At 39.4% G+C, this 72,089-nt stretch overlaps 1 protein-coding gene across 1 annotated transcript; it reads right to left on the bottom strand.

Moving 5' to 3' along the window:
• Window positions 1–32,391: 32,391 nt before the first annotated feature.
• LOC309700552 (adhesion G-protein coupled receptor G7-like) lies at window positions 32,392–70,292 on the bottom strand (the record flags this gene model as incomplete). The annotated part of the gene is made up of 18 exons (XM_082524151.1): window positions 32,392–33,273; window positions 33,993–34,152; window positions 34,591–34,749; window positions 35,034–35,115; window positions 40,055–40,413; window positions 41,049–41,161; window positions 41,288–41,440; window positions 44,266–44,456; window positions 44,637–44,750; window positions 60,048–60,196; window positions 62,299–62,387; window positions 62,514–62,654; window positions 62,799–62,908; window positions 62,995–63,016; window positions 64,135–64,226; window positions 64,901–65,639; window positions 66,547–66,683; window positions 70,265–70,292. 18 exons carry the CDS (start codon window positions 70,290–70,292, stop codon window positions 33,064–33,066), a joined length of 3,048 nt encoding a protein of 1,015 aa, XP_082380277.1. The 3' UTR covers window positions 32,392–33,063.
• Window positions 70,293–72,089: the final 1,797 nt, after the last annotated feature.

The following is a 72,089-nucleotide window of genomic DNA, read 5'->3' as shown; positions in this document are numbered from 1 at the left end:
AATTGACTTGCAACACACATACTTTGTGACACACACACACACACACACACACAGCTTACACACAGACAGCATCAGGACCTGCGTAACAGGAAATGTGATTATATTTGCATATTGACGATGTAACCTATAAAAATAAACGAATGCTGCAGTACGGTGTGTCTCTCTGTCTGAGATTCACCCGTGCCGCACGTTATCAGTATCAAGTGTCTCGGTGTTGTTTATTCACCTGACCGTTTGTTAACTGTAAATCTCTGACAGCTTTCCAATTGATAACCGTATAAATAGGTGCAGATGCTGATTGGAAATTCCTGTTTTCATCTGAGAAATGCAAGGTTGCTGTGGAGCTTCCTGTATGTATGTAATCCACCTCAATGAGAGACCATCAAGCTTTAATTTTGGACCTTCAGTTTGCACACATTTGACTTAGTTTGCAAATGTTTGACTCAGTTTCTCATCACTTCTCTGCAGTTGCTAATAATAATGTTTTATCTCACACATTTAGGACAAAATTCACTAACACTGTGCAAATCTGTGTTCTATAAGCTCTGTCAATACCACTTAACTTAAGAGGCACAGTGCAAATGTTTTCAGGGCACTTCTTGTGTCTGACCTTGCTGCATATGTATTTGTATAAGTTTCCCTTTGAGAGTGCAATCTTTTGGGAGGAGAATATTCCACACACATCTCTACTGAAGTACTGAATGTTTCCCTCCTGCACCTGCCTGCAGATCATCCTGCTGTCCTGTCTGGCAGTCTTCTGAGTCTGTCCTCTGTGAGTCATTCATCTTTTCAACATTGTTTTCCCTTGGAAACATCCACCATGTACCATCACTGTTTCTGTGTTGCCTCCTTCCATATGGGAAGGTATTCGTCAGCAGGGGTCAAACTGTTAATTGTTTTCTCAGTGCTTCAGTTTGGCCCTGAATGGTGCTCTATGTTTGGATACTGTGATTAATGTTCCTCAGGACATTTGTCCGTTTTGCAGAATCAAGACCAAAGTCTGAGTTTCCAAATTAATATTCCTTCCTTTTAAATGTTACCAGTCCCTGACCTGAATCATCCTCACTCCAAATAGTGTTTTTATTAGAATGATAATATATCCTGTTGCCAAATTAAGTGGTTTAAGGCCGCACAAACATGCACACACCCACCAACAGAGTAGCTTTTGTACTTGTTAGTCTTGACTCCACTCTTTATGTATTCGAAACACAATTTGGATTTGAGTTGCTTTGGGACTTGACACTTTAGCAGTCCTTTTTGACAGATCTTATCTGACTTTTCCTTTGACGTACAAGATTGTTTTACATGGCTTTGACTCTGAATCAAGTCATGAATCGGAGGACTTTCGGCTTAAAGAGGACCAGCTTGTCTAGATTTAGTTTTTTATCTGCCTTGATTTGATACTTAGCACTTGATGTGCAGTTGCTGGTCTTGAATTGCTAGACTTGCAACTTTGGCATGATAACTTCTGACTCAACTGATTTGGGACTTGAAATTAAATTAAGTGATGAGTGAAAGGCAGAATTGTGGAACTGAGTTATGCAATTCAATGTTAATAAGACCTTGATATATGAATCTAAGAACGTTAAGTCTAACTTGAGACTTGAAATTTTTATGGATTCATTTTATTTAGTCAATAAACTGTTGAACTGGCTCTGTGTTTAATCTCCAATGTTCATGTTGAAAGCTGTAGCAGAAGTTGGACCATCTTTGAATTTTGTTGTCCTCTGGAACTCCCCTAGACTTTCTGATCTGGACTCCAAATGTTTCCCTCTTTGTTTCCTTGCTTTTCTCTTTGATGTCTTCCTCCCTTGAGTTTTTCTGACAGATGACTTACGATGCAGAGGAATTCCTACCCTCTCATCCCTCTTTTTTTGCAGCCTGGGATTCCCTTGTTTTAGGAAAATAAGACTAGGCTGGGCTGAGCGTGGAGGATGATGGAAGGATGATGGGAGGTGGATGATGGGAGGATGGGGGAGATGATGATGAAGACAAGGCCTGTTAAAATCAGGGAAACCCTGGATACAGCTGCAGCAAGAGACTTGGGGACTTAAGACCTCAGCTGCAGGTGAGGAGTTCCACTGCTTAATATCTTATGCAGTTATTGGGAAGTACACAAGATCTTCCATCTTGGGGTTGTGGTTTGTTGATCAAAAATAAACATTATGATTGGCATGCATAAAATAAACTATTTCTATTATTACAAAAAAATCCTACAAATCATAGTATTTTTGGTTACTTCCCAGCAACACTGAGGACTTAAACCTCAAAGGGTTAAACCAAATCTTGAAGATTTTCCCCAAAGCCTTTTTATCAGACATATTTTTCTGACAAACATTGATTCTAAAAGTTTACCAAAACACATACTGGGAACTCCCTCTCTAGCTGCTGACGTACAGTGGCCAATATGTGGGGGCTTCTGGTGTAGCCAGTGGATTTCATGATGGAAAACAAATAACCATTTGAAGACTTCTAATGTGAGGTGGTCATTGTTTATGATCCAGATGAATTAATTTTAAAAAGCTGAAAAATAAGTTAATTGTTGTCAGATGGTAGCTGGCAGTTTTAAGACTGCCCTTCAGCTAATACAGTCCCTGTTTGGCCCTCTTCACTGACTGTGCTGCTCAAATGTGGTTTGTCAATAGAAGTCAGGATATCAACAGAAACCTACAAGTTTACAATACTAGAATGACTACATTGGCTATAAGAAATCATAGCAAAATAGATCGTATATATAATGTCAACCATTATATACCACTTACATCTGTTACGGAAACCTGATTTAACTCAGACAAACTGCGAGTATGCAAATTAATTCACTCCTAAAAGTCCAATAATAAAGGAGTCATCCTCCTTGAACTTTACTTTAAAATTAAATTTTCTAATGCTTTGTATTGTTTTTATTACTCTTTATATTTATATTTGTATTATCTGATGAAATTTGGTAGTAGCTTTAAGAGACCTGAAAGAGGAGTTTGAACATTATTGTTATGACTCATTTTGCGTCTTCTGAGCCATAAAAGGCTCAGATGATTATCTGTGCGTATTCTTGCTTGAATGAAGCATAAAATCAACCTTGAGATCCTCTGTCTGCAGGCAGACTGATTTCATATGCTGGCTGCTGGTGAGTCAGAGATCAACTCTCTGTTTTATACTAGTCTTAAGCAAAAGGTGACATCTTTTATCTACAACATTAAAATGAATTTACATTTTGAATGTTATTGTATGTCCTTCAGGCCTTCAAGAGCTGTAAACAAGCAACAGTATCTTATTGTAAGCATGCAAGAAAAAGAATGTAAAAGAATGTAAATTATATTCTCAATCTTGAAGTGCAGACCTGAAAGACAGCAGTGTAGATGTGAATATTCATTCAGATAATTTTCAGTGCTCAAACAGATGAATTTGGTTTAAATTGATCAGTACCACAAAGCTGACAGACGCTAAATGTAAACCAGAAGAAGACAGCAGGAAAACGGAGACGTATCAGCTCATCAACGCACACATGGAGCCATTCAAAATAAAGAAGAAGAAGAAGAAGCTGTTATGTCACACATGGCTGAAGGTGAAGCCAGAATACCACAGAGAGATGAAAGGATTTATGTCACATTGGCTCAGTTTGAGTTTTTATGCCGCAGAAATAAAGACAGACTTCAACAGGTTGGAAAATAAAACCATTTTCAAGTATGTGCTCACATACTGCTTAAATTTATGTTCACAAGAAGTCAGATCAGTGGGAGAAATCAGCTGAAAATGTTTGATAACATCGCAATCCCAAATCCTGTGACCCATTTTACCCACTGAGAAGCCTTTTTGCCGCTTGGTCTACTCCAAATTATGAACGTTCTGCTCAACTTTCACCTCAAATATAAACAATTTGACCTCAAGATTATCTGGAATTATCATTGTGCCTTGGAATTGTGCTTACTTCTGGTGCTGTTATCATGGAGGTTTAGAAGGGAGACTAGAGGACAAATGGATTGGGAGTAAGTCCATGTGTTGAAAGAACCTGTGGAGATGTTGGTCCATGAACTGCAGAACCGGTATCCATCAAACTCAGTTACACCATCCAGGAAATACCGGGTCCAGGAATAGTCGTACTTGAATCCAGAGGGAGAGTGCTTGTCGTGCCTGGACCGATTTCTGCCTCTGTGGTGTTTGATTTTTTTTCTCAGAATTCTTTAGAAATTCTTGATGTAATGTTCCCGGCAGCCTTGATAGTCAGTGAGCGTGACCCTAATCATTACAGGCAAATGCAGTGTATTTAAAATGCCTTTGTTCAACATAAAATACACAGAAACTTCTTGACCCAATGTATATACTATATATATATATATAATGTTCTTCCTCTACAGCCCCCCCCCCAATTTTTGCACATGTCGAGGAGTGTGTCAGGCTACATTTCACTGTGTGTTATACTTGTATAACTATGCATGTGACAAATAAAGAACCTTGAACCCTTGAAACACTCAGCCTTTGAATCCTGAACTGTTATAAACAGCTTCTCCTGGGAAACAAAAGCAAGAATCGGTCAGCATTACAAATCTCACTCACTGGTACAGTTAAAAACAATATTACAGGATAAATTAGACAACATGCTAATGGGAAAACACTAAAGATTCGAGTAAGTTCAGTGTAGAAACTAACATGAGCAATAAAAAATAATGTAGGGTGTTGTTAAAATAAACTAAGCTTGGGACTGGGTAAGTTGGTGGGGGACTAAGAATGGGATAACAGTAGGCAGTGCAAAAACTAAGGTAAGTAAGATAAGCATAAAGCACGTTGAAGCTAAAATGCCTGACTGTGTGGTGTCAGGGACCTCTAATGGGCTTCTGGAAGGCTAAACTGGGTGCAAGTAGTAATAAAAGATAATAAAACGAGTGAAAATGAATCAAGCACAATGTAAGATTTTGTGGCCATTTCTTTATGGTTTATATGTTTTTTAGCTTCTTTTAACTTCTCAGTGTCATCTCAAGAGGAATCTGAAGGAAGTTTGTTCTTGCCACTGAAAATAAATTTCCATCTGTAGTTAATTTGAGGTTGTTATCTCAAAATTTAGAGTTAGGCATCTCAAGTTTCCACTTTTTGAAAATTGAGAAGAAAATCTGAAACTTTGACTCATTAAATCAAAGTTTGGGGATAAGAACCTGAGGCAAATTGCTTTTTTCTTTTCTTTTTTTTTTTTTTGTTGGTGGTGGTGGTGGTGGGGGGGGGATTGAATGGGTGCCCTTTTGGGCTGTCTTGTCCTGTGTTTCCAGGGGTCTCCCAGGGGGATTTGCAGTATTGCAGGAGGCTATTGCAGTTTATTTTTAACTACTTTTCCTCAGCAATGTGCAGTGTGTTATTTGTGTGTTTGTTATGTGTCATAGCTGAGTTGTTCCTGTATATGTTTCACCCTCTGCTCTCATGGTGATTTTCCTCTTGAGTTTGAAACAAAAGCCTGAAACTGAACCAACCACTTCGTCCAAAAGACATCACTTAATCAGCGCTGGCCCCTGGATCTCCCACCAGGGTCTGTTCCAAACCGGCCCCGTCCAGGAACCTGATTACTCAAACAGACATGAAGCAGCGCCAAAAAACCAAAAAGAAAGATGATTGTTTAAGCAGTGAGCGAGGCTCGGTGTGGCTTTCAGCGGGCTGAAATTCCCTGCAGGATGATCTTAATCGAAGGTTTTGGATACGCAGGAGCTCTGTGTGGAGCTTTCAGTCATGCCCAAAACAGCTGTGCTCTGGTCTGTATGCTTGTAATTAGACTTTCTGGGGAGTTACGTGGAGTGTTTGTGTCGCTCTGACAAGATGCCTCCATACAGCTCTTGCTTGTAAACTGGTAGATCAGACGACATGAGGGCAGTAAACATATAAGCTTGAGGATGCAGTCCCTGAGCTTATTTTGCAACGTTATATATCAACCTGCAGCCAACAGCAAGCTGCATGGCACACAGAGCTCTTTATAGCTCTGAGAATTAGTTCAAAAAAGCTCTTTTAAAATATAATTGGCTTCCTGGGGGCCTCTGTGCCATGTGAGGCCTCACGTGAGCCCGCTGTACCAACATTTTAATGCAGAGTTAAATTGCTGCAGCAGCCTGGCTCTGCTCGGTATGGTTCTCATTCAGCAGAGGAAAATCCCTGCGAGCACAGCAGTTATGCAACAGTCTGGCGTCCAATAAGCAGCCTGAAGATGACACGCTGACAGCTGATGGGCAGAGGGTTTACACATCACTCATGGCTGCTTCAGAGGAAAGAGTCACCTGGGTTCAAAAATCTGACCAGATATGAGTGTCCAGCTGCAAACCTTAAAGGAGTAAGTGTAAAATGGTAAATGGCCTGTATTTGTATAGCGCTTTACTAATCCCTAAGGACCCCAAAGCGCTTTACACAACCAGTCATCCACCCATTCACACACTGGTGATGGCAAGCTACATTGTAGCCACAGCCACCCTGGGGCGCACTGACAGAGGCGAGGCTGCCGGACACTGGCGCCACCGGGCCCTCTGACCACCACCAGTAGTAGGCAACGGGTGAAGTGTCTTGCCCAAGGACACAACGACCGAGACTGTCCAAGCCGGGGCTCGAACCGGCAACCTTCCGATTACAAGGCGAACTCCCAACTCTTGAGCCACGATCGCCCCTACTGTAGTGCAGTAAAAGTATGAAAAGAACAAAAATCACTTCGAAGAGGCAATATGAATTAAATCTTACATCATATGATATCTGATACAAGGTTGATATATAACAGTCTTGATTTCTGTGTCAGCTGGTAAGTGGAAAAAATGACCTAGTAATACCAAACATGTTGGGGGATCTCCACCTGTTTGCGGTTTCCTCTCAGCATGTTTGGAGCGTGATAATCTTTTAAAATGGAGTCAGCAGGACATTGTATCCTTCCTGCTGTGACAAACTCATGTTATTATTGTGTTTCTGGTGCATGTCAGCTTCAGGCATTCGTGATCTTGTGAGTTGCCTGGTGTGTGACAGTAGCTGTAACAGCTGGTTCATGTCTGGAATCTTACTGACCTGTGTTTGAGGTCTGGTTCCTGTTTTGATGGGATTGTTCTTCTAGTGATGTTACTGGTGTTTTTGTTCTTGTGATTGAGTTCTGGCTCATTCACTAGTTCTACTTATATCACTGAGATTATCAAAGATTTAACAATGTGGTCTACCTGAACTCTTGCTGGAAAATCTAAAAGTGGTCTTAATTGTGTTTTTGAGACACTCTAAAATTAGTTATGGAGTTCTCCTGGGTTCAGCTTAGAGCTGCTAGATTTTTAGGTTTTCCTGTATTATTCAGGAGAAAGGGGAGGTCTTTTCTGTTTATTTTTGTGGTAACACAGGAGCACTTGATGCTGTTTTTTAAAATTTAGTTTTCTTGTGCTTATGAGTTTCTGATTATGTTGTTTATCCGGCGATTCAGGATTATTCGAGGTTGTTTAGTTTCTGTCTGGTTTCCATGTTTATTTACCTCTCTGTGTCTTCTCTCTTGCTCCATCTTCTCCCGTGTCTCTCTGTGGCTCTCTCTCATCACAGACATGTCTGGGTGCGCTGCCTCCTGTTCCCATGTTCTTCCCTTTGTGTCAAGCTTGCAAGTCCTCGTCTCATGTGCATTGTGTTCAGTTTTGCTTCCCCCACTTCAATATGTCCAGTTTGTTCCTGCTGTGTTACATTGTGTTTCCACTTCACTAATCACCCCTCAGTGTATTTATCGTCTCTGTTTTCCTTGGTTCCTTTTCATGTCCTTGTGTCTGGCCGTATGTGCTCCCCTTGAATATAATAATGGGCATTGATACTTGTTAAACAGATTTTACGTCTGAAAGGAGATGTTATTGTATTCTAAATACTTTGTCATGGTCCGGGTGAGTGCTAGGCCTTCCCACAGGGCCGGCGTTTCCACCCCTGGGCGGAGCTGCCACATCATGCTGACAGACTGCACCTGAGCGTAATTGGAATTGCCAGCTTCTTAAGACCAGCGCTCACACTCACACCTCGCCAGATCGTCTGCAAACCTTTGTCAGTCAGGGCTTCCACAGTTTCGTCTGTTCATAGTTGTTTCATGTGTTTCCTGACGTTTGTACTTTCTCCACTCTCAGAAGACCTCCGGACAGGGCTGGAATAGGACAAAAAATCAGCCCGGGCATTTTGACTAGAGACAGGCCCACCAGGTATTATAGGAAAAGCAATAAAGCCTTTGAATGAAAACAAACGCAGTTGTGACAGTGATGAACATTGTCTTGTTGGTATATATGTATGATATCTCTACATTTTACATCAGATAAAAACGTTGGTTGTAAGATTCAGATAGTTATTTATTAAAAACTAGACATTTTAAATGAGGATAAGAAAGAAAAGTATTTCTTTGTGCCCCCCTCTCCCTGTTAATGCCCTACCTGACCCCATGGCAAAACATTGCTAGACCCACCCCTGCACCCCCGTTTTCCCCACTGGCCTCAGGCCGTGACATACTTGCTGTTATCAGTCCCTTACATGTCAACTATCATTGTCCTTTTTTACCATCTGCAGCTTCCCGACTTTCTTGAGTCACCTGTTTCATCCATTGTATTAGATAACAAACAGAAAGGTGATGGTGATGAAAGGTTGACAGATGAGATCAGGCAGAAGTCTTTGTGGACTATGATGTTCACAGACAACGTTGCGATCTGTGAAAGCAGGGAAGAGGGCCTGGAGAGGTGGAGGTATGCTCTGGAGATAAGAACAGTATCTGAAATTCACATCCAAGAAATGGGAAAATATCCAGCAAAGACCTGAAAAAGGACTTGAGAGATGCACCTGGACCTTCAGTTGAGCCATCTACTGTTTACTGAATTCTCATCAGAAATGGTCTCGGTGAAAGGGTAGCTGTCAAGAAGAGAAACAGGGAGGCTGAGGTATTCTGAATTACACAACTGGATTGAAAGTGAGCATCAAAAGGTCTGATGGAGTGATGAATCCAAATTTCAAATTTGTAGTTCAAATCATTGTCAGTAGAGAGAAGATAATGAGAGAAGTACAACAGTGAGTGTCTACACCGATATGTAAAACATGGTGCAGGCTCTGTGATGGTTTGGGACTCATCATTTCAACAAAGAATGGAGGAAAAGGGAGCCAACATCTGAAGAAGAGCTCTGATATACTTCAAGGAGCCTGTAGAACTATTCCAGAAAACTATTTAAAGAAACATGGACATCTCAAATACTGACTTCAATCTCATTGTCATACCGAGTTTGCAAGTGTTTAAATAAATTGCTGCGTTTTCCTAGAAAAATATATTGAAATGAAGGTGGGCTCAAGACTTTTGCACAGTACTTTACATGTTTTACAACATGGTAGTAAGCCCTGTTATGATCTGTGGTTAGGAGAGAGTGGCACTGACAAGAAACAGGAGGTTGGGCTGAAGATGCTCAGATTTTCACTGGGAATGACCAGAATGGATTAGAAAGGAGTACATCTGTGGGACAGCTCACGCTGAGAGAAAAAAAAAAGTCAGAGAGACAAGGCTGAGATGGCTTGGACATGTGGAGGACGGAGAGTAGTTAAACTGGACAAAGGATGTTTAACATTGGAAGGGAAATTAAGTCCAGAATAGGGGGCTTAAACTGAAGTGATGGTAGGCACATATTGGTGTTATGCTAGCACTGAAAGTACCTAAAAGGGCTGATCCAGTGCAGAAACATGACCCACTTAAGCATAAAACTGGAGTACACTCTGTGACTGATTTGACCTGCAGGATGAATGAAGAAAAAGATCTGTTGGTTTCTTGAACTAGGTTTAGAAAATTTCTTAAACATTATTTCTATAAATGTCCTTTTTTGTTGGATTTTGGAGATTTATTCTGATTTTTTTTTTTTTTTTACCAGTACATTGCTGAAGCCAATCAGCATCTGTGTGTCGAGTAATATGTAACTTGGAGGGTTTTCCTCTGGATGAGTGACACTTTATTTTGAGGTAAACTGCTCCTTTAGTTGAAATGAAGATTAATGGCAGCCTCCAGCTTGTGGCTCCGTAAACCTGATGTACTGCCTAGTTTCTACTTTATTAAAACTTGTGTTCAGCCTTAGATGGATGTTTTTATTTCTCCGCCAGCTACATCGCTCTGATGGATGTTTTTTCTCCAACCGAGTGACTGGCTCCGAGTCACCACTGAGTTTAATAAAGCAGAAAGTCGAAGGAAAATGATTGTCTCTGCAGCTTGCCCCATCATCACCATCAGCTTTGAAACATTTCACAAACTTCTTTTCATTTTTATTTAACATATTAAACCCACTCACACTTCAGCCGAACACATATAACACATTTCTTCCACCGTGGCTCAGCGCACGTGCAACGCTGTTTGCTTCAGGCTCTTCCTTAAAGGATAATTCTACAAAGTTTTGGTCTTCAATTTTTTAAATTATTTAATTTCTCTTAAATTCTTTTTGCAACTAGAAAAAAAGCTCTAGCAATAGAATAAATGTTGAATGCATAGAACTTTTTATTCAATTTGAACTATCAAAGCAGTTTCTACATACATCCTAGCACATGCACACACATATTTATATGGTTCCTTTATCAGTGTTCAAGCACTTTTATTCACACCGACACTTTGATGGATGCATCTGGGGAAACTCTGAGTTTACCGTCTTGTCCAAGTATGCTACAACACATGCATTGTTGAACCTTCTGACTGATAGAAGACCCACTCTATCACCTGAGCCACAGCAAACCCCCCCAACAAAATTTGGTCCAAGGAAAATATGGAAAATACTAACATACTCATCATCCCTATGATTACACTTCAAATACACTCTGAAGGTAAAATAAAAGCACCACACCCTGATCTCACACCCTGCAATTAGAAAATATTCTCTTCTCATAAAAACAGGTCAATGTCAGCTTGTCAAATTAATATGTAGAATGAGTTCATGTGTAAAAGTAAACTAATATACAATCACTTGATTGGAGCAATGTGTAACCACTTTCTGCACTGCTGTGACACGTGTGTAACCTGCTCCTCCAGCACTGCTAATACTCCTAAATCTCATCAAGCTGATCTGTTGTGTGTGCATGTTTTGCACAGCACCAAAGTGCTGTACATTTTAGTTGCATTCAGCTAATTAATGAAACCCAACCATCTGTTTTCTTCCACTTATCCAGTTCTGAGTCATGGTAGGCTGGAGCCTATCCCAGCTGTTATGGGCTGATCAGTGGAGTTCATAGAGACATACAATCATTCACACCCACAGCTAATTTAGAATCACCGATTAAAATCTCTTCTCTCTCTGAATTTAAAAGTCTTCTTAAAACATATTTATTCGCTGAAGCCTTTGGCATTGATTAGAGGGGTTGACTCAATTTGTTTTGACATGTTTCAATTTATTTTAGTTTTTTAGTTATTTATTTTATCTTATCTCATTTTAATTTTCTTTACTTATGCTTTTAGCATGTACAGCACTTTGTGAACTCTGGTTTTATGTTAAAGTGCTTTATAAATAAAGGTGGTATGGTATGGTATGGTATGGTAAATAATCCAGCCCACCAATTTCCCTGAATGTGACGAGGACAGGATGGTAAGTGACGGTAAGTGATGGAAGTGACGGGAGAAGGTAAGCAAATTATGCTCTAGGTAATGTCAGATGCCGGAGATTTGGCAGAAAAAAGCAAATGGTAGCATAGAATTTTAAAAAACGCTTTAAACTTCAAGTATTCCAAATACACTAATCAATTGTCAGTTAACTAATCACATCTGTCCAACATCCACTATCTCCAACACCCTGGAGGACAACGAGGAGAGTTTAGACGCTCTCCAAGATTTCATTCCACGACCTAGTAATGAAGAAATGACCATGAGAAGCTTTATTAAAGCTGCCGGAGGACACGGTGAAAAACATAGGGTTTGAAAGAGTGCATCACATCAGGGCTCTGAAGACAGGAAACGGGAGACCATGTCCTATTGTGGCCAAATTTGGCCACTTCAAGCAGAAAGAGCAGGTGAAGAGTCGTAGCATAGAGCTGAAAGGAACAGATTTCAACGTGAACAACCAGTTCCCCAGAGAGATCCTGGAACGGCGCAAGGTCTTGTTCCCAGTCCGACGTAGTTTTATCCAGAAAGGCTCCCGGGACAGACAGCTCTACCGCGACCCCAGCACCACTCTGTGGCTGTATTGACCGCACAACAGATAAGAATCCGCTACACTATTCTATTTACTCACACTCTCTTGTATTAACATCTGTTAATATAAGTTTGCTAATTCAGTATAACGTCACCGTCACTCTGTCAATGTCTTAATTTGAATGTTTCCGTTTGTATTCCTCTTTTTCCTCTCTCTCTCTTATCGCTCACCCTGCTCTTTGGTTTCTTTGCTTCTCTTTTCTATCACTGCGTCGATCACCTGTTTCCCTACCCATCCACAAACAACACCCTCTATTTCTACATGCTCACTCAGCACGATCACGCACACACATGCATTTAAAGGCAACACATTTACAACAGCCTCACAGTGCACACAGATATAGGACACACACACTCAGACGTGCTCACATTTGCTCATATTAGTTCTTATGCACACACATAGTCAGACCTATGGAGCTTCTCGCCGTGCATTTTTCTTCTCTTTATTTATAAACAAATTATGTATTTCCATTTTCCTCACCCATTTAAGTGAGACACACAGCGTACATCATTCGCCATACACACAATTATGGGCACACTAAGGTTTGTCACATGGAATGTGCACAGAGCTGGCTCCAGAGAAAAAAGGATAAAGATATTTAACCAACTTAAAAACCTACAGGCAGACATTGTTTCATTACAATACTCACATGCCTGTCACAGGTTTGAATAAACTTAAAACACTTGAGTTTCCTAATGTGTTTTCAGCCTGTTATAATTCTAGACAAAGAGGAGTAGCAATTTTAATACATAAAAATATTAATTTCACAATATTTGACACAGTTATAGATCCAGAGGGCAGATTCCTAATCATTAAACTATCTATATTTAATCAATACTTAATCAAAAGCTATGTATATATGGTCCAAATGTTGATGATCCCTCATTCTTCCACGGATTTTCAGTGCACTCTCTGAACACTTAGATGACACACCTGTTCTTGGAGGCGACCTCAACCTTGGACTAAATGAAGACATGGATAGGCTCAATACAGCAGGAACTCAGCGTAATTGGCAGTCCACAAATATAATCAAACAGTATATGAGCGACTTTGGGCTTTGCGATGAATGGCGCTCCCTTCACCCCACCAGTAAGGAATATACTTTTTTCTCACATGTCCATCACTCTTACTCTCGTCTGGATTATTTTTTGGTCAGCAGCTCACTGCTGAACGACATTTCAGACACTGAGATTCACCCTATAGCTGTCAGCGATCATGGTCCTGTATCTTTAACACTAATGCACAAGAATAATACTACGCCAAGTAAAAACTGGAGATTTAATATATCACTACTTAAAGATGAAGACTTTATTAAATATTTTAAAAAAGAGTGGACTTCACATTTACACTATAATGACACTCCTGAAACATCAGCTTCTGTTCTATGAGAAGCAGGGAAAGCTGTGATGAGAGGTAAAATAATTTCTTTCTCATCACATAAAAAGAAAAAGAAAACAAAAATATTCAGGAATTAGAAAAAAACATCAAATCACTAGAAGAAGCCTACGCGTCCCACCAAGATCAGGAAACATTGAACAAAATACGCAAAACAAAACTAGAATTAAATGAGATAATTATTTAAAAAACAAAATTCTTAGTACAAAGACTACGCTTACAAAATTATGAACATGGTAATAAATCCGGTCAATTTCTAGCAAACCAGCTAAAAATAAATAAAGAAAAAACAACTATATGTGCTGTTCAAGATTCATCTGGGAACACAATATATGAACCGATACAAATAAACAACATTTTCAGGGATTTCTATAAAACGTTGTATTCACCACAAATAAACCCATCTAAAAAATAAATTGATCAGTTTTTGGACAACATAACTCTTCCAAAATTATTAGACACTCAAGCAATGGCACTGGATTCACCACTGACACCAGGTGAACTCCAGGAAGCCCTGATGAGTATGCCCAATAATAAGGCTCCAGGTCCAGACGGCTTTCCAGCAGAATTCTACAAAGAATTCTGGTCGATTCTAGCACCAGTTTTCTACAGAACGTTGTTGGAAATCAAAGAAAAGGGCAGACTTCCATCAAATATGAATTCTGCAAACATTAATCTCCTGCTAAAACCAGGCAAAGACCCTGTATATCCCTCAAGCTATTATCCAATATCCCTTATAAATGTAGACCTTAAAATAATCTGCAAAGCTCTCTCAAAGAGACTGGAGAAAATAACCCCCCTCTTAATTCATCCTGACCAAACTGGTTTCATAAAAGGTAAGCACTCATCAACAAATACACGTAGATTACTTAATTTGATAGACTACTCATACAGTAAAAACCTAGAAACTACAATATTCTCTTTAGACGCAGAAAAAGCATTTGACAGAGTTAACTGGAAATTTCTATTTGCAACTTTACACAAATTTGGTTTTGGATCCGGGGCAGCACGGTGGCACGGTGGTTAGCACTGTTGCCGCACAGCAAGAAGGTCCTGAGTTCAATTCCAACATCAGGCCGGGGTCTTTCTGTGTGGAGTTTGCATGTTCTCCCCGTGTCTGCGTGGGTTCCCTCCGGGTACTCCGGCTTCCTCCCACCGTCCAAAGACATGCAGCTTGTGGGGATAGGTTAATTGGATAACCCAAATTGTCACTAGGTGTGAATGTGCAAATGAATGTGAGTGCGAATGGTTGTTTGTCCCTGTGTGTTAGCCTTGCGACAGACTGGCGACCTGTCCAGGGTGTACCCCGCCTCTCGCCCTATGACAGCTGGGATAGGCTCCAGCGCCCCCCGCGACCCTGAAAAGGATAAGCGGAAGTGAATGGATGGATGGTTTTGGATCCTCTTTCATCAACTGGTTAAAAATATTATATAATTCCCCAACAGCTTGTGTCAGAACAAATGACCAGACATCCTCCAGCTTCTGTCTCTTGAAGGGCAACAGGCAGGGATGCCCACTCTCCCCTTCACTGTTTGCAATTTTTATTGAACCACTAGCAGCAGCAATTAGACAGAATTCAGTAATTAAGGGCATAAAATGCAAGAACGTGGAACATAAAATCGGCCTTTATGCGGATGATGTGTTACTCTTTCTCCAAAATTCACAAACCAATATCTCTGGGGTGATTGAATTGATAAACTCTTTTGCAAGAATATCAGATTATTCAATTAACTGGTCAAAATCTACAGTTCTTCCGATTAATTGCTCCTTCCACAATTCTTCATATACCCGACTGCAATCTGGAAATATTTAATGTTTAGGTATCAATATCTCTCCTAAGCTTGCAGAATTAACTAAATTAAACCACATCCCACTTTTAAAGACAGTAGAAGGCGATCTGGCTAGATGGAAATCTCTACCCATATCACTCATGAGAAGGCTCACCGCTATAAAAATGATGGTTTTGCCAAAAATAAACTATTTATTTTCAAGCCATCACAAGATTGGTTCAGATCTCTAGACTTGTATATTTCTAAATTCCTTTGGAAAGATAAACCCCCACGTATCAGCTTAAAAACATTACAAAAGGATACCCAAGGATAAAGGAGGACTAGATCTGCCTAACTCGAATCACTACTTTTTAGCCAACAGACTTCAGTTCATCTCTAGATGGTTAAAACACTGCTTCTTAGATGAAGCCTGGATAGATGTAGATCAGGCACTATGTAATAATCTAGAAAATTCAGACCTACCATTTATCAGCTCAAACATTGAATGACATGTATGCTTTAAAAGCTTTCTTGGCCTTCAGACAACAATTCTGATGGCTACAGATCCAAACGGGACAGGCCAAAAACAAAAAAAAACAAACAAAAAACAAACAATTTATTTGTATGGCTGGCAGCAATCTCCACAACTGTTTCACTATACTTCCTGAGGTGGACCAACCTCTACACTTTCACTCTACAGCTACTGTCATCTGGTATTGACTGAGGAGAAACTCCAGCGTTTTGTTGTCAGGACCAAATCAGCTCAACAGTGTGCAAGTGGTTGAGTCACAGCGCAGACCAATGAAACAGAGGACACAGACATGTCCGACAAAACACATACACTGTGTTTTTTACTTCCTGGAAGCAAGATGATGCCAGTGTGCTTAGCGAGCCGTCTCTTTGAGCTTTTCTTACTATTTTCTCAGTGTTATCCTGATGCCTTTGCGCTTCTTTTACCAGTCAGTGGTTGCTGGAGTACTTTTCTATGCTGTGGTGCGCTGGGGGGAGCAGCACAGCAAAGAAGGACTCATCCAGGCTGGAGAAACTGATCAGGAAGGCTAGCTCTGTGGTCGGCATGAAGCTGGACACTCTGGTGACAGTGGCAGAGAAAAGGACACTAAAAAAACTGCTGGACATTATGAACAATGCTGGGCATCCTCTTCACACGGCCATTAACAACCAGAAGAGTCTGTTCAGTGACAGGTTGCTTCTCCCCAAGACAAGAACTAACAGACTTAAAAACTCCTTTGTCCCACACGCCATCAGACTGTTTAACTCCTCTCTGGAGGGGAGAGGGAGGGGAAACAGGTGGACAAAGGAGGGGGGAACAACTAAGCTTTAGTGCCTCTTCACCTCACTGTGCAATACCTTTTGTGCAATACTTTTGTTAATAGTCAACGGTGCAATAGACTCCATACTTGAAATGTGCAATTCACTTGTATTTTTATTTTTATTCCTATTTATTCTATTTAGCCCCTTCGTATATTTTATTTATATATGTCTCTGTATTTATATATATGTGTGTGTGTGTGTGTATATATATAATATTCTGTAACTGTAACTTCTGTCGGTGCTGTGCTTTTGGAAACCGAATTTCCCAGAGGAACCCACCCGAGGGATTAATAAAGTTTTATCTTATCGTATCTTATCTTATCTTATCTTATCTTATCTTATCTTATCTTATTACCTATGATCGTCATTCTGAATCTCCAGCCACTGAGTCATCAAATGCCTGATTTAAAGTGGCAATTTTTTCTCGATTCTAACGGACATCCCTGATTACATACGCAGCCTCCCAGTTACTCTAACACCTAGGAAATGCCAAAGGTGATGGGGCAATTGGGGTGTTATACGTGTTCGCCTCAAGGGTTACTTAAACTCTGGAACTACCACCTGTCTTTTACAACAGCTTTGAGGTGCAACTACTGGAATTGAACTGTGCCCCCTTGATTCTTTGGGCCATGGTGTATCGACCTCCGAAATTTGTTAAGGATTTAATTCTCCAATTTACTGACTTACTAGGGAGGCTGTTTCTACGCTATGACCATGCTTTAATTGTTGGTGATTTTAATATAAATGTCTGTTGTGAGGCAAATACACAAGCAAAGGATTTTCTTACTCTTATTGACACTTTCTATCTCACTCAGTGGGTAAGTGAACCAACACACTCAAAAGGTCACTCGCTTGATTAAGTTTTGTCTTATGTTCTGGATATTCATATTAGGGAAATCAAGGACTCTGGGATTTCAATTTATGGTTATGTTTGATGTTACGCAATGACATATGGAGCTGAACGGTGAGGGCACCTTGCACACAATAAAATAATTCTTTTCAATTCAGTTTTATTTATGTTGTGACAACAGTTGCCTCAAAACGCTGAATATTGTAAGTTGGAGACCCTAAACCCCAACAATCAGTGAATCAAAGATATATATAAAGAAGACCCCACTCCTGTCAGTCCCATCAGGACCATGAAATGCTCCTGCACTTTTCTTTTCTGATTAATTTATAGCCTAGCAAAAAAATAAATAAATACAAAAAACCCTTCACCCACGTAAAACGCTTAGGCAACATGAAGGCCACCAATGAAAACACACTAAAATACTTCCCCCATTAAGATTTGCTCTGATGCTGAAAAGATTTTGACCTTACAAAAATGTTCCCTATCAATCAGATAAAACTCTGCCACTAAAAGCACATTTTCACAATCCAGCATTAAAATCACTATTTCCATTAAAGTGATCTCCATCTCTAAAAGTACATTTAACCCACACATGCATATGCACCTGCCAAACAAAGCATTTGACCTATAAAAGCACACCAAATATAATTAAATTCAGTTCTAGTTTTATAGCACCAATCACAACAGCAGCTGCCTCAAAGCACATTATATTAAAAAATAATACAGAGAAAACACCAACATTCAGATGACCTCCTTTGAGCAAATGCTTTTGCGACAGGCACGTGCAGAGGGGGGGGGGGCTAGAGGGGCTTGAGCACCCGCCCCTTTCCTGATGAGTGCCCAAAGTGCCCCTTTGTTGAAACAACTTTTAAATTTTTTTTATTTTTTTTATTTTTTTCATGTGTGTGGGCGCGCGGAGTCCTGTCTGTGCTCCTCAACAATAATATTTAACTATTAATCACAGTTTTGCTAAATAAAAGGATCTGGCTTGCATCAGTCACATGATCACATTTAACCAATGATCGCCCTTGACGGCAGAACGCGCTGGTTACGAGCCGGGAACGAGCTCACAAAGAGCACGTGCATTTTTTTGCGGCCCGGAGCTGTAGGAGAAACACAAATTAACTCATAGACACAGACTTACTATATTTCTTCCATACAGACTGAGCGACAAAACCAGTAAGTAGGTGTACAGAGTACACTGTAGTGTATAGCACACAGGATTATTAGCTTATTATCAGTGTTGGGGAGTAACGGAATACATGTACCGCCGTTACGTATTTAAAATACAAAATATGAGTAACTGTATTCCGTTACAGTTACGTTTAAAAAGGTGGTATTCAGAATACAGTTACTTTGTTGAAATAAATGGATTACACTGCAGTACTTTCCTGTTTCATATTGTAGCAGTTCAGGACTGTTTGGGTTTTGTTTGACAGCTACGATCTGTTGTTCCAGGCGGCAGCGTTACGGTTGCCATGGTTACAGGGCGACGCTCTCTCTCTCTCTCTGCGACTGTGTAGTTCCCTGGGTGAGAGAGCGCCTTTTCGTTGTTGTTGTTGTGCTAAGCTAACAGGCAGAATGCTACAAGCATAGCTCTAAAGAATGTAGCATCATGGGCAGTGTAGTCCGTGTAGCAGGGAGAATGGACTGCCATACACGTTATGTGTCTGTGAGCGCGAGGAGGGAGAAAAAGGGGAGTGGAAAGGTACGAGTTGTCACCGAGCAAAAACGGGAGCTGGAAGCATGTAAATATAATAATAACCACTTCAGCCAAGAAGAGTGCCTGACGAGCCCAGTTGTAAGTAAGCTATTAAGACTCGACTAATCTTCCCAACACGGCTTATTATGTACACGTTGGTAAGCTGTCTTGTTGCAACTGATGAATTGAAACAAACGAGCAACAGCGCCACAAACATTACCTGTCCTTTTATTAACTGCACAAGTAGTGCTGGTCATAGCTGCTGGCTACCTGTGTAAGGCTGTCATGGGTCTGTAGCTCTGTCACCGTTTTAGGGAACATATTTAGTTTTAAAGTATTTAGAAACATATTTAGTTTTAAAGTAAGTTTCCGGGCTTTTCCTGCCTTTCTGGAGGGATTATATTTCACTAAAAAACGATCTAATATGCATGTCCACATAATTATGCATTATTATAATTATAATATATTAAAAAACACACACTGTATTTTAAAGAACATACATTAAGAAGCAGATTATGTTAGATTTCTATTTTAAATAAGACAAAATTTGGATTTTACAGCAGTAAAATTATTGTATCTCTACAGTTTAAAAATGTAATAAGCTTTGCCCCTGCGCAGAGTGGATAGTGAAACAAATGGAATCATCATAATGACATTATTTCATATTTATTACTTCCCCCTCCTCTTTGCTTTATTATTGTAGCTCTAGTAATAAATAATAATGTAAGGATTCTGGATCAGCACAGTGATGCCCATAGTATATACAGTACTCTGAAGAAGGTCTAAAATGTCCCTGTGTGTGCGTGCATGTGTGTGTTTTATTTAGATGGATTTTTAAAAAAAATATTACTCATGATATAACATTGTCCAGACATGCCTGGTAAGGACATGAGGAGGAAACAGTAGGAGCTGTGTGAGGCTACTAAAGGCAGTTCTATAACATTTTTCTGTCATCATTTTATTTTAGATTAAGTGCAAGAGTTGTTAGGTGTGGATAATTAAATTATAGTTTATTGCAATAGCAAGTTGTGCCTTGTTCTCAGATAGACAGCAAGTGGAGAGTGATATATGAAATGATGGGAAGGAAGGAAGAAGAGAAGCAAAGAGTGATTCACAGGCAGAGCCTAAATTATTTCTCACAGTTTTTCGTTGCCTTATGGTTCCAAGCGCTGTCACCAATCTTTGCATTTTGTTATTATCTCATGACACTTGTTTAATCAGCTACCATCTCTCCTATGGACTTTTTAATGTCTACAGTCTCAGATCAACACACCCCTGCCCTCCAGCACTATCAGCAGCAGGAGCAGCAGAAACCCCTCAACAGCAACATTGTACCCATCAGGTAAAACATCGGCTACGTTTGCTTTGCCTTGTTGCCCATATTAGATTCTTGATGAATGTGTGTTGTTGTTATTCAGCCTGGTTCAATGTGCCCCTTTTTAACTTTGAGCACCCGCCCCTTTAAACCTCTCTGCACGGCCCTGTTTTGCGACAATGGGAAGGAAAACCTAAATTTTAACAGGAAGAAACCTCCAGCTGAACGGAGCTGAAAGGAGGGTCAGCCATCTGCCGAGACTGGTTGGGGTTAGGAAAGGAAGACAGGACAATGACATAAATTTTAGTGTTTAGTCATGTAGAAAAGCATGACTTGTTAAGTTTTTCTACAAAAATGTTTGATTTTAGAAAGTGGTGATGCTATTTTTTGCGGAAAAAAATCCTTTGTCCTTACTACAGCGCCTCTTAGGGATGGGTATTGATAAGATTTTCACTATTCCGATTCCATTTTCGATTCTGTTTAATGATTCGATTCTTTATCGATTCTTTTTAAAAAAGGAGAACACTAAGGTCGATTAGCTTAGAACTTTGTTTTATATCTTCTCTTTGAACAAGATAGAAATTTAGGAGTAACATGGCCTGTTGGGTTTGTAACCCAACAGTGAGATCTTAAGAGATCCACAGCCTACGGCTCTTCAGTGGGGTGTCACAGGGTCCCCAGGAAAAAAATTGTAAATGTAAAATAATAAAATAAATATTCTTCTGTTGCAATAACAAAGTATAACATAAATTATTCTGTAGCAATTACACAAGAATATCCAGTAATGTCCCTGCCTACAATTAAACACATTCACTTACCGAAAATCGGGGGCATCTGCTGGCAAATGGGTGCAAGCCTTTGACCACAACCTTAGTCACTGCTCAGTGACATTCGTCTATCCTGGCCTGAAAGGAGACGCTACCAGTAGACTGCAGCGAGAACTGCCAGCATCTGAGCCAGCCAGACTCTGTCTGTCTCTCATCATGGTCACCTAAATGCACAGTAATGGCAGGTTTTGTAATAAGGCAGATCGCGCTAACATAATATGCACTGTTAGTTGATTATTTACCTGCCGCATTAACGGGAGAGGACGTGCAAACGTTACTACTGCTGCTGGGTTGAGAATTGGAATTAAAAACACAACATTCATTTAAGGTCATCGTGTGTTTTGTGAGCAAATGCTTTTGCATACTCGTAGTGTTTCCTCCCTTAAATGAAATATCCACTTTGCAAGTATTGCAAGTTGCCCTGTTGTCATCCGTTCTCGTAAAGTATAATCAAACTTTTTAGCGTTTGAGCCGCCATATTTCCTGCCAGGTAAATGACGCTCTGCAACGTGGTGACATCATTCGGGGCGACTGGAATCGATAAGGGAATCGTTTGCAAAAATGGCAAACAATTTCAAGGAATTTAAACAGTGAGAACCGGTTCTCAACAAGAACCGGTTTTCGATACCCATCCCTAGCGCCTCTTAAGTATAAATCAAAGTTCATTTATTTGTCAGTGTGCTGGTTTCACAGCTTAGTGAGGCCTTGTTGTGTCAGGAAAGATGAAACCCAGAAAAATAAGTTTGTGTGTTTGAAAGCTGTGTAAAATGTGAGCAAACTGCTTCAGTTTTTCCAGCGAGGCCTCAGAGGAAATCAGTGAATCACATCGGATCCTTTTCACCTGCTTTATGTGGAAAAATGTGCTGAAAGTCTCCTGCTGAGTCTGGATGTGAAGCTCGGAGCTCAGGACCAGTTTCTTTAACCTCAGTTTGCAGGTTATGTAATGCCGCCGTGAGGCTGATTCCTGGGATTTATCAATGTGGGGATGCTCTGAGATCCCTGGCAGGGCTGATGGGAGGTTTGGACTCTAAGGCCAAAGGAGAGATTTGTAGCAAAGCTGTGATCCAACGCCTCAGGCTTCGTTTTGTCATGTAGAGTTGATGGTGGGAGGCAAAGAGCCAGCAGCTTGATGCGTTCAAGTTTGTCAGATATTTCACCTGGAGACGCATAACATTTCTGCCCACTGCATGCTCTATGTGTTTGCACATTGCACAAGTTAAAATACCATTAGCATGTGAGGCCTCAGACCACACACAGCTGTGTGAATATATGTTTGTACAGCTGATAGAGACACCTCAGGTTCTGAGTGTTCAGATTCTGGCTCAGATGCCCTGCCTGTGGGTCTTCTTCCTCCGTCTTCTTGAGAGATGTCACAGTGAAGTGCCAGCTTTTAACCTCTAACCTGACCTACATTCTTCAGTCAGAGTTACTGAGTTGGGAAGCCATTCTCTTCACTTTCTTCTGTTTATGTGGGTTTTAAGTTTGAGTCTCTACCTTACAATATAAAGTGCCTGGAGGTGACTGTTGTTGAGATTTTGTTGTGTCGTTCCACCATCTAAAGAATTGAATTGAAATATAATTTAAGGTTTTTAGGTTTTATGTGCATTGAGAAATAGTCATCACATGACAGCTTATGTGATCTGATCCATTTCAAACTGCATACAGTCTGTTTACCTGCATGCATCTGATTGGTTAAAAGAACTACAAATGGACACCTGAAAGTGTTGTATATCAACAGTTTCCTCCTCCCAGATTCTACATATTCATATGCAAGAGATTCTATAAGCATTTTTGCAAGAGGCCATAAGCATTTAATCCCTGGTTAAGAAGTTTTTCAGTTCTTATTTCAGCATTTAAAAATGAGTCTGTATTCCAAGGAAAAACATTGTTCATTATTATTATTATTTTTAATATTACTGTTATCAATTTTTGTGGGGACCCACAGCTTCAGTCTGGGAAGCTGGATCATTCTCATCCCACCACAGACTCCTGTAAGTGTACAATCTGCCTGGATGGATGACCCAGTCAGATTACACTTTACAGACAGATTGATGATTTGTAAGGCCTGGTGATATTAGAAGCTTTTGGACATTATTGATGATTACTGTTACACTCTAACCCTGTTACACAGTGACATGTGAGTGTCATTCATTTAATACTGATGGTGTCTGCGACACTGGGGTTGGTGTTGAACCATTAAACTACAGCTGACTTGAAACAGCCTCAATAAAGTTTGTCCTCCATTTTTGTTTGTTGGGTTTTTACAACATATTGTGAAATTAATTTTTCACCAAAGAATATTTGTTTAAAATCACAACATTTCATAGACTTTGTTTACAGCTGTGCAATGTGTGCATGTCTTGCTAAACTTTTTGTGTGAGTGCAGTAAACCTTGCAGTAAAGTTTTGTAGCAGAATCTGAACCTATAACGCTGCTGTAGAGTTGGTGAAATTACAGAGTGAGTGCTTGTGCAAACAAAACAGATGTGTAAATGGAATATGATGACTGACAAAGCTGCAGCAATGCAAATGTTTGCTTCAGTTTCAGCCAATCAGCAATTAGTCCTGTCCAGCTGTTTAGTTATGTCCATATAAGTACCCACCATGATGTAAGAACTTTGCTTAGAAAACATTCTAAGAATAGTACAAATGATAAAACTTGTATTGTAAAAAATGTATAACACCTCACTCAGTCATGGTGCTACAGTTGTAGATGGTTGGGATCTGTTTTGTTTTCAGACTCCTCTGTGTTCTCAGATAGAAACATTTGACACTGATGAGATAAAAAAAATAAACAATTTGCCACTGTGAAAGAAGAAAGTGACTTAACAAAGATGTTGAGCATAATGAAGTACCTTACTATGACTCTTTGCTCAGAGAGCAGTGTGTTTGTGTTGTCAGTCTTTATTTTCATGGACAGTTCCCCCTCTCATCACTCTTCCCTCCACATGTTTCCAATCTGCTGCTCTCATCACTGTCATTAGAGAGAAAATTAGATTACAGCTCTGAGCTCTGTGCAGCTTGGGAGGCCACCGCCAAGCTCAGTCCTGGTCCAAACTGCTGGGATCAGGCTGGAAAATGCCACCGCCGATTGGCCCTCACATATATTAGCCACAGAATTGATTGGCTGAGAGTCTGGAGTTTGGGGTATATGACACACAGGAATGCGTATGAAGATTCCTACATACCAAGCATGGCACACATCGTTAATCAGTGGAACCAGCGACCAGCAGCAGGCTGGAGGAGGCAACGCTGAAGCACATCGCCCTCTTGAAAAACCATCAGCATCAATCTGCTGAAACGCATTGTGTAGAGCAGTCAGCAGCTCAGAAGTGCAAATAGAGCTAAAATACACTACTTTGGTGACCTCTTGGCTAAATTTGTGTCATGTCATGTTTAACTTCTGTGTCACTTTCACTTTTGAATAGATTACCATCTCTCATATACATCCAAAATAAACCTTAAGAAATACACCTACTGTAGAATACGGAGTAACTTTCCTAAGAATCTGTGTCTTTCTTTCAGTATCAGTGATCTAGGGATACTTAAGCTGTATATCCATGACACAGTACAGAGAGGAGATGCTAACAGCAAGATAATTGTTGCAAATTGATATCAATCTTACCTCTTTGGAAGCACTGTAGGAAGCTAACATTAAGCTCTAAATATATTTGGAATGAACAATGTCGTACTCTAGTTTAGCCATCTGTTAGCAAACGCCTTCTCTGGGGCGCATTAAAGCCTAAAAAGTCAGGCCGTCAGGCCCGTTGATCCCGGTTTTCCCTGGTGTAAATCCTACATGTTCAGTTTCCAAAAGCAGCCATGAACCTCCTAAAAAGATTTATGGCGCACGCTTGAAGACTGGAACTGAACGGTTAGCAATTTTACAAACAATAAATCAAGAATATTGTCTGGAGACTTTTAAATAAAAGAGCACTAATGAGCCCCTAGTTATTATTAAACTCCTTACTGGACTGGTGACCTGTGTTCCTCCAAAAGCTTGATAGGCTAGACTCCATTGCAGATAAAAGCAGGTTAATGAGATGCAGAACAAGAACAAAGGGTGCTAAATGTGCTGTTTGACAGTAAACAACATGTTCTCATATAAAATTGAAGAGCATCGTTTGTCATGCTGGATTTACATCCCAGTTTGTCTCAGACGTCTCTGAGCTTTAACAGAGCCACACATTAGTGGAAACTTGAGTAAAACCACCAGACAGATGAGAAGATCTGTTTCTGAGCTAAGATCTGAATGTTCAGTGTGTGTGTGTGTGTGTGTGTGTGTGTGTGTGTGTGTGTGTGTGTGGTTAAATTCTGCTTCGGCAAAATGGCCTCAGTACTCAATGTGATCCGACTCCACACACAAACAAGTTCACGTCCAGCACTGGAGGAAAACCCCGCGAACAGGGCTCATGAAGTCACCCAACCGCACATCTGCTTCCAGTCAGAGGAGGTCTGATCTGATCCCCCAGACTGTTTCTATGGAGGAGGTTTTAATCTGCTCCAGATTGCCCGAGCCGCCCTGCCTGCTCACCCCCACAAAAGGAAACAAACCACCCTGCAACAAAGGGGTCACATCAGGATGGATTATGAAGCAGAGATGTCACAGATCTGCAAAGGTGTGCTGGTGTGAATCTACAGGTACACGACGTAAAGAAGGGGATTTTAGGGATGAAATTTGGGACTAAATGTTCCCTTTTGTTTGTTGTTTACATTCAACGTCAGCTCTGCTGATTTTATTGGACCATTTGGAGCTTCATATGGCTCGTATAAAGAGCAATGACGCACTTTACAGATCCGATGAAGTTACATAACCACCATAAAGACCTGTTGTATTTTCCTTTGTAATGTACACTCTGTGCACTCTCAGTCTGTGGGGCTCAGTGTTATAGGTCAGAAACATAACCAGAATTTCTTTCTTTTCACGTACATGAGGTTGTATGTGTTGATTTGAACTAAACTGAATATAAAGAGGACAACTTTTTGTCACTGTTCTGGGTCATTTTGACCCAGCATTTTCTGTTTCTTATATTTTGGTGTTTTTCTAGATTATGATTTAGGTTCTGATTCTTGAGATGTGCTGTTTTGCTTATTTTTATTCTAGGTTTCAGTTTGGTTCTGGTCATGAGTTTAGTTTGATGTTAATTCTTCTTTAAGTCTCTATCATCTCTGGGTTCCATGTGTTATATTCTTTCAGTCTGCCTCTCAGTGTCAAGTCTGCGTCTTTGTGATTTGTTCCGTATTCCTGTTTTATTTTGATAGTCCCAGTCTGATGTCAGAGTGTGCAGTTTTACTTCTCGCCTGTCTCGTTAGTCTATTTCTCCCAGCTGTGTCTCCCTCCTGTTTCCCATTCCCTGATTACTCCCCAGTATATATAAGCCCTGTGTTTTCTTTTGCTCTCTGTTGTGTTGTTAATGTCTGCTCATCTTCAATTTGTGCCTGTGTGTTTTGGTTCTTAGTATTCATTGTTCATGTTTTGTTTTCTACCAGCAATAAAGTTGAGGTTTTTTAAGTTGCATTTAGTTTCCGTGTCCTGCATTTGGATCCTCATCTCCGCCTGCCCGCACACAGAGCCCTGGCACTGTTAGTCAAATTTTAGTCAAATTTAGCAAATAACACTTTATTTTTTAGTGAATAGACCATCTTTTGATTTCTGTTAAAGGAAACACAAAACATCAAGCTGGATGATTTTGATGTTTGGCGCCTTGCTTATCTGTAGTTGGTCCCTTTTTGCCTTTTTGTGTTTGTACTGTGATTCTGGTGTGTCTGCAGTTATTTTGTGCACCTTCTTTGTGGTAGCTTCATGCCTCTTTGTGGTCAGGTCATGCCTACTTGAGGTCTTCCGGTACCTCTTTAATTGCATCATGTTCCTTTGTGATTGCCTGGTGACTTTCTGTGGTTTTTGCATGCCTCTTCTTTTAAGTTGCAGTTACTTTGTATCTCTGCGCTTTTTTTCTGAGTTCTCTCAGGTCCCAGTGTCCTTACTAAGGATTGCCATTCCGACCTATTTGTAAGGAAACAGCAGATATGACCTTCAAGCATCTAATAAGGCAGATTGAAATTTCCAACCCATATTCTTTTCATTTTGAGCTGTTTATAAGTATTAGAGTTCATTCCAGGTAGATGCTTCTCAGCTTCCCTTTGACATTTGATGCTTTTAAATAGTTTTGAGCTACTCAACAGATGTTGATGGACCTCTATAATGCTTAAAGACTAGCAGATGATTGGAGGAGAAATTAAATTCTTTGTATCTGTTTTTCACTGAATAATAAGAAATAAAAACATCATTTTTGAGTACTTTAGACATCTCAAGATTGAAGCTGCTGATGACAAAACCAAACTCAGATGAAATGTGCTCTAAACCTAGAAATACTTTGGGGTGAAATCGTCCACAGATTTGTCTTTTGGCTGATGAGCCCGCAGTGAGAAATGTCGGCTTGGGCTGCTGTGAAATTTCAGCCTCAGACCTCCTTCAGCTTTCACAGTTTGGTGGTAAAAATGTCGGCACGTGGCCTCTGTGTGCAGTCACGTGGGGAAGTGGGTTGGAGGCATGTGTGGTGAGAAAACAAAATAACTTCAAACATTTCTCACCTCGAAGGAGACATCTGTGTAATGTCAGAGCTGCTGCTGCCTTCATGGAACACGGCAAACTCTGGAGAAATCAGTTACCAAGAGATTCAAACAGGAAGCAAAAAGCTTTTTAAATCATCTGTTTCTCCTCGTTACTATAAATATCTAACACTAATTTCATAATATTCACATATTTCTGTATTTTAAAAATGTTTTAGTGTTAACCAGACAGCTACCTCACCATTATCCCAATGCTAAATTCAACCCAAATCAGACATAGGCAGAAGGTAAAGGCGATCCACACTGAAGAGGCAAATGAAATGTGTGTCATAAAATACTCGGCAGCTGCTTAAGGTATTTTCATTTCATGCCAAGATTTATTCATTACAAAACATATAAACTGCTCGTATAATGTAATGCCTTATTATAAATTAACATCAGCAGTGAATATGCGTGGAGCAAAACACTCTTTGGCCGCTAATATAAAGGCAAAGATATATTTCCTCAACCTGATTTAATCTACTAGAGGGCAGATTATTAGGGTTGCATCATTTCTGAAAAGAGAAAATTTTAATTTTTTGGACAACATAAACAGAAACTCACCTGTGTCTTCATGGGTTTTCTTCAGGTACTCTGGCTTCCTCCTACAGTCCAAAGGCATGCGGTTAATTTGTGGTTCTAAATTTTCCATAGATGTGAATGTGAATTTGAATGGTTATTTGTATTTCTGTGTTGTAAGCCACTTCTTTACAGCGACTTTGCTGACTACACAGAAGAGAAAATGAAAGCAGACTAATTGTGGACCATTTCTCAGTTGGCTGAATCTTCTTCCATTGTTGTACTGATTCAAACTATTGCTGCCTGTCACTCTGCAGCGGTTGAACTGTATCTCTCAGACCAGTACCATTCAATTCTGCAGAACATGAAAGACAGCTCATAAAAATTAGCTGCTAATATGGAAAGTATGTATCTATAATGGTGATCGCATAATAAATTAAAAGAAATAACAGGTAAACATACCTGCACTGTGTCTTGGCATTATGTTAGCTTGGTAAGAAATGATCTTGTTATATAATTTGATTTTGATGAGGCCCTGTCAAAGAGAAACTCTCGATATTTCATAAAGCGCCTTTGAATTTTCCTCCAGAGCACGAGTGTTAGTCAGAATTCTACATGGATTATTTATTCACAGCACCATTCATACAAACTGTCCTGTCATAAGAAACATAAGAAATTGGGTTTCTTATGTATTTTGATGGTGGATTGGCTGCAGCTGGTTTGGTGTTTCCAACTCTGAGGATCCACAACAAACAGAAAGTGAGAGCCAAACAGTGAGTCAGTGGGAACCCCTCTGAGTCTTGAGACTTTCCCACACCAATGAGTCATGATAGGACTCAGCTGGTCCAGAACTAGGGAATCTCCTTCACCAAACATCGCCAAAGGACCAGCACACAAGACACACCCAAATGTGTTTCCAGCTTATTTGTCTTTGTCATCAGCTGTCGATGGATGCTGCCAGGCTGTTTCCATGGTCATCCTGTTGGATGACGCATGTGGGTGAATCTTACTTGGGTTGCAACATAGGAGTTTTACCTAATCAGAGATGAATAACAGCTTAAGTAATGAAACTTTTTAGTCAGATGACACCACTGGGACCAATGATCATTTATCTGATTCAGATCCATTTGTTTAAGTTTTATTCTTTTCAAAGTTGGGCAAAGAGAATGAGGTAAAGAGGTCTTGTTGTTTCTCTTAACTTGTTGGACAGCTTTTGGTGCACAACCCTTCAGAGACCTGAGGATGACTCAGATTCTACAATAAGGGAGAAAGGATGATAAAACACTATTGTTTCTGCTGTCCTGGTTAAACAGGAAACATTTGTACTCATGTGGTTCCAAATGGAACATTAGTCCATCTTTTTTACATCACATTGTGATGAATATCCACTCAATAGAAAAGTGATGTCCTTCAAAGACCCTTCATTGTCACTTGTGTATGGTGTAATGCTGACTGACTTGCAGCAGCATGTTAGGGTTCTTGTTGTTCTCTCAAGCCTGTTTGGATACTGCAGCTCAGCACTGATTAAGAAATGCAAACAGAAGTCATTATAAAGCAGGTAAATAGAAGGAAATACATACGGTCATTAAACCAAAAGCTAGAACAGCATGTCCTCTGTAAAAAGCCACCTTTATATGACTCTGTAGGCTGTTTTGTTATGGTCAGAAATTCATTAACCAATCACGTTCATCCAGGATTGGACCAAAAAAAATTATGCGGAGACGAAAAACAGCAACATGTTTGCTAGATTTTGGCAACATTAAAAAAGACAAATAATAACCAGTAACTTTAATAAGACATTTTGATTTAGATATTGGCTCCCAAAAACTTTGTTATTGCTGGTTAGGTCACCAGATTGATGGGTTTCTATATTTCTACCTATCTACCTAACAGGCAGTAGGTCATTCTGTCCAACTCACTGAGATCTGGGCTACATTCTTGTTTTTGTGGTATCAAGCAGGATTATATTAGTAGCAAATGCTGCTTTTAATGCAGCATATCCACAGCCTAACATGTTCTCTTTTTTTTCTGGACATATGCATGACAAAAATCACCATGGTCAAAGCAACCACACTGCAAACAACCAGTTACCCATCAACAATGAGAATGACCAGCCAGATACTTGACATATGATTCTTCTAAAACTGACTAACACTCCCTTCTTGTTGTAGCCCTGCTCTTCAACAATGCCCTCTCTAAAAAAAACAAAAACAAACAAAGATAAACAAGTGTTTTGCATAATCTTGCAATCTATAGTCACATTTTGAGTGTCACCCCTAGTGGTTGTCTGAGAAATTGTGTGGTGAATGGACTTGTTTTTCTATATTGTTTTCTGCTTGAGCACTCAGTGCTTGGGATTGTATATGCTGTGCTTTATGGAACATGCTACATTCATTCATTGATACAAGAACCTTTACCTATTCTTTTTCTACTTAGTGCTTTCTATCTAATATTCACACTCCAGTGGATGCATCAGAGAGCAACTTGCCTACAATTAGTAGATAATTAGTAGATAAGCTACTTTGGTTGCCTGGAGCTCAGGAGGTAATGTAAAATGTACCCTTTTGTCATGACCTCTGTGATGCATAACTCTGATAACTGTAAAGCTTTCGCTACTCGTTTAGCTTTTCTTAACCGAGTCATTTCTACCTTATTTCAGCCCTTCTTCAAGAACAAAATGAGAAGTTGGTGAGGGTGATCTTTGCTTATGCAGCTTGCTAGGGCTACCCTTGGAAAAGCCCAGAACCAATTGTAATGGTAATCAAACAAAATCTTTACTGATATATACTGAGGAGTCATTAAGGGGAGGTCATCAAATTTCATTTTTGTACAGCAAACAGTTAAAAACTGAGCTGTCTGAGATATTTAATCTTGTGAAGAGGCCAGTTTTTTAAATGGGTGAAGATATTTTCCTTAACTCAACCAAAACAGTGAATGAAATTAAAATTAAAATGCTCCAGATTACAACTGGACTTGTAGACTCATGAGTCTTTTCACATGGTAAGAAAGAAATTATGATTGTTTAGTTGGAAAACTTTGTTTCGGTTCTTCAGATGGTACTAATTCTTTTATCAAATGTCTGTTGACAACTTTGCAAAGACACCTTTCTTATTTTGTTAAATCTCTTTGGCTTGTTTTAAGTTTCCTCTACTTCTTCATGAATCTGGGAACTGTTAAGTGGTTTTTAATGCGTTTTGTGGAAAGCTAAGGAAATGTGAATTTTGCAGAAGTTGAATTATGAGGAATCAATTGGTGACTTTTCAAGAAGAAATAATAGGAACCCTTACTCTTTTTGCCTTCATTATGACGCCACAGAGCCTTTTTAATTTAATTTGAAGGACTCTTTAATTCCTCCCAAAATGATTTATCAGAGGTGACTCTGGATCAGCTGCAGCCACTCTGATGGATGAACAGCTGCTGCTTCTTCCTGGAAACCTGTTGTTTCCCCACATGTTGGATGTTTTATAATCTTCAGCCCTGGAAACAGTTTTCATAACTGCATCTGAATTTATGGAGTATTATTCATCTACTATTCACAGTACTATTCCACCATTTTTGTGCTCATCTCCACACATTTCTTCAATCGTTGTAAATATTAAAGCTGTATCTTAACATAAGGTTTGCATCAGGATTCAGCCTCCTGAACTTTCAGCACTGAGTTGCAGCTTTCCTCAGACTGAGGGTCCACACTGTAAGTTTAGGCAGGAGAACACTAATGACTGATAATAAAACATGGACATGTGGTTGTTAAAGCCATTAAAGACCCTCATCAGCCTTTTCAAACAGAAAGGCTCTTGTTTCAGAAACACAGATTGGACATGGACTTTGCATATGTTTTAGTTCTTAATCTTCCATTTTTATTTAGCTGAATAGAAATGTTGGAATTGCTGATGCTGATTTAGACATAAAACTTCACACAAATTAAAATAATGCAGAACACACTGAAACAAACAGTAAGAGATGACGCAACCAAAGCAAAGATCAAGCATATACAAAAAAATGGGGGAAATTAACAGTAATAAGGAATGTGAAATGGTTCCCTACTGCTGTCTGTTTGAGAGCAAACTGTGTGGAAGTTGGGTGCCCTCTAGTGGATCAGTGACGGCAGACACATACACAGGTTTAAATATCCAATGAATGTGTTACAGTATCAGCTACTGATAGCAAACATCAAGCTGTTAAACTGATGCAGATGTACACAGATGAACAATCTTTAAAAATAAAGCAAAAATAATGATTCAATTGCATTTTCTGCGTTAAGCTTTGAACACTGAAAAATTAGGTTAGTGGTTTCACTTTGTTTCCACAAGTGAAAGTAAAAGTAATTTAATTTAATTGTTTTTGTTTTAAAAGACGAAAGATTATGGGAATCTTCCACGTCACTTTATAAATCATGAAATCATAAAACATTGATAATTGCAATAAAAAAACAAAATTAAATCACTATTTTTTAGTAACAACTGTCTATCCTTCACATCACCTTTGAGGAATTTTGGCCGACTTAAAGTCTGGACTTTGAACCATTGCAACAGCTTGATTTACTGTTGTAGATTTTCTGCTGGACTTAGGATCTCTGTCCTGTTGCATGAAAAAAAATCCTCCTCAGGTCCTACAGGGTTTTGCTAGTGGTCACTTCGATGTCACTCAGATCCTTGTAGGTCTTTGATTGGTTCATATTGCAGTTCTTCCACTTTCTCTGCAGATTGTACTGTCTGCTGTTGAGCGGGATGTTGACTGAGGAAATGTACTGCATGGACCGTGAAATTGTGGCTCTGAAAGCCCGTTTTCGGGCTGTGAAGAGAATGAAAATCTGTAAACCCTAAAAGACAGAATGTGAAGATGATGAGGATGGTGGAATTCTTAAATTCTTTTAGCTTTTTCATTTTTACTTGATAAGAATAAATATAAAAATAAACAAAAGTTACACACTTCTTGTAGAACTTGAACCACTTTGCTTCTGTCATAGTTTATTTTTGAAATATATCTGTTTTATTTTTTGGAGTATTTTGACTTTTAAAAAACTACTGTTATTTTTTTTTTTTACAAAATACATTAAGATGTTTTCAGAATATTACATTTAATAAAACCAGCTTTTTCTTATAATACATTTTATCAACTTCAGATTGCCTAATGTTACATTAGCACTAAAGAAGAAGAACAGTTGGACATCCCAGTGCAACAAAAATGGTTGCCTCCATGTGCAGTAAATCCGTGTGCAGTTGCATTGCCTTTGAAATTGCTGCTTTGAAGATGGGGACCAGATTTGCAGCAACTCACAGTCAGTTGCTAACTTCAAAGAAACTCTGATGTGTCAGGACCGTTCATCAACCTATTGCTATTTAGGGGATCAAGTTGGCACTATATATAATATATTTCTAAAAAAAAATTCCTGTGGAAGAAACACGTTTAAAGAAACTTTCAACAATTACCTCTCGTTTGTTTTGTTTTTTTTGTTTTTTTTTTGTAATTTATGTGTTTATCTGAAGTCTGAGAAGCTCATGAAACCTCAGTTCTAAAATATGGTGGAAGGAGTCATACCTGTGTGGTCGTACAGATGCAGAACAAAATGCTGAAGAACTGGTATGCTTTTCCTGAATTAAGGAGAGTGAAATATCCCAGAGTCCAGGACAGACCGAGTAACACCGCCAGAGACAAACTGATGAGGAACCTACTCCTTAAAGACGACTTCTTGTTGCTGCTGTAAAAACAGAAAAAGTTAAAACCCAAATTGAAGCATGGCAGAAATGATTCATCTGTGGAAGTTTTTACATCATGCCTATTAAGATGCAGTTAATGCATTAATATACATTTTCTGAAAACAAAAATGGAACATTATAGTGGTATTGTTTACAAACATTTAAAAACATTTCTTTTCCTTAAAATTGTGTATTCATGTATTTCTTCAATGTTACTATTTTGAAAAAATATTGAAAATATCAACTTAATATGAAAGTAAAAAAAACTTTGTGTCATGTTTTTTTAAACAATTTAAAAAAAACAAGTATTTGCAAATTTTGTATTTCATGAGTCTATACTCAAAAGCCCACTAATATTCTGACTTTTTCTTTCTTCATGGAATCATTTGTAATTAGCTTGAAGTCAGCAGTGAGAGGACGACAGCAGCGTTAGATGTTACCTGGTCAGTCTGGTATCAACTTTGCACGTGGCCATGGAGGTGAGAACCAACAGGACGATATTGTAAATCAGGATCAGACCGATAGGAAGAAGGAAAGCCCAAAACATTGGCTTCCCAAAGTTGAACTGTTGCTTCTTATCCAACGCTGCCAGCCAACAACTGCAATGAGAGGATAAAAGAAGCATTAAGAAAAATACTTTTTGTCTATGTTGATCAAAACTTTACAAATACTTTATAACTGAAGATGTAAAATTTTAGTACTCTGGTATGCTAACGCCACATCACACCTCAACAATAAACTGTTCTATAAATTAAACTGTGATGTGGCAAATTTCATAGAAATGTCAAAAACATTTGGACAAGGCAATGACTGAACTGGTAATCAAAGCACATATTAAATAGATAAATAATAAATAGAATTGATCACAGCAATGATTACCCACAATTCCTCTTGTCTGTATCCCAGAGGATTGTCCACCCTGTAGCTCACCGCCAGTGTGATGACCATGAAACAGGCTGGCACTCCTAACAGAACACAATAAATCAAAACAGCAGTTGAAATAGATTTAAATTCAACATTTTAAGTGGGCCAGATATTAAAGTCAACATTTTTACTCATGTTTTGTTTTTTGTTTTTTTTATAAATGTATTACTTTTTCATTATTTTTATGTAAATATTGAAAAAAGAACTAACTTTTATTTGGGGTGTTTTGATTGGATTTGATTTATTTATTTATTTTATTTTATTTTATTTTTTTGCATGTCTTCTTTGGTATTTTAGCAATCAGAATTATTTTCTAAAGGCTAAGAAAGATGCCCACGGATTTATTGTACCAAGTGGATCATTCTAGCTTTGCCGTATTGGTCCACTTGATTTACCTTTGTTATTGGTTTATTATTATTATTATTTCATTTTACTTTAAGTTATTACAGATGGGACAGACATGACTGGGGGATAGGAAAGGGAGAAAGAAAGAAAGGGAGGGAAAGAAAAACAGAGGGGAAGAGGGACAGTGAGAGAAGACATTAAAAAAATCTGCTGGATCACCTGTTGAAAGAAAAAAATAAACAAGCAAAAACAGAGCAACACAATAGGGAGACTACAGCAATAACCTAGATAAGTGTAACTAACAGTAAATACTAAATATTGAATGTTATTGAGCAGCACCAAGTGCATGACAGCACACGCTGTGCTTTGAGGTAGCAGCCAAGAAAGAAATAGTTTGTTTCTGTGAGCACCCGTGTCAACACCTGTGTGCATGAGCGCGCTTGTATTCAAAAGGTTTCTCCATGTAACAATCTGTAGGGAGTGCATCACCACGTGTTATGGCAACAGCACCGCTTACAACCGCAAAGCTCTCCAGAGAGTGGTGCGGTGTGCGGAAGGGATAATTGGAGGTGAGCTTCCCTCCCTCCAGGACATCTACAGGAAGCGGTGCCTGAGGAAAGTGGGGAGGATCATCAAAGACTCCAGTCACCCCAGCCATAAGCTGCTCAAACTACTTCCATCAGGCAGGAGGTAATGCAGTATCCGGTCCTGAACCAGCAGACTGACAGACAGCTTTTTCCATCAGGCCATCAGACTGTTGAACACTTCATAGACACCTCACCTTCACTTACTGGAACTCCAACATTATGCACATCATACTGTAGACAAATGCCACTTATTTTGCACATTTCCAACAACCGACCTCTGTTTATGTTTATTTCTATTTAATGATATATACAGTGGGGCAAAAAAGTATTTAGTCAGCCACCGATTGTGCAAGTTCCCCCACTTAAAATGATGACAGAGGTCAGTAATTTGCACCAGAGGTACACTTCAACTGTGAGAGACAGAATGTGAAAAAAAAATCCATGAATCCACATGGTAGGATTTGTAAAGAATTTATTCGTAAATCAGGATGGAAAATAAGTATTTGGTCAATAACAAAAATACAACTCAATACTTTGTAACATAACCTTTGTTGGCAATAACAGAGGTCAAACGTTTACTATAGGTCTTTACCAGGTTTGCACACACAGTAGCTGGTATTTTGGCCCATTCCTCCATGCAGATCTTCTCGAGAGCAGTGATGTTTTGGGGCTGTCGCAGAGCAACACGGACTTTCAACTCCACAGATTTTCTATGGGGTTGAGGTCTGGAGACTGGCTAGGCCACTCCAGGACTTTCAAATGCATCTTACGGAGCCACTCCTTTGTTGCCCGGGCGGTGTGTTTTGGATCATTGTCATGTTGGAAGACCCAGCCTCGTTTCATCTTCAAAGTTCTCACTGATGGAAGGAGGTTTTGGCTCAAAATCTCACGATACATGGCCCCATTCATTCTGTCCTAAACACGGATCAGTCGTCCTGTCCCCTTGGCAGAAAAACAGCCCCATAGCATGATGTTTCCACCCCCATGCTTCACAGTAGGTATGGTGTTCTTGGGATGCAACTCAGTATTCTTCTTCCTCCAAACACGACGAGTTGAGTTTATACCAAAAAGTTCTACTTTGGTTTCATCTGACCACATGACATTCTCCCAATCCTCTGCTGTATCATCCATGTGCTCTCTGGCAAACTTCAGACGGGCCTGGACATGCACTGGCTTCAGCAGCGGAACACGTCTGGCACTGCGGGATTTGATTCCCTGCCGTTGTAGTGTGTTACTGATGGTGACCTTTGTTACTTTGGTCCCAGCTCTCTGCAGGTCATTCACCAGGTCCCCCCGTGTGGTTCTGGGATCTTTGCTCACCGTTCTCATGATCATTTTGACCCCACGGGATGAGATCTTGCGTGGAGCCCCAGATCGAGGGAGATTATCAGTGGTCTTGTATGTCTTCCATTTTCTGATGATTGCTCCCACAGTTGATTTTTTCACACCAAGCTGCTTGCCTATTGTAGATTCACTCTTCCCAGTCTGGTGCAGGTCTACAATACTTTTCCTGGTGTCCTTCGAAAGCTCTTTGGTCTTGGCCATGGCGGAGTTTGGAGTCTGACTGTTTGAGGCTGTGGACAGGTGTCTTTTATACAGATGATGAGTTCAAACAGGTGCCATTCATACAGGTAACGAGTGGGGGACAGAAAAGCTTCTTACAGAAGACGTTACAGGTCTGTGAGAGCCAGAGATTTTCCTTGTTTGAGGTGACCAAATACTTATTTTCCACCCTAATTTACGAATAAATTCCTTACAAATCCTACCATGTGAATTCATGGATTTTTTTTTCACATTCTGTCTCTCACAGTTGAAGTGTACCTCTTGTGCAAATTACTGACCTCTGTCATCATTTTAAGTGGGGGAACTTGCACAATCGGTGGCTGACTAAATACTTTTTTGCCCCACTGTATATATGTATACACACACACACACACACACACACACACACACACACAAACACACACAGGTATATATACATATTTAGCATACATATTCATATTCTGCTTGTTCTTATGTTATTGTATTGCATTTTGCACACCTCTGTTGCTTGTGAAGCTTGCACACAAGAATTTCACTCACATTTGTTGTACCAGTGTACCTGCAAATGTGATGTGACAATAAAAGTGATTTGATTTGATTTGTACACACACTCCCCAAACACACTCTACCCCAGGTCCAGGTACCATTGCCATCAAAAGGGCAATCCACCCCTAGACCCATAAGACTTTACCCTTTTCCCTGGGGTGAAGACAGGCAGACCACCATCTGTCCTGCAGCAGAGTGTTTGCTTTTAAAATCAGTTTTGTTTTGGTTAGCTTCAAGAGTAGGTTTACTATGTTTTGGTTTAGGATTTATCACTGGAAAATGTTTCATCTCACTTCAGTTTTTATTTTGAATTATTAAACATAGATGTTATTTGTCAGTGCCAAATTTAAGACTCTTAGATAAGTCAAATAAGGATTCGGGTACAGGAAGATGGTGATAGACTGTCTGAAGCAGTTAGAACAAGACAATGCTATTGAATGGACCTCATAACACAGGCTATACCCAGGGGAATCTACACCAAGTCTGTATGGTTTACCGAAGATACATAAACAGGAGGCACCTTTAAGACCAATTGTATGATCAACTCGGTCACCTATAACATCTCTAAGTTTTTGGCCTCGATCCTCAACCCGCTGGTAGGCAACTCTGAACACCACATCCAGAACACCTTGGATTTTGTTGAGAAGGTGAGAGATGTCATTATGGAGGCATGTTACATCTCTCTTCACTTGCATCCCAGTCACTGAAGCGTTGGCAATAGTTCGTAAGAGATTACAGGATGATCCCAACCTCAGCAACAGGACCGCTCTCAGCATCGACCAAGTGTGTTTGATTTTGAAACTGTGTCTTCATTCCACCTACTTCACATACAAGGGTCAATTCTACGGGCAGAAACATGGGTGTGCCATGGGTTCCCCAGTGGAAAAGAGGGCTTTGTTATTCTACGCTGGAACACCACCAAGCCATTGGTTCAGATATGTGGATGACACCTGGGTGAAAAACAAATCTCAGGATGTACCACATTTCACAGATCACATTAACTTAGTGGACCGACACATCAAATTCACCAGGGAGGATATGAAAAGTGGCAGGCTAGCCTTCTTAGACTGTGAGATTTCCATCAGTAATGAGGGACATCTAAAAGCTGATGTGTACCGTAAACCTATGTATACGGATCAGTATTTAAGATTTGACTCCCATCATCCACTGGAGCATAAACTGGGTGTCATCAGGATGCTACAACACAGCGCGAACACCATCCCCACTGACACAGCGGCCAGGGAAGCAGAAGAACACCACATCAAGAAGGCCCTGAGTAAATGTGGTTATCCCAGCTGGACTTTTGTCAAAGCTGGGAAGGCGCCTAAAGAAAGCTCCAGCCGAACCAGGAGAGAAGGACAACCGCTGCCTAAGCGAAAAAGCCTGTAGTGATCCCGTATGTGTCAGGAGTATCGGAACAGTTGAGACGCATTTTTTCCAAACACCATGTCTCTGTTGCTTTTAAACCAAAACACGCTGCACCAAAAATTGGTCCACACCAAGAATCCACACCGAGGTCCCCCGACACAGAAAGAGTAACACTGTGTACGCTGTTAAGTGCCAGGAGGATTGCCAGGATTTATACATCAGGAAAACCAAACAACCTCTGGCAAAGCGGATGGAACAACACAAAAGAGTTACCTCATCAGGCCAGGACTCTGCAGTCTATTTACACCTACAGGCCAGTGGACACTGTTTTTTCCTCAATAGTTTTTTGTCTGATTTTAGATCAATTGTGTTAATACAGTATGTCAAAATGAAACATAACTGTAAATTCAGACATGCGAGGTTGTGCTGAAAAGAATGATACCAAACAAGGCAAAGCAAATCGTTTTTAAAGGTGAAATGTAGAGGTAAAATTTAAAGTAGTCAAAAACAGCCAATTATACCCTTGTTGCTTTAATGCATTTTTAAAAATATTTCAAATTTGGCATTTTTGTTTTCTTTCAGAATGTCCTACCCCATCCCAGAGTCACACTCAGTGGAGTCCAGTGTGTTGGCAGGCTGCGGCGCATTGACCGGACCAGCAGCACCAGTTGAGTGCTGTATACACTGTTCCACATGAAGGTGGCCATCAGGAGGAAGTGCAGCAGAGCTGCTACAGCCGTACACGAGCCACGGTCCGGTTCTATGTGTTCATCAGAATTCAGGAGGTCGTTGGTCAAATCATCACCCTGCACCTTAGTGTCATTCTGTCTGCTGGAGTTTTGGACTCCAGAGAGGAAGGTGATGATGAAGGCCAGCAGGCTTAGGTATATGCACAGCAGAGCCAGCTTTGAATTCAGGTTACTTTGCTGCCCATGAGTATTCCTGAAGAATCTACAGAGAGAAAAAAACAACAACGTTTTAATATTTTTAAACTTTTGTATTTCTAAAAGGAAAACACGAAAAATAAAAATAAAAATGTAAGCCCATTTGTAAAGCCCGTACAGTCAACAAAATCATTTGGTTTTAAGCACATCTTTTTGCTTTAAATGTAATGAAAAATATTTCTTATTATAGATATTTTTCTCTATATATAACTTCTTTCTTTGATATTAAGGCTTAAAATCAATCAAACATGTTTTTCTTTTTAGCTGATAATATAATTATTTTCATAATTAAACAAACTAACCTTAAACAATAAAAAATTATTGATTACTACTGGTTTTCAGGTCTTACAAATGGGAAAACATACTCCAATTATCCCTCCCAAAATTCTCCTGAATTTAAAATACTGCTTTTATTACAAACTCTACAGACACCAGTTTTACCAGTTTAGGACTTTAATTAGTCAGATAAAATAAGAAAATAATCAATCCTTATTGTTATTATAATTATACTGTTTGTTGGATCCAAGTAAGTTTCAGTTTGTGAAATAACAACTAGAAGTGATGAGTGGTAAATGTGACGAGAGAATTTAAATGCAACATAATTTAAAGTCATTTCTAATCTGTGAAGTAACCCAAACTTACTTTTCTTTAATGTGATAAATGATCGTCACAACCAGACCCAGAATAGAAAGAGAAAGTCCCACAATGGAGATCACATCCAGAGCTTTCGCATACTCGTAGTTCTCTCTGTATGACTGAAAAACAAACAGGATTTAATCATGCCATAAAATATAAATAGTTTACATTTGGAGCTAGTTCATGACCAAGGTTAAGCAAGCTGCAGCCTTATAGCTGTGAACCTGTAAACTTGTGATACTCACCCAGAGAGCAGCAAAGTTGGTGGTGTGGTTACAGAAACATCTCATGAGTCCATCTGAAGTGTTTCCTTTAGAGCAGCCACTGGTGCTCCAGTCCTTCTGAATGTAGTTCCAGAAAACACAGGAGAAGTCGTACAGAGACGTCCCATTGATGTCCTAAAACAGAAGCACACAGGTTTAGAAATCTACAACTTTGATTTACAAAGTGTCTATTCTGGGCTTGTTTGTAACAATCATCCATCACATTATTCAAATTCAATTCAAAAGTGAGCTAAATCTGACTAACGCCAGGGGAAGCAAAGCTCAAGCCAATGCACACTGGTCAAGAGACTATGAAAATATGACAGGAAACAGAGACCCAGAATCCAGACACACAGCTTGATGCAGGGAAGGACGTAAACGCATAAAGCGATAACACTAACATGAGACTCACTTAACACTAGTGATGGCCAACAATTCTCTTTGGTGACATCTGGTGGCCAAAAATATGGAGAGTAGCTTGAATCTACAACTAATAATGAACTTCTTCATTATGATTTCCCACTCTACAGAACTGAGCCAATAGCTTCTGTTTAAAATCATGTGACAGTTCTGTCAGATATCAGGTTGATGTGATTTGAAAATGTATTTTTTAGTAAAAAATAATGTTATGTCTGTGTTAATAGTAAATCACTGTGATGAATGATCCTTACTTTTTTTAAACATGTGCTATGGCGTGTTCCTTTTTTTTTTTTTTAGATTGCTTGATGTTTTTTACTAATAATATCTATCTATCTATCTATCTATCTATCTATCTATCTATCTATCTATCTATCTATCTATCTATCGAGAGAGATAATAATGTACAACACAATGGATTGGGATTATGCTTGTGCTGAGCTGTGCCCCTTCCTCCACGTGATTATGTAATAAACCAGCGGACAGGCATGTTTATATATAATATACTATAACTTCTATAATTATAACTAGGGCTGGGTATCGTCACTGATTTCTAGAATCGATTCGTTTCCGATTCACAAGGTCCCGAATCGATTCAATCCACGATTCGATTCAATTCGATTCAATTCAATTCAATTAGATTTGAATCTGGGAAATTTTGACAGTCAGAAATATTATAATTCAGATCAGTACATTTACATATTTTTGTATCTATGAAAAGGAAGCTGACACACGCATGACTTTATCAAAGGTGTGAGCATCACAGCAGATGCCTTTGTGTCAAAATAGCTGAAGATAAAACACAGAAAAACATGAAGGTGGTTTTCCTGGCCTGGGATTTTATAAAAATATCCTGCAGTACATCAAAAATGCAAGAAAACCATTAATCAACATATGACGTTACAGCGGTTTTATTAGAGACACGGCTAAGCGTTTTGCATTTTGCATAATTTTAAAAAGTTTACATTTGTTCAGTATTGAACGGCAGAAATTAGGTTTTCTTTTCGGAAGTATGTAAAACGAAAAGAAAAAAAACAGCGGCCGACAGCGCTGCAAACAACGGTAGTCTTGTGATAGCAAGCAAGCAAATAATGAAGAAAACAGATTTTTAGACGGGAAACTGTTCTTGAACTACAGAGAGAGAGAGAGAGAGAGAGCTGTGCATGAAGTGTGATTTTATTGTGGTGGAAGCAAAACAGTAAAAGTCAGAGAGAATTCATGACGATGTTTATGTGAAGCGTAGTTTGGATCTTCTTTTGCTGCTGGTTCGGTCAATATTGTTTGGAGAGAGATAAAACCAAAAGCTTTAGAATCAGCGAAAAAAGGGCATAAACACAAAGCGCGGACCCACCAACAGATCAGAATCAGCGAGCAGTCGGCTTTCAGCCCCGACCGTGTCCGTGCCGTCAGCTGAGAAAGGCGACATCTCACTGATTCTGATCCGCGGGTCCGCGCTGTGTGTTTACGTCTTTGTGCAGAATCCGTGTACCTGCTCTCATTCGAAATTTTGTGATCTTTCACCTGAGATTCTGGCATTTCGGGCAAAATAAATTTATATTAAAAAAATCGATTCAGGATTTTAATGAATCGATTTCACGTTATCCAAGCCAGATTTTAATTGATAAAACGATTATAAAAACCCACCCCTAATTATAACTATATATATGGATAGTGTATTTCTTATATACATTTTTGACCTGGGAGCAGAATTGCTGATGAACTACTTTTTGTTTAGGAATAAGCAGAGTGTCCTCTCTTCCCAGCTCCATGTCTCTTATTATGTCACATACGTTTGCTCTCTCGCACAAATCACCAAAATACAGCACAAATCGCACCAATGATTCAGTTCCTTAAATTGAATCAGGTTGTCACGGTCACTGTGTACCCGGCTGGTTGTGCCAATAAACTGATTGCTTGTATTTAAACTACTATAAATAAGTTGTTGGTCTATAATATCTGAAAATGTCAAATGCATCCCTCATGAATTATATCAAGTCATATTGAACCACCAACAACATTCCTGTCACAAGGCAGAAGCTACAGTCAGTTTTGGCAGTGACTTTATTATATCCTTTATTTATACAGTTAAATGAAATGTCTTCTTTAAGAGCAGAAAAAAATGCAACAAATAAAACAATAGTTTTGTAAACATATTTTAAGTGGCCAAAAAGGACCAGATTGGTTATAATGTAGGTAACACAGAGTTATAAAGATACTTGAAAAACAGGTAATTGTATATATAACCCCTTTGTAAATCCTAAGTTAAGAACAAACTCAAACTACTGGATCAAAGACCAGTTGGTCCAAAGACCATGAAAAATGTTTTGTTTTTAATGTGAGACAATGACAGTGCTTGAAGTGAAAAAAAAAAAACAACTTATTTCATGTATAAGGAAGTTATGTGGTTTAGAAACACACATTTGGACTTAAAGCAATCCTCCTGAGATACCCAGGAAATACCAAACTCATAGCTAGAGAAAAAAAAACAGTAGTCAATAAATGTTATCACACTTTAATTATCATAGAAATACTGAATTTCTTACTATTGGCCTGAATAGCATCTCCACATGTTGTGGCACCATGTTGGGTTCCTGCCCTCTGACACTCGCTGACAGGACCCTGATGGTGGCCCGTCGCCTCATGTAGAGTTTTGAACGGAAGAAACGATCGTTCTGATAGAGAACGAAACCCAGAGAGAGGTTTGAATCGGTCTGATGGCCTCTGACACCTTCGCCTAATATAAGAAAAAGAAATCCACTGTAGTTAGTAAAAACTAGTTGAAATTTGAAGCTTTTTACTAATAACAAACTAAAACAGCTCTCTTATAAATACCCCTTACTAATACAATGAGCTTCTTCAAAAGTTCTGTTGTTCTCTCCCAGGAATGCAGTAAGTGGAAATGCAGAAAACTCACCTTTTGGGAATTGTATGCAAATAAGGGCATCAGCTACGAAACCGTTTCCCACGACAACCTGTGTTGCGTTTGTGTTCAGCTGAATTCTGTTGGCTATAAAACTGTCAGAGTCCCCTTTTGCAAAACAAAAAACTGAGCTGTTAGTGATCACATAAAATCAATTTTAAAATTCCAAATGTAAGCTTTAAACCAACAAAATACTATTGTAGTAGTTGTAAAAGGTGTAGTGAAAGGTTTAGGTGTACTAGGAATTGTTGAGGAAGTAGTATCAGAAGTGTATGTAATAGTATTCAGCCACAGCAAAGAATACCTAAATACTAACTAATAAAAACTAAAACATTCCAAACACAATGAGTTCACAAAAGGACTATAATCTCAAAATGCTGGGTCACAGACCCAGACCCCCGACACCACCGTGCACATAATTCCTCAAGGCGATCCTTCACTTCTCATGTGCTTTCACTAGCGCCATCTAAACCCTCCCTCCTTGACACAGTTATTCAAGACAGCTCTCAAAGGTGACTTGTGGTTCTGACAACATCAAAAATGGCATTATCATCTTCTATGAGGTTCAGCCGCTTGGTGGAATTGTATGTCAGGGGCTGGGTCTGTGACCCAGCAGTTTTGAATTTGTTTTCTATTTCTATATCTTATGTTCTTGTGTTGCCACTATTAGTTAAGATTAGTTGAGTTTTTTTCTAGTTTTACTTCTTCTATAACTCCTGATTTATAAGTCTTTTCTTGTCTTCAGTGTCAATATGTCATGTGTTTCTTGTCTGCATACTCCATGTTGTCAAGTTTGTGTGCCATGTCTAAGTCTCTCATTGTTTCTTGTTTTATTTTTATAAGGTCTCATGATCATTGTGTTTAGTTTTGCTTCCCCTGTGGTGTCACTATGTTCACTCTAATCAGCTGTTTTCACTTCCCTTGTTTCCACTTCCCTCATTACCCTTTGGTGTATTTAGCCCTTTGTCCTCCTTTGCTCAGTGTCAGGTCATCTGTTCTGTTTTGCGCCATGTCTCCATGTTACAGGTATCTTTGTATCCACATGAAGTTTCATGTTTAGGGTTTTATGTTTATTTTTAGCTTTCCCGGTTATTGTTTAGTCTCGTCTTTGTTTGCCTTGTGCATTGCTTTGTATTTCTCCATCAGCCATATTAAACATCTCGCTTTTTGTTAATTCAAGTTTTGATCCACGTTCCTTTGTTTCTGCATTTGGCTCCACTATTCACAATACATACAGTCTGCTTCTGCATACTGTGACATTATACTTGGCTCTCTGCCAGTTTTGTGGGTTATCTTTATGGAAAGAGGTTCTCCTCTAATCAGTTCAAATTCAAATTTTATTTGTCACGTACACAGTCATACACAGTACGATATGCAGTGAAATGCTTGGACAACTGCTCGTGACCTAAAGAAAACAAAAAAGGAAAAGGCTATGAATAAGATAGGAAATAAATATGAAAAATTAAAAAGGGTAAATTTTACTAGGAAGGAATAAAATATAAATTAAGGTTAAAAAGGAAATAACTGTACAACACAAATTAGAATGAAGGGTAAATTTAACTGGGAAAGAATAAGATAAAATATATAAATTAATACACAATATATAACTATATAAGAATGTATGAAGAAATATAAATAAATATATACACAATAACAGCAGCTGTACAAGTATTAACTGGAAATGAAGAATATAGTGACCAGTGTTCAGAGTCAAGCCACGTCGCTACCTGATCAAGGGTTACCCTCGATCATCTATCAAGGTCTTTTGTTGTCCGGAATATCCTTTGATCTCTTCTCTTGCCATTTATTTCAAATTTTCCAAGCTCATCCACTCTACTCTATGGAATTCTCAATCACCTTATTGAGGCCATGGGCTACTTATCTTCGCTAGCCTGCCTACCGGTTAGTGCAGATATCTTTAGACCTTCATAACACAGTTACTACTACAGGGTGGGCCATTTATATGGATACACCATAATAAAATGGGAATGGTTGGTCATATTAAAGTCCTGTTTGTGGCACATTAGTATATGTGAGGGGGCAAACTCCTCAAGATGGTTGGTGACCATGTTGGTCATTTAGAAGTCGGCCATCTTGGATACAACTTTTGTTTTTACAATAGGAAGAGGGCCATGTCACACATCAAACTTATTGGTAATGTCACAAGAAAAACAATGGTGTGCTTGGTTTCAACGTAACTTTATTCTTTCATGAGTTATTTACAAGTTTCTCTTTGTTCTAAGCCATTGACATGTCGAAGAGGTTAACACGTGAGGAGTGGATCAAAATTGTGTTGATTTCTGGTGAACGCAGTAACCGGGTCATTGCAGCAGATTTCAATGCAAGACACCCTCTGAGACCACCCATCTCCCATGCTACAGTTAGCAAACTGCTTGCTAAGTTTCGTGAAACTGGTTCAGTGTTGGATTTGCTAAAATGTGGATGCAAGAAAACTGTCACTAATGAAGAAACATCAGTGGCTGTCCTAGCTTCATTTAGCAAGAGCCCACAGCGTAGCACTCGTCGCATGTCACTGGAGAGTGGTATTAGTCGAACATCCCTTCGGCAGATATTAACTACTCACAAATGACACCCTTACAAACTCCAGCTACTGCAGCATCTCAACGAGGATGACCCAGATCAGCGCACAGAATTTGCAGAATGGGCAAAACAAAAATTGGAACAGGACCCTCAGTTCACGCAGAAGATTTTGTTCAGTGATGAGGCAAAATTTTATGTGAATGGTGAAGTTAACAAACAAAACCACCGCTATTGGTCTGACACTAACCCACATTGGATGGATCCCTCCAAGACTGTTGGATCAACAAAAGTGATGGTATGGTGTGGTATATGGGGTACAACGATGGTGGGTCCATTCTTCATCATTGGAGACCTCAAGGCCACTGGATATTTGAAATTGCTACATGATGATGTGTTTCCCTCTTTATGCACTGAAGCTGGCACGTTCCCTGAGCTTTTCCAGCAAGCTGGTGCACCACCACATTATGGGTGCCAGGTTTGAGCATTCCTAGATGAACAATTTCCTGGGAAGTGGATTGGTCGTCGTGGGCCAGTTGAATGGCCCCTAAGGTCTCCCAATCTGATCCCCTTAGACTTTTATCTTTGGGGTCATCTGAAGGCAATTGTCTATGGTGTGACGATACGAGATGTGCAGCACCTGAAACTACACTGTTGCTATCAGTGTGTGAAGAGTGGGAGAAGAGGGTTCCATTGACAATCCAACACAATGGGCAGCACAATGAACACATTTTATAAGTGGTCAGAAACTTGTAAATAACTCATGAAAGAATAAAGTTACGTTGAAACCAAGCACACCATTGTTTTTCTTGTGACATTACCAATAAGTTTGATGTGTGACATGGCCCTCTTCCTATTGAAAAAACAAAAGTTGTATCCAAGATAGAGATGGCACGATACCACTTTTTTATGTCCGATACCGATACCGATATCATAAATTTGGTTATCTGCCGATACCGATATGAATCCGATATAGTGTTTTTTAATCAACAAAACTGTTTTTTAAATATCTTGCCGCATTTTGTATAAGTTCATACTCAAGTTTAAAACAACAACTACACTAAAGCTATTCTGTTATACCTGTATGCAAAAAAAATTATTTCATAGTTCAGCAATACTGATCAATCTAATAAACTTAAACCTACACCATCCTCCCTATTCTGGTATTTGAAAGAGTACTTAGCATAAATATTAAGCAACCTAACTAATAGGGTTCCAACTCCCAGCAACAACAAAAATAAATAAATAAAAAATGGGGAACCACCCCTCACACTCCACCTCATGATGCTTAATCGACGTAATCAACCTTAATTTGATGCAGTGTGAAAAAAATGCACAGAAATCAATTATTTTTCAAGAAATATTAAATAGATTCAACATCTTTCTTCAACAGAATTGCAGACTGCACAGATGGTACCTTCCCAAAGGAAAAAGTACTATAGCTTACTAGGGTATATATATTAGACTTAATAGTTACTATATACAGTAATGGACTTCTATTCATTTTGCATCAAATTAAAACTTTGGGTGTCAGATAATTATTTATTAAAAGCTCGACATTTTAAATGAGAATAAGAAAGAAAAGTATGTCTTTGTGCCCCCTTTTCCCTGTTCATGCCCTATCGGCCCCCCTGGCTAAACTTTGCTAGATCCGCCCCTGCACAGTTACCAGCGTCAGCTATGTAGAAAAAGATCCTCGAGTAGAAACTAATATTAAATACATTCTAACAACAGCTGATCAAGCTTAAACGTGCTTCTGTTGTTCAGCCGCTGGTTTCCTCTTTCTGGTGCAAAGTGGGCCAAAAACAAACCAGAGAGACGGACTCGCGACAGAAAAGCCGATCAGCTGATCGTTAAGCAGTTTCATGATTGAAGTAGCAGCGAGAAGAGGCAGTCGCTTGTTAAGCTTAACGCAGGAATGCTTTACAAACATTCAGAGATGGACTTACACACTTGCTTTACTTCTCTCGGGATAACTTTGTCGGAGATGAAATGCCGGGTTGCTAGCAAAGCTCCAAATGCTATCCAGACCACCACAGGTCCCGCATGCCACAGCCGCTCTATCACGTGATGCATACTGCTCCGACGTGCTAACGTTCTGAGGTGAGTTAAGGCGTGTTGCAAGTTTTGTGAGGTGCTTTCGTGATATTTAATGGATCGGATTACATTTTTTATTTTTCTCCGATATCCGATCCAGTAATTTAGGTCAGTATCGGACCGATACCGATACGTAATATCGGATCGGTCCATCTCTAATCCAAGATGGCCGACTTCTAAATGGCCACCATGGTCACCAACCATCTTAAGGAGTTTGCCCCCTCACATATACTAATGTGCCACAAACAGGACTTTAATATGATCAACCATTCCCATTTTATTACGGTGTATCCATATAAATGGCCCACCCTGTACTTCTAAGGGATGCCTTCTTTGGGATCTGACACACCAAAAGCTGGCACCAGTTCCCTTCAGGGCTTTCCCCAAGCCGCAGCTCATTCATGTTTAAGCCATTTGCCTATATGTACTTATTATACTTATGCTTTCAACTCTAACATGAAGACGTTGGCCCAGCTAGTGAATTGGAGATAAATTATGTGAATTTCAGGAGCAGCACCACGCCTCGAAACATGCCCCTTCCAGTTGTTATCTATATATGACCACCCAGTTCTACAAGCTGTTCGTTCTCATTTCCATACCTTACCCTCCCTGACCCTTTTCCATTCTTTCACTTCTTCACTTCTCAGTAGCACATCAAGATCTGCCAGGCCTGGGAGCCACCACCCATCCCCTCAAAACCTTTCTTCAAACTGCAGCTCATTCATGTTTAAGCCATTTACATTTATCTACTAAAAAAATGTTGCCAAACCTAAAGTGAGGATGTGTGTCAAGCTAGTCAATTGAGACATTTGATCTCAGTAAGTCACACGATAGGGTGGGGCAAGGTCTCACAATGGGTTCATCCAGAACCTTAGCTGATAATGACCCACACCCATTTTCATAACTTGGCAAATGTCAGTAAGCAGATGATCGAAATTGGATTAAGTGACAGTTCCATTAGTGCTTAAATCTGCGACTCTCCACCAACTGGTCTTAGAACTGTTGTTTCAAGGTATGAAACTGGGTGTGGCTCAGGCGATTAGAGGATCATCAGGGGGTCCTTTTTGTCCTTCTGCGGGGGGATACTCCCACTAGGTTTAAATCTGGGACTCCCCACCATTTGACCTTAGAACTGAAGAAGCTTCTCGGATGAGAGGTGAAACGTCTTCAAGCAACTTTGACTACAATGACCTGGATGACTGAGAACCTTCACAGACATGTTAATGTTTAATGTTTTTTATGTTAATTAATGTTGAATCGATTCTAATTAGTAGTTATGAACAGTTGTTATGATATGGCAGGAAGGACGGTATTTAACTGCTGCAATCATTGTACATCCATAAATACATCCATACATTACATACATCTATAAATCTGGCTAAGCGGATGGCACGACACAGAACAGCTAACTTGTCAGCCCAGGCATCCAAAGTCTACACCTACAGGCCAGTGGACACTCTTTCAATGATAAAGATGTACACACCCTGGACAGAGAGTCAATCTGGTTTGAGTCAAGCTGAAGTCAAGGAGGTCATTTACGTGAAAAGGACAAGACCATCTCTGAATTGAGGAGGGGCCCTGAGGGTACATCATTCTCCATCTAACAATGTTGTGATTACAGCCATTCCCCAACTCTCTGTGAATGGTACTCATGCCATTGATAAATTGTCATTGATCATGACAATGGTCAGGACAATTTGCTTGACCTCATGCCCTATTGTTTGTCAGTGGTGCTAGTTTCAGTCATTATGCAAATGTACTATTTATAAGGTTGGGGAAACCTGCTATGAGGTGCCGTAAGGGATATTATTACTAAAATGCTCTCACACACACACTACCAAAATTTTATCTCTCACACACACACTACTGATATAATGCATTTTTTTTTTATTTGGGGCGCCTTTCAGAAACCCAAGGTCACCTTACAAAGAACAAAAAAAAGGAACAATAGTCATAAAATACATAAAATAAGTTAAAATTGCAAAACAGAGCTTGACAACAGATAAAATCAGCACTAAAGCGAATAAACCAGTTTAAACACATGTGTTTTGAGCTGTGACTTAAATACAGAAAGGGAGTCAATATTTCTTATGGCTGGAGGAAGAGAGTTCCAGAGCCGAGGAGCAGAGCGACTGAAAGCTCTGTTCCCCATAGTAATAAGGCGTGAGGACGGAACAGTAAGATGAATATTAGATGAGGATCTGAGAGGGCGGGAAACAGTGGTGATATGCAGCAGGTCACACAAATATGAAGGATTTATGGATACACTATATAAGAAGCAAGATTTTAAAATTTATCCTGGCTTCTATGGGCAACCAGTGAAGCTGTTGAAGAACTGGGGTAATATGAGCTCTTAACGGAGTACGGGTTATGACCCGTGCTGCAGAATTTTGAAGAAGTTGGAGTTTATGAAGGGACCTTTTAGGGAGACCAAATAGGAGGGAATTGCAGTAATCAATATGGGACGAAATAAGACTATGGACAAGGATGGCAGCAGCATGGAGAGTAAGGAAGGGACGGAGTTGGTTAATATTACGTAAGTGGAAGTATGCAGACCGGGTTATGTAATTAATGTGAGACTGGAATGAAAGAGTATTATCAAGTATGACACCCAAACTCTTAACCTGAGGGGAGGGAAGGGTAGGAGAATTTTCAATGTTAATGGAAAAACTGTGGGATTTGGTTAAGGTAGATGGTGTACCAAGAAGTAAAACTTCAGTTTTATTACTGTTGAGTTTGAGAAAATTGGAGGAGAACTAGGATCTAATCTCAATAAGACAGTTTGAGAGGGAGGTAGGTGGGAGGGATGAATTGGGTTTAGTAGAAATGTAGCTGGGTGTCATCGGCATAATGCTCTCACACACACACTATTGAAATGCTCTCACACACACTACTGATATAGAGTCACACACACTACTGAAACGCTCTCACACAAACTACTGAAATGCACTCACGCACTCCACTGAAACCGGAGGCATTTCAGCTGAACAGGTTTTTTTCTGACAAGGAAACTAACGGAAAAAGTGGTACATTTCAAACCACTACAAGGATGTCTACTCAGCAACCTGCTAGTACAGCAGTCCCCAACCTTTTTTTGCACCACGGACCATTTATGGCTGACAATATTTTCAAGGATCGGCCTTTAAGGTGTCGCGGATAAATACAATAAAATAAAACCAGTACCGGTACCAAAAAAAGAAGATTTATTTTCAAAAGTAATTAATTACTTAGTTACTTTTTAAAAACACGATTTAATAAAGCGATAAAGCGATAGATCTTTCAGCCCAATTCTACTTTTTCTACATAATCCATCATACAAAATGTAATCAAATGGAAAAGTCTCTTTTTTTTAACTTGTTTTATCAGTTTTAATCTTTTAACTTTATGCATCAAGCAAAAATTTAATTACATGCAACATTCTCTGAGTTTAATAAATTAGTTTAACATTTAAACCTATTTTCTACACATTCCAGCACATAAAATAAAATATTTTTTGTGTTTACACTCACTCTTTCAAATAGATGCAAGTAAAACACAGCAGAAAATAAATAAAGTCAAAGACTCAGCGGTCCTGTTGCTCTATTTTCACCTGTAAAGCAGGACTGCGGTAGGCGGAGGTTTACCACGAGGCGATCGTGGCTCAAGAGTTGGGAGTTCGCCTTGTAATCGGAAGGTTGCCGGTTCGAGCCTCGGCTTGGACAGTCTCGGTCGTTGTGTCCTTGGGCAAGACACTTCACCCGTTGCCTACTGGTGGTGGTCAGAGGGCCCGGTGGCGCCAGTGTCCGGCAGCCTCGCCTCTGTCAGTGCGCCCCAGGGTGGCTGTGGCTACAATGTAGCTTGCCATCACCAGTGTGTGAATGTGTGTGTGAATGGGTGGATGACTGGATATGTAAAGCGCTTTGGGGTCCTTAGGGACTAGTAAAGCGCTATATAAATACAGGCCATTTACCATTTACCCTGGTGCAGGTGTGCCGTGGTCAGTTGAAGAATCCGCGAGTTTCTCTGTGAGTTTCCCATTACGTCGTTGCGCACTCGGTGCTTGCTTGGAAGTTTAGGGTTTTTTTTCGCTGTAAAAAGAAGTTTTCTTCCCACGCACGATGGACGCTAATGTTTTTGTCACTTTTTATGGAATCAAACTCAAAGTAAGGTCAGTACTTCCACGCTTTAAACGCTGCACGCTCATACTCTCTCCCACAATCGATATGTGATCCATTGTTGATCTGCACACAGCTGTTGTCACTAACGGCGCACTCGCTTACGTCACTGTCGTGAGACATTCTCGCAAAAAAAAAAATCACGGTTTTAGTAACGCAGCGTTACTACGGGAAAGTAACGGTAATCTAATTACCGTTTTTGCAATAGTAATCCCTTACTTTACTCGTTACTTGAAAAAAGTAATCAGATTACAGTAACGCTACTGCCCATCTCTGTTCATAACACATGGAAAAAGACCCAGGGAAACAGAGTTAACAATATAAACGATATAAAAATAATGATAAAAAATTATAAAAACCCTGAAAACCATAAATGTCAAACCGGAGCCTCAACTCTTGCGGCCAGTACCAAACGACTCACAGACCAGTACCAGTCCAGGGCCCGGGGATTGGGGACCGCTGTGCTAGTAGCCTAAGTGAAGCAGCCGCATTACTTAACATACTTACTTACCATATATATTAGCATCCTTGAATCCAGAAATGGATTCAAGGTGCAACACGGAATTTGGCAAGGATGTCCTATTTCCCCTAAGCTTTTTATATTGGCAACCAAACTGTTAACACTATTGATCAAGAACTCTAATGACATACAAGGAATTTCAATTTTTGATAAAGACTTCAAAATAAGTCAATTCGCAGATGATACATCTATTTTTTTGAAAGATAAATCAGTGGTAGAGAAAACTCAATTTTCTCTAAAGCTTATGGTTTATCTCTTAATATGAAAAAATGTGAACTACTCCCGATTCATGCAAGCTCTGAATCCTCAATAGCTTCGGTTAGAGTTGAATCTAAATTTAAATATATAGGGCTGATAATATCTAAAAACCTAATTAGAAATATTAGTGTATTCTCTGCTAACTGTAACATGGAGATGAAGAACTCACTTAGCCACTGGTTAACCAGAGACCTCACTATCTTTGGCAGAAACATCCTATCTAAAGCTAAAGGCATCTCCAAATTGATTTATCCTTGCCACTCTCTATATATCTCCTCTAAAAACATTAATAAGGCTAACACAGTTATTTTCGAATTTTTGTGGAGGAATAAAACCCATTGCATTGAAAGATCTCAGCTTATGAAGGAATACAATAAAGGTGGTATCAAAGCTCCAGAATTTGAATCTATGGTTGGCACCCTTAGAATTAAATAGTTAAAATCCTGTCTGTCACAGGCAGACTCTATGTGGTTCCACATCCCATGATCCTTGTTTAATAAAATAGGAGGATTAGACTTTATTTTGAAATGTGATTTTGATGTAAATAAAATCCTGATCAAGATATCTACCAGTTTTTCCTTCAGTTTCCTTGTCAGGAAACAACTTCCTGTTCAACTGAAATGCCTTGGTTTTCAGTGGAGTGTGTGAGAGCGTTTCAGTAGTGTGTGTGGGAGATAAAATTTCAGTAGTGTGCGTGAGAGTGTTTCAGTAATAATGTCCCTTACGGCACCTCATAACCTGCAGTCAGCTGAGACTGAAGAAGTCACATGAATGAGTGATGTTATCCCACTGAAAACGCTACATCCAGATCAAGAGAATCAATCTTTTGGGACTGACTTACCTGGATGATTGAGCATGCATCAAGACATATATGTCCTTATACAGAAATTCAGAACAATTCTTAAATAATCATTCATGTCAATAAAATATCCTTAAATCATTATTAAATCATTAAAAAAAGTCCCATAAAATCTTTAAAAAAATCACTGGAGGACATTCCAGGATCTGGTTATGAAGGTCACACTTCAATGTTTTGTCTGTTTCTCACATAGAAGTCAACACTGTGCTTTTGCTTTCACAGTCATCTCGTTAGAATTGAACATTTTACTAACTGCTATCATGCAAGTCTATGAGCTTCTCCATTTATCACATTGCTGCTAGTGTCTTCTTGTTTGTAGAAGCCATTACTGTGTTAATCGTCTAACTGTATAACACCCAACAGGTACAGAAAGGACCGATAATAGTGACATTTGACGATATCCAGTGACTGGTTGTGAGCACAACTGCAGTTACTGTTGATATTTGGTCATTGCATAGATTACTCTGGTGTTGTTCGGACTGCGCAGCTGTGCTTATTTCCAGCTGTAGAAGAGCCTGCTGTTTTAATCTGGGTTTCTTGTCAGATATCACAACAGAAGTTTGAATAGAACCTTCAGCTAGAACAACTATCACTGCTCACACAACATGTGCATTTAGTCAGAGTCACACCTCTTAATCAAATACAGCCTGTCTCAGAAGAAGTCAGTGAGAAAACTTTATTGAGGCTGCAAGGGAGGAAACTTGTGTCTAACCCCTTCCCATGGTCATAATAACCCAGAGTGCAATCCAATAAAACATAAAAGTTTATCATAATACAGCTCAGACTTTCTCCGTGGGTTAGGCCTAGGCATCATTGTTAAGTTAAATATTTTTAGTTGGTTGCAACACTACATAGTAGACCGCAGAATTATTGGTCTTGTTCTCCACAACTTACAGAAAATCATAGTGTTACTCAAAGAATCTCTTGCTGTGACATTTCATCAGCTCTGCACAAATAAATTTCAGTATTGGGTATATTTTTGTCATTTTATGCAGATCTTTGTTTCAGACTGAAAAACGTTGACCATTACTAATGAAATGTACTGAAATGATTTGAGTGGTTCTGATTTCACCTGTACTGCCACCATCAGATCATCATTATAATATACAGTTAGTGTATATCTGAATCAGCCTCAGCTAGTGACTGTTTTTAATACTACCAATGAAATATCTCCACTAGCTTGGCTAACATCCTCATTTTAGGGTTGACAGCATTTTCAATGGATGAAGGCAGATGGCTTGAACATGAATTAAGGCTGCAGTTTAGGGAAGGCTTAAGAGGGGACTGGCAGAAGCTCCCAGGCTGGGCACATCTCCAAATAAGACATCCCCTAGAAGCAGTAATGACTGTGCATTACTAAGGTCAAAGATGGTTGCAAAAATATAACTGGTACACAGTAAAAAATGGAGTGTCAATATTTCAGAGTAAACCTATTTTAACCTAGATAGAGTATTTACAACTCTATGAGGAGTAAACCAGCTCTAACATCAGAGTTAAAAGTCAGTGTAAATTTTGTTAGTCACGCAGTGAAGACTTAACTCCACACAGTGGATTATTACCAGTCCGCAGGCGTGTGCGGCCTCAGAGCTCTAATACGCAGGGAATTTTCTCCGAAGAGCTGCCAACGTCAGGTAAGTGAAGTTAACATTCCCATACTGGTAACATTGTTTAAAAGGTATTTTTAAACTAAATAGCTCTTTATAGTTTCACTGATGTCGAGTGAGGACATGTTAGCAGCATTTACCCATAGGTTTAATGACATTCCAGTAGCTACATGCTAGCAGTTGCTAAAAGTTCAGATGTTCGTTATCTTCTCACTGCGTTAATATGAACCTAAAACATTTTAACTATGTATTTCTTCTAAATGCTGTCTAAATAATATCATTGTCACATGTCAAATCGCACAGTTTGAACAACTAAATTACTATTTATCAGTAAGCTAATAATCGCTAATTAGCTTACATAAGCGAACGTACTTTCAGAAAAAGTGGGTAACATTACCATAAAGTTAACTTTATTAGTTTATATTATTTTAAGCAAATGCCAAAGGCATACACTACTTTTGAGTTTTGCTCATTATTTAGTAAGAAATATGTATTTTGTGTAAATTAACTGATAGCAATGTTAATGACATGTTAAGTAATATTAAGTAATGTTTCTATTTTGTAGAAAAGTTTAAGAGTATGGAAAAACCAAATCTCTGAGAGATGCAACCAGAAGACGGATGAGAAACATACTTGAGGCTGACATGACAATAACCTCATCAAATTCCCAAAGGTATGTTGTTTAAAATATACTTTCCATCACCTTTATTTTCATGGACAGTGAGTTGAGCTAATCTACTGTCAGAGGATAGTCACTTAATACTGTTGTTTAATGTGTTGTTGTAGGCTGGAACCAGTGTACAGCAGCATCTAGACAACATCACCCAAAGCAGTCAGCCCTACCTTCTTACTCAGGGATCCACAAGAAGCAGCATTCACACCTTCATTGTGATTGAGAATCATGCACTTCCATGTAAAGCTACAGGTTCAGTAGGAGCCCTTGATGAACTCTTTAGGGCCCATTATGTCTTTGGTACATCATACAGTTAAAGGTTTGTTACGTTAATTAAATGACACTGAAATGAGAAACATAATAAATGCTGTTACTTTAACCTGTATATTTGTTGTTATTTCCATAATGGAGGATAGATCACAGTTATTTAGTAATATAGAGCGTTATTATTAAACTAAATTTGGAGTAAAAATAGCTCTATAAAGTGTAATCAAATTACTCTGAACAGTGTGAATAACCCTCAGTGTTAAATATTTTTACACATTTTGTTGTTAATTTTGACACTAAATTGAGTACAATTAACACTGAAAAGTTAACACTGGCCATAGAGTAAATTTAACTCTAATTTTGAGTGGGACCAAATGTTATCTGAAGCAGAGTTAAAATCAACTCTGTAAGTGTAAAATTGACACTTGGTTTTTTACTGTGTAGGCAGGCTTGCAATGATAAGTGACCCATGCCTCAATAGGGTGGTCAAGGATTCCGCTGAGTGGACCAGATGAGCTGAGAAAATTAGGAATGAATGGTGTGAGAAGAGATCAAAGGAAATTCCGGATGATGAGAGAACCCTAATCACATAGCGACATGGCTTGACTCTGAACTGAAGCTTTGGAGGAATGAAGACCATATGGTTGTAAAGAAGGACCTTGAGCTGTAAAACTTAGCCATGTGTTACTGGAAGTTGCCCTGGTACCCCGGTCCCAACAGGACTGCTGCTGCAAATGTCCCAAATGCAATTTCATTGTTCTCTGACAATGACAATAAATAAATAAATACTAATAAATACTAAATACTAAATTTGCAAATGAGGGAATGATAATAGAAAACTGCTCTCTCAATGCCAGAAAAATTAACTGTTATATTTTTCAAAGGAGGGAATGATGGCAGAGAAACTGGCAACCCAGTGACAAGAAACATTTGCTGCTGTTTATTGGAAAGAAGGGCTAGTGGAGTGATTAACTGGCAGCACAGTGGCAGTAATGTTCATAGTTGCTCCATTTTGTAAATGATAGACAAATGGCAGATAAACCAGAAAGCCAGTGCATGAAAGGTTTGCTGCTGCACTCTGCAAAGAAGGAAATAATATCGTAGCCATCCCAGTATAAGGAATGTTCGCTGTTGCATTTGCAAATGAATGGCACAGGGGAAGAAAAAAAGAAAGTTTAATGCAGAGATGCAGAGAAAATTAACATCCCAGTGGTCGAAAAACATGCTTTTGCATTTTGCGAATGAGGGATAGAGAAAGAGAACCTGGCATCCATTTGCTGCTGCGTATTGCAAATGAAAGATGGTAGAGCAGTTTTTTTTGGCAAATGATAGATGGCAGACAACGTGGCATTCAGGGGACAGAAAAGCATGCTGCTGCATTTAGGTAAGGAGGGATAGACAAACTGGCAACCTATTGTCCATAATTTTTTGTTTTTGCAAACAATAGATAGATGGGACTGACATCCTGGAGGCAGAGGGGTTCACTGCTGCTTTTACAAAAATAGATCCAGAAAAACTGGAAACTCAGTTGCAGAAAACCTTGCTGCTGGTCACACTAGGTCAACCAGCCACTCCATATCAACAAAATCAAACAAAATTGGTGTCAGTCAACTGTGCTATATTTGTGCTGGTTTGTGCTGATAAAACATTTGTTTGTGCTACCATCATTTTAAAGACATGAATTAAAGTGTATACAGGTCATCCAACATCGACCAGCCCCTTTCTTTACTGTTGTGAGAAATAAACCAGCATTGGATATTTTTTTAGCATGATCATACTCTTAAAACTAAAAAAAACTAACATATAATAGTTGAAATAAACTGCATTCTGTTGGAGAGAAAAACTTCGATTTGACCTCAAAATGATTTATTAGCTGCCAGCCGTGTTTCCCAGGTGTTTCCTCTTGCCCTGTGTCCCTCTTGTATTTAGTGTCTGCATCTCCCTCTGTTCATTATCACATTCTCCCTCATCTCTGGCTGTCTGTTCTGTTTGTCAGTGAAATTCTTAGGTTTTCCCACTTTAGTTTCTATTTATTCTGTCCACCTATAAAGATGTGGTTTTTTGTAAAGTTCTGCCTGTTGAGTCTGATTTATATCCTGCCTGGCGGTCACAGTGACACTTGACAAAATCAAGGTCCCCATTTGTAACTCTGTCACCACTGTCCCATAAAAAAATACACACAGACACGGCATTCAAAGTTTTACAGTTTCAAGACTCCCTAAAACAACAATTGTTCCTTAATTTGACACACACCTGTGGATCTTAAATCTGTCTGAACAGATATGCCCTCAATGTTAAATTTATTAAGGTATTCGTACTGCTGCCAGAATGTGTCAAATTTGACCGAAACTGTATGTTGGGGTTACCTAGTGGAATATGTTGTGATAAAAAAGCAGCACACTTTGCTGGGTTTTTTGACACAGTTTCTCACTGACCTTTAAGAGAAGTGAACTGGACTCCCTGAGTGCCTGCAGCAGAAATCTGTGCTGACTGGACCACCAGGTTTGGCTGAACTATCTGAGATTGAGATGCATTGAGATTGAGGCTGAGGTTCACAGAGAGCTGATCCAGAGTCACCGTCAGCCTGGAGATAACATACAAAAAGCATTGTCATTTCTAATGTTCAGCTGCCAGTCCCTCTGAAATGTAATACTTAATCATTTTAAAGCACCAGGTTTATTTTTAGCAATTCTAAAAAACAAAAAATAAATAAACAAACAAATACAACAAAAAAACAAAAACACAGTTGTTTAAAATTAGATATCTATACACTTTGAATCCTATCAGCAAATTATGATACAAAAAAAATCACTTCTTTTAAAACAGATCCCCCCCCCAAAAAAAAAATTGCGTAATTTTGTTTTCGGTCGATATATTATGGGTTATTGTTTAAACTTTCCAGCAATGGCTTTCAGTATAACAGACCTACACTCAGAGGAGAATGGCCAGCCTGCTTTAATTGACTGGAAGTCAAATAACCAGTCATTACAACCAGGGTATGCAGAAGAACATGTTGGATGCCACTCTAGTCAGCTAAGAACAGGAAACTGAGGCTACAATTCAAAAACTCACCAAAGTTGGACGACAGAATGCTGGAAAGATCTCATTTGTTTTGATCAGTCTTGATGACATTTAGATGGCAGGGTCAGAGTTTGGTATTGCTACTAGTCATGACCATCCCTTTATGACCATAATATGCACATTTACCCCAAGTACATAGTTTCCTCTAGGTCTAATAAAGTATTCTGATTCTGATGTACCCATCTTCTGATTGCTGCCTATAGTAAGATAATGCGCAAAGCTCAATTCATTCAGTTCTCTGTACTCAAATGGCCTCCACAGTCACCATATATCAAACCAATATTGCACCTTTAGAATTTGCATTAAAGGTGTGAAACCAAAAACTCTTCACCAACTTTGTGATGCTGTCATGACATCATGGGCCAAAATCTCCAGCACCTTGTGGAATCTATGAAGTTTTTAAGACAGTCCAACCTGGTACAATCAAGCTATATTTAATGAAGTGTCCAGTGACTGTATTTGTTTAAACAATTGTTCCACAAAAAGAGAATATTGAAAAGGGTCTAATTTAAACCAAACACAATAGGAAGTGTGACCAGGAGATATTTTATTTTGTATTCTTATAATCAGCTATCATTGATTAATCATTTACCATTGTTGAATCAGTTGACAGAATAATCTTTGAATCACATCTATGTTACTTTGAGCAAATATTAATGCATACAGATGATCAGTACTTGGACACCGGCCTGTCTGCGTTCAGTTCTGCACGTACGCCGGCCTGTAACAACACACACACACTTAATAAGAACAGAAAGGTCGTCTTAGGACAGTCTCTCTGAGAGCTACACTATCACAAAGTGCACAATGTAATACACACTTGTTTTTCTCTAAAGTAGCAGTTGATGTCCATATAAGGAGAACGTTTTGAGTGCGAGGAACTGTTATCATTGCCAGTAAGGTCTAACTGTGTGACGTCATAATGACTATAAAGCTTTCTGTCTTTGTGCAAACGAAGAAGAAGTCCGGCTCTTCCCACACTGTAATGTGTGTTTTAATAAATGATCTGTGCTGACCCAAACTATATCCCAGTCGTAGTCTCTTCCTCAAAATCCGAACCATGACAATTCTGGTGCCGAAAAACCCGGTTTGAGGAGGGACAAATGGAGCTTGGCTGGGGTATAAGTGGTGTCAGACGGACAGCCAGGAGGCCGACTGAGTGATGGGCCCCGAAGTATGAGAGGTAAGCACCGCCTGTTGATGGATCTCCAAAGGTGCTGAATTGGAAATTACACTAAATTAAATGTTCACTCAGTGGGGCTTCTGTTCTGTTCTGATCTTGAGTAATTAGTTTTAAAATAGGGCATATTAGTCTGACTAAATTCATTGCTGTTTATTTTGGGGGTGAATTTTGAGCTAAGAGGTTATATGTGTTTAAGACAATACGGTTTAAAGTGTTTGATGCCAGACAGTAAATCGGTAGTGTAGGAAATTTGGTTGATCTGTGCTGACCCAAACTATATCCCAGTCGTAGTCTCTTCCTCAAAATCCGAACCATGACAGAAGCTTCATATAAGTAAGATAAGATGACACAGATACGATGAGACATGAGAACTTAGGAACCTTGTAACCATCAATATAGATTTTATTATTTGTTTGGTTTACCCCAGACTTGCGTTTTTTGCCTTGGTATCATCTGGCACAGTGGCATTCAGCAGCTGACTTATTGTTGCTACTGCTGCCACCCTGACGTTCTGCAGAAACAAAAATATGAACTAAGATTAATACGTTACATGATTATAAATCATGACCAAACCCTTGTTAACACTGATTTAAAGCTTCATTTCTTTTTTTTCTTAAGATTTGTTGAATGTTTGTACCTCTGTGGCGTTTGCAGACAGCAGCAGTGTGTTGGCGATCTCAGCTGCTGCTGTAACATTTTCAGCTGTCAGCTCTTCTGGGTTGGATGTCAGAATCTGAGTGCTGGTTGCCAGCATCTCTAAATCAGCTGGACTTGTGAGCTGAAAGAAGAAAGACAATCTGGATTCCTCTGCATGGGATCTCAAAGCTGCATTTCCACAGGATTGCCTCAAAGCAATATTCTTAAACCTCAGTTATACAAGACTTTCAATCTACCTTCAGATGAAAAAAGCTGCACTTCTTACATTTTGTTGTATGTCACTGAGTGTCAGGTTACACTGGAAGATCTGTGGATGGCTGAAATTTGCTGATCCATTCATGAACAAGCATCTGGTTAAAGCCCGAGGTTTACCAGCTGAGTGGGAATAGTAACAGAAAGAGAAGCATCACTACACTGTGCTGTACCTGATAGAGTGATGTTGGACTGAGGGGATGACTTACCGCTACTTGTTCCTACTTCACACTTTTCATTATGTGTCCTCTCGCCACTGCTCTACTCCCTCTACACTTCAGACTGTGTGGCCACCCATGGCTCCAACACCATTGTGAAGTTTGCTGACGACACAGTGGTGTTGGGTGCCATCTCCAACAACGATGAGGCGGCCTACATGGATGAAGTGAAGAATCTGGCATCGTGGTGCCAGGACAACCACCTCCAGCTGAACGTCAGCAAGACCAAGGAGCTGGTGGTGGACTTCAGAAGGGGTCAGCACAGAGACTACAAGCCCATCATCATCAATGGAGCTCCAGTGGAGAGGGTGCAGTCCTTCAAGTATCTTGGTGTCCACATCTCCTCAGACCTGACATGGGCTGCCCACATTCAGGTCCAGACCAAAAAGGCCAGGCAGCGCCTGTATCACCTACGACAACTGAGGAAGTTCAGGGTCTCTCCAAAGATCCTCAGGATTTTCTATACAGGCGCGGTGGAGAGCATCCTCACACAGAACATGACATCGTGGTTTGGGAACAGCTGTGTGAAGGACCAAAAAGCTCTCCAGAGAGTGATCCGTACAGCAGAACGCTGCTGCAGGATTGCTCTCCCCCCGCTTCAGGACACCTACACCAGGAGATGCCGGACTAGAGCAGCGCAGATACTGAAGGACCCGTCCCATCCTGGCAACAAACTGTTCCAACTTCTGCAGTCTGGTAGAAGGTTCCGCATCTTCCGGGCAAGGACAGAGAGACTCAAGAAGAGCTTCTATCCCCAAGCCATCCGTGCCCTAAACACACACACCCGCCCTCTCACATCATCTATAATTGACTGAGACAGGACTCTCTTCCAGACACTCTAAACCAAGGCACAATGTACATTTCAATTCCTTTAATTTTAAATATGTTTATATTGTCTATCCTGTAAAATAGTCAGATGTCTATTCATATTAATGTACAGAATTCACCTGCTTGCTGCTACTACTGCACATTCACCCAGTGTATATACTATATGTCTGTATATAAATATATATAATGTTCTTCCTCTACACCCCCCCCCACACACAATTTTTGCACATGTCGAGGAGCGTGTCAGGCTACATTTCACTGTGTGTTATACTTGTATAACTATGCATGTGACAAATAAAGAACCTTGAACCTTGAACCATTAGAATATGCAAACCGGCCACTGAGTGTAGAGTTGAACGTGAATTGTCCTAACGTCTGTTTTTTGCAGGAATTGTCTAATACAAATCCATAAAAATACAAACTGTGTTTTAGAGAATTATGTCCGACTCTGAAAAGAAAACAATACGTAGTGATTTATATTTTTTAAAAAAAAAAATCACAACAAATGGATGATGCATGCTCAAGAGCAAAAGAATATTGGCATTCAGATAACCATCTGTCATTGTTTGTTTACAGCTGAGATGGGTCTGTGCTAGTTTAAAAGCTGTGTCTCACAATAAAGTCAAGACAGTGCAGTTGACAAGCTGATGGTGTTTTCCTGCATCCTCACATCACTGAAATAAATAATTCATGTAAAGTTTAATGAAACAACATATTAAAACTGCTTCATTGGTACTGTTCTCACAAATATCAGATCTGTTATTAAACCATGTATTGGTCAACAGAAAAACTTTGGCTGCAGATAAATCCAAGATGACAGTAATGTAATCAGACTGAAGGGATTTTGAGTCATCTTTGTAGCATAAGCTGTGGATAAATGAGATTAAAATACAAACACAATATAATTTGTTACACTACATGGACTTTTAATTTACAAATCACAACATCTTGCAATAAAAGAGGTAATTTATTGCCAACAACCAGTTTCCAAATATTTTTAATAATGACAAAGTTATTGTCTATTGTCACCTTGTAACAAAATTCAGTCTTTGTTATTTTTTTTTCTTAGTTTTTGAACATGTCTCTCCGGTCAATTCATCAGGACAGATGCAGACACCATCCAGGTTTTTCCCACCATTAGAACAATTCAGGAAAGTGGTGCTAAGAGGGGTAACCGTAGTTGGAGATGTAGTAGTAGTAGTAGTAGTAGAAGGTATAGTGTGAGGTTTAGCTGCACTAGTGGGAATTGTTGGGGAAGCAGTATCAGGAGAGGTGTATGTAGTAGTATTTTCATGAGTTATAGTAGTATTAGCTGTAGGAGTTAAAGTAATGTTAGTGTATGGACCTGTGTTAGAAGTAGTATTAGTGGGAGCATAGTAAGTAGTAGGCATTTGCTCAGTCATGGGGTTAGAGATAGTATAAGGGCTGGTAAAATCTGTGGTTGTAAGAGCAGGACTGGTAATGGTAGCAGAAGTAGTTTGTGGATGTTCTGATGTGACAAATTCTGTTATTAAAGTATGCTCTGAGTTAGCTGTTGGATCAGTGCCTGGTGGACTGGTACATACATTAAAAATATTACATAAAGTGGTATTGTTAGGAACTGTTATAGTTGTACCCTCTGTTCTAACCGTTTGTACTGTGGTAATATTTTGTGTAGTAGTAGAATGATCAGAAACATCAGTAGGAAGGAGTGCAGTAGCTGCAGTATCAGGGATGGCTGCTGTTCCAGTGAACTCTGCTCCTGCTGTGAAGGAGGCTAAAGGAATAGCTGTGGGAAACACATCAGAATTACAATGATCAGTTTGAACCTAACGATATTAACATGCTTTTGTTTAGCATGTAGAATATTTACTGTACTTGGCATGAACTTATACCATCTCATCTGTAGTATTAAACACAATACCCAGCTGAGGCTGATTCAGATAGTTTTACAGGTGCTGGACATTAAAATGATCTGATGGTGGCAGTGCAGGTAAAATCAGGACTACTCAAGTCATTACATTTCACAGTATGTCAATGTGGAGCCCCTGACATGTCACTGTAACTTGTGGAGAATGAGACTAATGATCCTCAGATCTTCTACGTGGAATTGCAACCAACTAATAAAATTTTACTTAATGATGATGCCTGGGCTGGTCCAATGGAGAAAGTCAGAACTATATTAAACCCTTGGTAGTACCTACGGCCATTTATCATCCACAGCGTTTTTTAATATTAGGCCATTTTCACTGTGTTGAATAGAATATAGCCAAACCTTCCAACCCTTTTTTTTTTTCATTTTTCTTTAGAATTGCCGTCTCCGTTTATTCGATTAGCTTAAGGTGGCTAAGCTAAAAACCGCCATCCACATGAGGTCCTAGAGCCATAAATCGCCCCATTGAAACCCTTTATAAACGCTATTTTTCGCTATTTTTCACTGCACAATTATTACCGTTAATATCTGTGTGACGGCTTAGGTTTCGTTTTCATTCTGGACTCAAGGCCTTAGAATTGTAATTTTTTTATTTGGCCACCGGGTGGCGCCCTTGCTCCACATTTGATCCCTGCTGGAAAACAGCGGGCTTCTTGGAAAGACCTGCGGGAAATGAAGCCTCATTTCCGGCGTGCAGCAGCGGCCTCGCCCGCTGATCGGACGGGACCATTTTTTGGTCCCTAGGACCACGAGAGGGTGCATTTTTTTTTTTAGTCAACAGGAAATGACGTATTTATTGTCACGTGGTATCGGACGTGTGGGCTGGAAAAAGCAGTCCCCAGTGATCGTGCCCCGGTGATCGTCGCGACGTACCCCGGCAACATGCACTTATTTCGGCCTAGAGGAGGAGCATTTGCCGCCTGGAGACCATTTTCTGGTCCTGAAAAAAAAAAAAAAAAAAGGCGATCGAAATGACTGTTCGTGCCAATCTTTAGTCCATCTAAAGGCCTAATTATAATAACAATTGAATATTACCTCAAATGTTTTTTTTGGAAAATATTCAAGTTTTATGTTTTTTGGGGCAAAAAAAGCAGTGCGCTCATGTGACCAAACCGGGATATAAAGGGTTAAAATCCGCGAAATGTAATTAAAACTTGACATGAATATTTCAAGGAGAAGTAGGTCTAAAAGATTGGCTAATTTAAAGTGGAATAAAATATTAATATAAAAAATTTTTATAGCACTTTTTTGGGCGTGGTCGATTGGGACCGATAGTGTGTGCATTTTATGAAATGCGCTCCTGCAAAAAAAATAAAAGGCGATCGAAATGACTGTTGGTATCAATCTTTGGTCCACCCAAAGGCCTAATTAAAAGTACAATAAAATATAACTTTCAAATGTATTTTATGGAAAATATTTAATTTTTTCATTTTTTTCGCCAAAAACGGCCGTGCGCTCATGTGACAAAACCGGGATATAAAGGGTTAAAATCCGCGAAATGTAATTAAAACTTGACATGAATATTTCAAGGAGAAGTAGGTCTGAAAGATTGGCTAATTTAAAGTGGAATAAAATATTAATGTATAATCTTTTTATAGCACTTTTTATGGCGTGGTCGATTTTTGGCTCTAGGACCTCATAAGGGGTACGTTTTTTTTTTAGGTACTACCAAGGGTTAAATTAACCTTTCATGTTTTATAGCGTTGCACTGCTGGTTATGACTATGGGAATGGGTTAGGCACAACTCTCCTCCCCTGCAGTCTCAATAAAGTTTTCTCATTGACTTCTTCTGAGACAGACGATATTTGATTAAGGGGTGGGACTCTGACTACAGGTGGCTTTCATGTGAGCAGTGATAGTTGTTCAAGCTAGAGTCAAATTCTGCTTTATTGTCAAAGACCATATGTACAGCCATACACAGAAATTTGAAATTGACATAGCCCTCAGTGTACACTAAAACAATATAAAGATAAAAAATAAAATAGGAGTCTTATGTACAACACAATACTATACAATTATATAAAGAGCAAGTTTGTGTGCAAGTGGGTGGGGGTGAGGGGTGGGGGGCAGTCAGTGAAAAGCCAATGGTGGTGGTTCAGTTTTGTATGGGGGTTCAGAGGGAAGAGGTGAATGCAGGTCTCGAGTTTGTGTGAGAGAGCAGCGAGAGAGCCATGGTAGCATTGCAATTTCAAATTCCTCTGTATGACTTGTAACAGCAGACTGGCGAAGAAGGAGTGGCTAGCAGGTCCGAGCGAGCGTGTGGTGTGGAGGTTAGCCGAAAACTCGAAGCCAGTCAGTTAAATCAAGCAACAGACCTTTATTCGTTGTCAGCAACATAAGACCATACAAGCCAGGTCTCCACGGCTCTACTCTGTCCGTACATACATGTCGGTAGTCGCCGGCGCCAGGCCGTTACAAGTGTGAACAGAACACGAGCTGCATGAAATTGCTGCCACGCTATACTGACACACACACCCACTAGGAGACTCCCCCAACTACTACAATAGTAGCCCCCAGCCCCCCCGCACAGAGGTGCTATAACACAATAAGGGTTGTTACAGACTGTATATATGGTCTTTGACAATAAAGCTGACTTTGACTTTAAAGGTCCTGTAGTGGAATCAGATCAGCAACACAGGTTAAAACAGCAGGCTTGCTACAGCTGGAAATAAGCACAGCTGCACATTCTGAACCACACCAGAGTAGTCTATGCAATGACCTAAATGTCAACAATACCTGGAGTCGTGCTCACAAGCAGCAGCTGGATATTGTCAGAGGTCAATATTATCTGTCCTTTCTGTGCCTTCAGGATGTTATAGAGTAAAGTGATTAACACGGTAATGGCCTCTATAAACAAGGAAATATAGCACCAATGTGATAAATGGAGAACATCAAACATCGGTGAAGCTCACAGACTTGTGTTGACTTTTATGTGATACAGAGGGAAAACATTCAAGTCAACCTTCATAACCAGATCCTGGAACGTTCTCCAGTTATAGCAGGCAGCTGTAAAACGATGAGTGATGGATGCATTACTTTATGTGCAGTCAGTGGTCATGGAAAAGAAGTCCATAAAAAAAATACTCACTGTTCTAGATACTTTGATCATTACAGTATGATGTCACTGCTCCAAATTAATTGTAAACAAAACTATGAATGTTATAGACATAGTGCATGTTTGTAGGTTGTCCTCCTAGTCGAGTGGCAAATCTTGACGATACTTTATATAAACATTGCCTAGGGCACTATGAGCGCCGACATCTATATGCCGTATAAAATAATATAATATATACAAATGTCACGATCTTATATGTTTGCACATTTGACAGTTCAAACAAGCACCACTTTGTTGTCTGCTGGGTGGGCAGCATCAGTGCCAAAGATACCAGCAGAATCAACAAACAAATCCACAAGTTTGGAAACATCATTAATTAGAATTTGGAGGCATTTGAGAGAGGTCACTGAACAAACTGCTCTCCATCATGGATAAACCATCACACCCACTGCACTCCACACTCTCCCTCAGACTGACACAACCTCACTGCCAAAAAAGAACACTTCAGGCAATCATTCCTACTATTTTCTACAAATCTGCATAACAACTTTTCATTCTGTTACAGGTGAGCACACCTGTCAGGCATAAGGTCCTAAACATATATTTGTATTATACCTTGATGCAGCTGTTGATGCATATTATTCATTAATGTAATTTGCACTTTCCTCTTGAAACAACGTTAGTCTTACTTGATTACTGACTGTTTTCAATTACAGTTTCTTTTAATGCTTTTTTTTGGTGGTGGTTGGGGGGGGGGGGGGGGGGGTATTACTGTTGTAAGTATATACAGTGGCTTGCAAAAGTATTCAGCCCCCTTGAACTTTCCCACATTTTGTCACATTACAGCCACAAACATGAATCTATTTTATCGGAATTCCACGTGAAAGACCAACACAAAGTGGTGTACACGTGAGAAGTGGAACGAAAATCATACATGATTCCAAACATTTTTTACAAATAAATAACTGCAGCACTCTCTCATAGTATAGTTATCATTTGTTGCGTTTTCTTGACTTTAGTATGTCCATTGTGGGAACAAAAAGTATCTATGAAAAGGTATGTCAGATTAGAGTGATGTGTTGTAGCACAATGTATCATAGCATACTACTACTACTACTGATACTAATTATAAAAACAATGACACAGTAAAAGAACTAAAACAATGAAATTACCACTATTAACATTCTTTTACTGAGATAATTATCATTAAAAACTGTATTATTAAGTCTGAAAAAACGATGACAAAGAAAGGCAATGCATTTCATAAGTTTTTTGATATGTTGTGTGTGTATATATATATATATATATATATATATATATATATATATATATATAGCAGTTGTTTATGTGCATTAATTCAAACTTATCTATGAAAAATTAAGGAGAGTCGCATTTGAGTTGGTTCAGTTTTAAGTGACGAATTAAGGAACTGCCAGCAACAATCAGAAAAGCTCAGTTTTTCTTACCCAGAGCGAAAACAAGCCAGCCATCCATGATGATGAGCAGCTGCACATCAGGTTTCCCATTTGTCTACTTTGGTAATATTTTAAAGACGCCACTGTGTGAGTCTGCGTGAAAACATTCAGCTGAGTTACTCTGCTTTACAATAAGCCATCAAATTATACAGCGCCTGATTGTTTTACTGCATGTTCAAGAAAAGGTTCCTTATCTTTGTCCATAAGTTACCTATAAAGAAATTCAAACTGCAGTCCAGCTTTGTAGAAGGTGCTCAATTAATAAATATGGTGTGATTTACTGTACAGAATGTGCACTGAGTGAAACCTGAAGTGTCACTGGTAAATCTAAGCTTCTCCAAACTTTTAATATTGTTTTTATTTTTATATTAAAACTTCATAGTAGAGCTGGGCAATATAAGATTTTTTCATATCACGATATGTTTTTTTCATTTCAGGCGATAACGATATCTATCACGATATAAGCCAAATAACAATATTTGTAAGATTTAAATGTGAAATAATCAGCAGCTTGTTTTTATTTAAATATTTATTTCCCATAATAAGTTCATCCATTAAGCGGACGCGAATGGATGGATGAAGTTCAACAGGGTAGATGTACTTAAGGAACATGAGACCTTTTCAGATAAATAAAAGGCAAATATTGCAAACTACACAAAAGGCAGCCGCTAAAGCGTTTAAGTTTCAAAATAGAACAAACGAAATAGACTAAATTGTCAATTCCACTTAGAAACAAAATATTAATTCTAAAAATAAATCTTAGTTTGTTTTACAGAAGAACAGACAAAACTGACTAACTTTTGTCAATATCAAATAAACTGAGAACTAAAAGGAAATTCTCAATCTCTCCTTGTTGTATAGCTGAGCTTTTCAAACAGTTTTAACAGTTACTTTAGTCTGACAAAAGCCGAATGACGAATTAGAGCTTCCAGTCAGAGACTGAGGCTACGTCCACACGTACACGGGTATTTTTGAAAACTGAGATTTTCCGTTTTTGTTTTAAAAAATAATCCCGTCCACACATAAAGGCAGAAATGAAGGAAAACGCTGCTGTGAACCAGCAGGTGGCGCTAGATTCCTAACCGTGCAGAAATGTTGGCCAATCAGAAGTCTAGAAGCCTCGGTGGGAAAAAGTAAACAAAGCTGGGGCATAGAAGCAGAACAGAGTCGTATGTGTGGAGGGACAGTAACTGTGTGTATATGTAAGCATTTAAACACTGCAGAGAGTAGAATTAACAGTAACAGTATTGTAGAAATTCATTTCACCGAAACAATAACGTGGCGCACAGTGTGACGCATGCACCAGTTTATTGTATTTCCAGACTTGTTTTCAGCACAATTTACAGTGCACGCTACTCTGTTTTTTGTCAGACTTGAAATAGCCGAAATACCTTCACACTACGGAACTTCTGTGGCTCTTCCGTTCGACAATCTCTCCGGCATTGGAACCATCATCTGTTTTCTCTTCGGTCACGCTCGGTTGATTTTTCTAGTCGGCACACTCATTTCCTCCATTACCCAGGCGGTACGGTGGCTGGCTGCTTCCCAAACAAATACACATGTGCGACTTGGCACTTGTGCTGTACGTAACAAGTCACGCGACGTGACGCTGCGGCTGTGATTGGTTCGGCTCTGCGCTACGTAATTTGGATTGCTGACCTTTTTTTTTTTTTTTTTTTAAAGAGGACAAGAGCGGCGAGGTCTATCGCGATAGTTTAATTTCTCTATCGAGTAAAAGTTATATCGCGATACATATCGCTATCGTTCTATCGCCCAGCTCTACTTCATAGACAATGAGCTATCAGAATTAGTTTCG

This window comes from Aulonocara stuartgranti (genome assembly GCF_965226115.1).
Source record: "Aulonocara stuartgranti genome assembly, chromosome: 23".
Lineage (NCBI taxonomy): Eukaryota > Metazoa > Chordata > Actinopteri > Cichliformes > Cichlidae > Aulonocara > Aulonocara stuartgranti.
This window is presented reverse-complemented; position numbering and strand designations above follow the sequence as displayed.